General features: G+C 34.2%; 4 protein-coding genes, 1 non-coding gene and 1 pseudogene across 7 annotated transcripts; 4 read left to right on the top strand and 2 right to left on the bottom strand.

Moving 5' to 3' along the window:
* The first annotated feature begins 3,754 nt into the window (after window positions 1-3,754).
* On the top strand, window positions 3,755-12,974 carry LOC147405845 (plant/protein). Of its 2 annotated transcripts, XM_086433704.1 has the most exons (5): window positions 3,762-4,284; window positions 10,310-10,409; window positions 10,493-10,628; window positions 12,203-12,298; window positions 12,657-12,974. In XM_086433704.1, exons 1-5 carry the CDS (start codon window positions 3,879-3,881, stop codon window positions 12,792-12,794), a joined length of 876 nt encoding a protein of 291 aa, XP_086289830.1. In that variant the 5' UTR covers window positions 3,762-3,878; the 3' UTR covers window positions 12,795-12,974. The 2 variants fall into 2 exon arrangements, with proteins under 2 accessions (XP_086289831.1, XP_086289830.1); XM_086433705.1 differs by lacking the exon at window positions 12,203-12,298 and having other exon boundaries at window positions 3,755-4,284.
* A 1,584-nt stretch (window positions 12,975-14,558) lies between these two features.
* Window positions 14,559-14,631, top strand: TRNAA-UGC (transfer RNA alanine (anticodon UGC)). The gene has a single exon. It is a non-coding gene; the product is annotated as a tRNA-Ala (tRNA).
* A 7,362-nt stretch (window positions 14,632-21,993) lies between these two features.
* LOC147405843 (uncharacterized protein At5g39570-like) lies at window positions 21,994-26,107 on the top strand. Its single transcript, XM_086433703.1, has 2 exons — window positions 21,994-22,673; window positions 25,778-26,107. The coding sequence occupies exons 1-2, from the start codon at window positions 22,026-22,028 to the stop codon at window positions 25,889-25,891; spliced, it is 762 nt and encodes a 253-aa protein (XP_086289829.1). The 5' UTR covers window positions 21,994-22,025; the 3' UTR covers window positions 25,892-26,107.
* A 1,641-nt stretch (window positions 26,108-27,748) lies between these two features.
* On the bottom strand, window positions 27,749-31,516 carry LOC147405842 (pentatricopeptide repeat-containing protein At5g66520 pseudogene; annotated as a pseudogene). Its single transcript, XR_015176115.1, has 2 exons — window positions 29,660-31,516; window positions 27,749-28,367 (listed from the first exon to the last, which is right to left on the bottom strand). The product of XR_015176115.1 is annotated as a pentatricopeptide repeat-containing protein At5g66520 pseudogene (transcript).
* A 6,017-nt stretch (window positions 31,517-37,533) lies between these two features.
* On the top strand, window positions 37,534-46,031 carry LOC147405841 (phosphate transporter PHO1 homolog 3-like). The gene is made up of 13 exons (XM_086433700.1): window positions 37,534-38,231; window positions 38,917-39,259; window positions 39,365-39,413; window positions 40,282-40,353; window positions 40,727-40,856; window positions 40,939-41,059; window positions 41,594-41,852; window positions 42,030-42,134; window positions 42,401-42,445; window positions 44,399-44,548; window positions 44,629-44,907; window positions 44,991-45,130; window positions 45,580-46,031. Exons 1-13 carry the CDS (start codon window positions 37,649-37,651, stop codon window positions 45,677-45,679), a joined length of 2,376 nt encoding a protein of 791 aa, XP_086289826.1. The 5' UTR covers window positions 37,534-37,648; the 3' UTR covers window positions 45,680-46,031.
* Window positions 46,032-46,891: 860 nt separating this feature from the next.
* Window positions 46,892-47,681, bottom strand: LOC147405840 (uncharacterized). Its single transcript, XM_086433701.1, has one exon. It carries the CDS (start codon window positions 47,564-47,566, stop codon window positions 47,075-47,077), a length of 492 nt encoding a protein of 163 aa, XP_086289827.1. The 5' UTR covers window positions 47,567-47,681; the 3' UTR covers window positions 46,892-47,074.
* Window positions 47,682-72,089: the final 24,408 nt, after the last annotated feature.

Genomic DNA, 72,089 nt, shown 5'->3' with positions numbered 1-72,089 from the left:
ATACAAAATTAAATTCCGCTCAGATGGCACAGTCGAACGCTATAAAGCCAGATTGGTCGCAAAAGGATATAACCAAGTCGAAGGTCTAGACTACCAAGAAACCTTTGCTCCCGTGGCAAAGCTTGTGACGGTTCGCATTCTCCTTACTGTGGCTTCAACTAAACAATGGCATCTCCATCAACTCGATGTCGACAATGCCTTTTTGCATGGAGATCTTGACGAAGACGTTTACATGTCTTTACCTCCTGGTTTGGGACGAAAGGGGGAGACATGAGTTTGCAAGCTTCACAAATCATTGTACGGGCTCAAACAAGCTTCGCGTCAATGGTTTATTAAACTTTCCACTGCCCTCAAACAAGCCAACTTCAAGCAATCAAAGGCTGATTATTCCTTATTCGTCCGATCCCAAAATGGTAAATTTACTGCTCTCCTCATTTATGTAGATGATGTCATCATAGCAGGAAACAATTTGCAAGATATTGAAGATACCAAATTATTCATGAAGAATCAATTTAAATTGAAGGATCTTGGACAATTAAAATATTTTCTTGGTATAAAGGTTGCACGGTCTAAGAAAGGCATTACTCTCTCATAACGAAAATATGCTCTCGAGATCCTTGAAGATGTTGGATATCTTGGTGCAAAACCAGCTTTGTTCCCCATGGAACAAAATTTATCTCTCAGTAAGTTTGAAGGAGACTATGTCAGTGATCCATCCTCATACCGAAGACTTGTTGGGCGGTTAATTTATTTGACTGTCACACGACCCGATTTGGCATATGCAGTACATGTTTTAAGCCAATTTATGGACAAGCCACGAGTACCACACTTAGAAGTAGCTCATCGTGTCTTGCGATATGTGAAACAAACACCAGGTCAAGGAATATTTCTTTCTACAGAAAGTTCAATCCAACTGAATGCTTTCTGTGATGCAGATTGGGCTAGGTGTCGTGACACTCGATGATCAGTTACTGGGTATTGCATTCTTCTTGGACGTTCATTAATTTCCTAGAAAACCAAGAAGCAAACGACAGTATCACGGTCAAGCGCAGAAGCCGAATACCGATCTATGGCGACCACTTGTTGTGAAATTATCTGGTTAAGAACAATTTTACAAGATTTGGGCATTGAACATTCACATCCTGTCAATTTATATTGTGACAACCAGGCAGCACTCCATATTGCTTCAAATCCAGTATACCATGAATGAACAAAGCATATAGAAATTGATTGTCACCTTATACGAGAGAAGGTTCAAGAAGGAATGATCAAATTGACTCATGTACCCACATCAAACCAGCCAGCAGACATTTTTACAAAGCCATTGAGTTCTTCACAATTCTCGACTCTACTCAGCAAGTTAGGAATTATCAATATACATTCCAAACTTGAGAAGGAGTGTTAAGGAATGATACTCTGAGCTGCACCGAATCAATTATGAGATAAGCATCCCATTCACTTATGGAAAATCCTCTCCACCAAATCTGCTATAATATAAAATCCTCTCCACCAAATCTGCTGTAGTATGAAACTTTCTCTAATTGTTTTTGTACAGAATATATTATTGAGGATACCACAATTGTAAAGATTTTATTAATACCTTATATAAACTCAATCCCAGCCTCACAATGTGATAACGGGATATCCTTCCATAGCTCTAATTCTCTGAGATTACCTATCTCTTTCAGTGAGGATGCCAGTGAGTGCAAATGGACTACTCCTCCAGAAGACTTTCATGTGCTTAGTACTGATGGATCTTTTAGAGGAAATGTGGGGGAATAAGGAGCTATAATCAGAGACAATAGAGGAAGAACCATTGGAGCAATAGCTGAAAACACATAAGTAAAGTCTGTTCTCTTCCACTAGTTGCAAACAATTCTTAAAGGCATGATCATGGTTGCCTCCTTAAACATAAGAGCCTTGAAGGTTATAGCTGACTCTAATATGGTCATCGACTGTATTAATGAGGCTAACAAAGTACCTTGGAGAGAAGAAAGACTAGTTAAAGCCATCGAGACTAGAGCGACCAATTTTTAGAGTATTGAATTCTCTTTCTGCTATAGGGAATGTAACCATTTCTAAGCTTCTTACCTCACCTCACTAGCTAGTGTAACTATTCTTTTTATTTATTGGGGTCGCCCCCCCCCCCCCCCCCCCGAAATCCTTAATAAATAAATAATAAAAAATAATAAATGGAGACAAGATAACATGAATATTTTGATCATTTGTGAAAAAAGAAGTTAAGGATTTTCAATGGAATTTTTTTTTATCGATAAGCAGGAGGGGGGCTATGATGGCCCCATTCTCAGGGAATTTCACAAGGGTCTAAAGTTTTTTTTTTTTCCCCTAAATTTCTTGGATGTAAAAATGATCTTTAGAACCCTAAAATAGATCCATAACAACAATAATGTTGTTAGGAGATTACCAATTACTTGGGATTCCACTATAACAGAGTGACAAATTGATAAATTAAGAGAGTTCAACAATGGGGGGTCTTCAGGGGTATTTCATATGCATGTCACTAGAAGAAGTACTTAGGGTCGTTTTCATAATTTTCATAATTTCTTTTATGAAGGGTATTTTGTAATTTTGATTAGCATGTTACCAAATTTTATGACGTTCTTTTCGTAAATTCAAATGTCAACTTAATATTGTAGGTCTTTTATAATTTGAATAATTTATTTGATGAAGAGCATTCCTATATGGATTATTATATTTTGATAGTTATTTTTTGTAAATTCATATGCATGTCCAAAATTTTGATTTAAAAATTAATAATGTTGAAGTGACCTTAAGATTGTATGTACCTCATATCACACATCTTAACGTGAAATTGTATGGAACCAGAGATCCTAACGAGTCAAAAACATCTATGGTTCCTACACACTTACACGTTCAGATATGCGATATGAGGTACAATCTTGAGGTCAATCCAGCACGATTCTTAAAAAAATAAAAAAATTAATGATGGAGTGACCTCAGTGGGGTACATCTTGATGTAGTGGCGCACGCATGTCCATAGATACATTTCTCCAAGATACTAGTAAAACGCATATATGGATATGTGCATACCACCACGTGAAGGTGTCCCCCGTTGAGGTTACTCTAGCATGACTCAAATAAAAAATGAGTCATGCTAGAGTGACCTCAAGCTGGAATCTCATATCACACTTCTTGACGTGAAAGTGAATAAGAATCATAGATACTTTTTCGCTTGTATCTTGATAAAAAATATCTATAGTTCCCATACACTTTCACATTAAGAAGTATGATGATATGAGATTTCAGCCTGAAGTCACTTCAGCATTATTTATAAAAAATTGTAAGAAATTTTTTAGAGGTATGTTTGATTGCATGAAAAGTGATTTTTCATGAAATTTGAAATTTATAAAAAAATAATGATAAAAAATAGGTATGATTGAAAAATCAAATTTCATTATTTGATTTTAAATGTCATTTTTTATGAAAATTAATTTTTCATTTCCAATCAAACATACCTGTAGTGTAAATGGCTTACCTTGTTTGTCAGCATGAGCGTGAATCCTGCACTCCTGGGTGTGGAATTGTAAGCTCATCCTTATCTCTTTCTGTTGACACGCCGATAAGGATTGCTCACCAAAATGCTAGCTTCCCCCAACTCCTGGAAGCACAGAATCGAAGCCCTACCAACCGGGCCCACAAGAGAGAAAAAAATCAACTCGCAAGAGGACACGTGTACAAGCCAAACTTCCTACCCCCTTGGACTCACTTACACGAAGAAAACTCTGAATCGTCTTCCTTACAACTGTACAACCTCACCTTCTTCATTACTTGAAGAAATCTCTCTCTCTCTCTATTAGTATCGGGTGCATCACGTTGTAACGTAGAAGAAACCGTAGATGGAATCCATACCGTCCGTTTCTCCATCAATCGTTCTCCCACCAAACAATCCTCTTCGTCCTCATCAAAGGCGAAAACGGATCGTAGTCTCCTCTTCCACCAGAAACAACCTTATAACCACTCTTTGTTCTTTCTCCACTCTTCCATTCTCTCCAGAACCTTCTAGAAGATTCAAAACCAGAGATATGTCTTGCAGATTTTATGGTAATTTGGGAAGTGGAGGTGGTGGTGGAGGAGGATCTGTGGGAGGAGAGAAAGATGGAGATGAAGAAGATATGGAGAGGGCACTTCACATGGATGGAAGAATTCCAGGGACTTCTGATGAGTTTGTGAAGCAAGTTTCGTCTCGAGCGTACGATATGCGTCGAAATCTTCAACAAACTTTCGATAGCAGTAGCTATGATGGTAATTTGATTGTTAATGATCTCTTTTTGATAATTTATGGTTTGGGTTTTTTCTATGATTAATAGGGTTTTGTTTTGTCCTAAAATTAGGTTAGATTGGATTGATAATTAGTAGTTGTGAATTGAAAGAGAGAAACAAACTATCTTAAAATTTATGTTAAAGTTGAAAATTGTGCCTTTTTGTGAAAGCATACAAGTACTAATGTGCCGGATCCCATAAGAACTCTGTAGTTAAGCATGCAACACTGGATCCCATAAGAACTCTCTAGTTAAGCATGCAAGAGTGGTTATATTAGGATGGGTGTACCTGTAGGTTAGTTAATTGACATGGTATAATGCAACTTTGAGGTTGTGGGTGTTGTTGAACTATTGAAATATGAAAAGAAGTAAATCTAGTAACTATGTAAATTACCTGGTTCATTGCTTTAGAAATCGCAATATTATCAAACCTTGGTCTGACTTACAAGAAGCAAATAGTTGAATCAAATTGAGGCACAAACTGAGTCGTTTTCTTTAAGGCGTTTCACGCATTTGCAAAAATCCTAGAAGTGTAGGCAAAATGTTGGCACAATGCTCCCAGGATACAACAACTCGATACTAACTAGAAATCTTCTGTCTACTGCATCTTAGACAAGTATTGAGCAACCCACTCCAAAAATTCTTTGCCTAGAAAAATAAATTATTACAATTAAATATGAAAATAGAAAGTCAGAAGCAGAGACTGGATTCCAACAATAGATAATGTAGAGAGAGAATGAGACTATTCGTTAAAGATACTTTCCTCAATGGTTTGAGATCATATGTATAGAAATTAGAGGTAACCCAAACAGTCTATAGATTTTAATACCACAAGGTTGTAATGTGTTGACTGGTGAAATTTAAACTTAACAGTATTGTGTGTAATTTGTGTTTATTGTATTACTAAGAATTTGAGTTCAAGACATAATCACTCTAATTTTTATACTTTGAATACCTTATTACTATGTGAAGGTTCAAGTCGTAAGACACTTTCATTCAAGCATGATATTGTTTTCTTTGCTTGTAGTTTTATTTACTCTTATAAAAAAAAAAAAAAAAAAAGGAGATTGTTGGATATTTTAATAAAATAAAATGTTATTTCTTTTATATATATATTTTGATAAGTATAAATTTTATTCAAAGAGAGAAGAAAGAGAATATATAAAGTCGGTCGAGATGACCAACCAAAGAAAACCACAAACCTACAAGCATAAAACTACCATTCACACATAGTATCCCATCTAAAATCAAAGTCCTTGAAGAAAACGCCCTAAAACTCAGGACAAAGCTTACACCAAAAGAAAATCAACCCCAAAACATCCAACAAAATATCCTACCTTGAAGCCTCCTTATCCTTGAATACTTTTTTATACCTTTCCAACCGCAATCCCCAACAAATAGCAAAAGGGAGGAACCTCCATAAAATCTTCTTTCTGCCAGAGAATAGAGAATAGTCCCAACTTTGGAAAAGAACGAATATTAGAAATGAGATATCCAAGAGACATTAAAGAGAGATAGGAAATAAGACCAGCGAATAGTTAAGAACTCACATTGAATTAAAATGTGATCCACTGATTCCGCATTTGCATTACAAAGGAAATAACAATTGGGAGTCACAAAACCTCTAATGATTAGGAAATCCAGAGTAGGAAGTCTACCAAGAAGGGTTAGCCAAATGAAAAAACTAACTTTCGAAGGAACCGTCGAACCCTAGACGAAAAATAAGACCAGCGAATAGTAAAGAACTCACACTGAATTAAAATGTGATCCACTGAGGCTTGGAGAGACCGCCAAAGTTGAGGCAAAAGAGCTAACAGAGAAAGAATTACTTTTTGAGCACGTCCACTCCCTCACATCATCTTCTGAGGCATTCTCGTGCACCCGATCTAGCTGACTAGTTAGATCAACAAGTTTTCGAACCTCCCCATTATTGAAATTCCTTCTGAATCCCAAATCCCAATTCGATGTATCTCCCTCAAGTTTTGAAAGAGCAGCACGAGACTCGCCTTTTCTAAATTTCTTTTATATTTTATTGGAGTTATCTTTCTCTTTCTACTTTTTATTTGTTAGAAAATACAAAGAGTACTTATAGAGAAAGAGTGTGATATTGATATCTCATTTGATGTATCAACTTCCTCAATCTTTTCTATTGTATATTTTAGTCTTATATCGATTGGAGAAGAAAATTTTATTCTTCTTTTAAAAGCTAATATTGAGCTATTGAGTTGGGTCTCAAGGGACACCCAAGTTTTTCCCCCAAGCTGGGAAAACTCTGCTCCATCGAGTCAACTTAATAACACACATGCGCACGCTGAGCCGAGTCGAGCAGTGTTGTGTCTTTCATAGAGATCCTATCTTTTTATTTTTCATGGTTTTCTTGTTCGGTTTTAGATAATCCTTTGACTTAACTTCTTTCTCAGACACTTGATTAATCTTGACGGAAGATCCATGTCCTTCCTTCTGATCTTGACGACGGGCCTCTTCTTCAATTCGGAGTCGAACAATGAGACTCTCCACGAGTATGTTGAAGCGTATTCCTGAAACCTTTCCGAGAATGTGGTAACTTATCGATAAGAACAACTACTTGAAATTGTTCATCGATTACACATGAGATCTCGTGTGTAATCTTTTGCAGATCATGAGGTTGGGACACTACAAGTTTTTCATCCACCATTTGAAATTTCAGATCGCGACTTATTGCATACTTTTTTGATCCAGCTTCCTCAATGTCATATTTCTTTTGTATGACATCCCAAATCTCCCTATCTGTCCCATATGAAGCATAATAATCATAAAGATCATTTACTAACCCGTTTATGATAGAATTCTTACACTAGAAATCAATCTATTTCCATCGTCGAGAGATTGATGTCCTAGCTGGTGCATTTTACCCTCCTTAACAGGTTCATTCTCCAGAAGATAAGCAACTCTCATTGTAGTTAGATAATAATATATATATATATTACTTCCACCTTTTATAGTGTACCCCTTCAAAGCAAAATGGATTGTTGTTATCAGAGGAGGCAGAATTGTCTTGTCCGTTTGAGTCCATATTTGTAGTATAAATCGAAAACACCATAAAATTGTTGTTGAACTATTGACATATCAACAAAAGTAAATCTAAAAACTTTGTAAATTACTTGGTTCGCTGCTTTAGAATTCAGAATATTATCAAATTGTGGTTTGACTTGCAATAAGCAAGTAGTTGAATCAAATCGGGGCATGGACTCAGTCGTTTTCTTTAAGATGTTTGGTGCCTCTGCAAAAATCGAAGAAGTGCAGACAGAGTATTGGCACAACGTTCCCAAGATACAACAACCCAATTTCAATTAGAATTCATATGTCTACTCTACTTTAAACAGGTATCGATCAACCTACGCCAAACATTCTTTGCCCAGAAAAATAAATTATTGCAATCAAATATGAAAACAGAAAGTTAGGAGAGACCAAGTTACAACAACAAAGAATGTAGAGGGAGAAAGAGACTATTCGTTAAAGATACTTTTCTCAATTTGAGTTGACTTATTTTATTAGTGTTGATAACGTAAACCCCACTCACACGTGGCACCATGGTTCAAGATTTGCCATCATCCTGACTAAGTGGTGAGTCCTGGTAGGAAGGAGCTAATCAAAGAGGAGGCGTTGAAGCAAATCAATGATGGTCACGTGGTGAGGGTCGCCCGAAAATTCCCTGACAAGGGACAAGGTCTAGAATTTGTATGATGGGCATAACAGAAAAGGACTATCCCAGGACATGGTCATGCGCAGTCATATGGGAAACAAAAGAGCCACCTAGCGCCTGATCATCGGGAAAAGGGGAGATTCTAGAGACAAGATATCATTTGCAGGGACCGCACTGCAATGTAGGAAAATAGAGTGCAAACAACCTGAGGGGCCATCTGGCCATTAGGGCTTCGTGGGGACGGCTATAAAGGAGAAGAGAAATCAAGGAGGGAGGACACGTTATCCACCACCCAATACAATTAGTATTCTCCTTTATTTTAACTGTAAGTTTTCGTTTATAAGGTTTGTAAATTGCAATAGGAGTTTTAATATTGCTTTGGTTAGAACTAGTTGTTGGTAGGAGGAATTATGAACAATTACAACAAATAGAATGAAAATGTAGAAAAGGTAATGAACGTGAATTATCGAAACATTGCAGCCCGAATCTACAAAATTTGCAAAATAGTAATCTGAATTTCAGAGTAAAGACTAGCTGCAGTTATAGATGGTTGAACACATATGCGAGATCTGCAAAAATGACTATCATGGACTCCCAATATGTCATGTTGGCGATATGTGGCAGAAAACGTCACAGCTAGTGGAATGTGCGCAACAAATTCACGGTTTCTTTTGCAACAGACGCATTCCACTTGACCGTGTTTACCATGAAACCCAAAAAATGCAGATTTGATCATTAAAGCTCAGAGCCCCATGGTCGAGAATTGGCTCGATGAGGCATGCACGATCTCTCATACTCATCTCTCTAGCACATGTCTACCAAGAGCAAGAGATAAAATACTATATAAATCACTAATCTTTCATCGTTTTCTCATTCACTGAAATGTTTTAATGGGCAACCAAGGTTACAGATCTTATATCCCCACTTCAAAGACGTGGAACTTACAGAGAGATGTCACTTGTGAAACCTACGACCTACCCAAAAATGTGTCCTAATAGGTCTTACTCTCTACAGAAAAACCCAAAAAACACATACTAAAGTCATTAAATTTATGATGTCTAGGACCATCGAAGTTTATTAATACACAGTGTTAGTTATTTTCACAGTTGAATGAGAGTTTTATTATAATGTTTGAACTTTGAAACCTTTTCTGGGTAAATTGCCTTCGATGGAAGAGTGTTGATCTGCACCAGTTTGAGAGCGATGTGGAGATTATGTGACTCTTAGCAATTATTTAGGTGAAACCCTTATTTTAATGGGCTTCCGTCAATTTGGGATTGTTTATCTCATTGAAGAATTGAAAGAAACAGACAAAATCAACTAGATGTTTTGTTTAGGTATTGGCATTGAGAAGTCAAATGAAGCTAACGACTATCTGATCAGGAAAAAAAAGGGGGTTGGTAGGGAAAATGCATATGCAAATCAGGAATCTTTATGTTATATATGTGCCACTGGGTCTTGAGAGTCTTAACTACTGCTTTAGCTCCTATATTGCTTTCAAATTCAAGAAATATCCTATATATTGTTTAAATATCTCCCATTCCACCTTCCATCGCATGTACTGCAACCATGCTGGTTGTTAAAATTGATCTTTTTTCTGCTTAGTTGGTAGACTAAATTGAGTCATATGCTCAGCTGTCGATCTCTCTAATTTTTATGGTTAAGATTTTCTGGATATTAGTTCATATGGAGTCCAATTCACCTTCTTCTCTTTGACATACCTTCGTACTGGGATTGGATTGGAGATACTTTAACCAAACCAAACCACTAGTAACTAAACACTCTCTTCGACACATTTTAGTTGCATCAAATGTAAAATTAACTTAATTCTTTAACATGTTTTGGACAATATGTTATCATCCATTACCACCTGAGTTGTGGAGCAGTGGTTCAGTGAAACAGGTTATGCTCCTCAGCGTCATGAGATAGTCTCCCAACCCACGATGTTACCTGATTCGCCTGTTTGTGGTGGTAGGGCGTATCTGAAGGGATCAGTCCCACTTTTGAAGGGGGTGGGGACGCCCTGTTGCATAAAAAAAAAATGTCATCTTCTCATGTAGCACTTTATAACTTTCTCTCTACTTGGTTGAGGGAAGTGTATAATTGCTTGTTTTTCCTATAAAAAGTGTAATTGTTTGTTTACCTTATCGCTATGCTTGGAAGTTTTCTTTATCTTATTTGTTGGAACCCAAGTTTCTGAAATTAATTTTGTACTTGCATATGTCATGTTTATAGGAGAAAAGTGCCCTTCGTCATTCATCAGTTTACGTCATATATTTGCCTAGACTTCTATAATCTCTCTCATTTTTTTCCTTCTATTCTTTAGTATTGGAGGCCAACCCATGGAGGGAAGATACAAAACCTGTTTATGTGCTGACTCAAAGGGAAAACCAGTTATGTACTATGAAAACAAGGAGAAATCGCAGGTTTGATATTCTTTTGTGGGTCATCTTTATCTGAGAAAGTCTTACCATAGACATGGCTAAGGCTAATATTTTCATCTGCACAGTGAAGTTGAAAGGGAGCTTGGGATATTATTTTCCAAAGGTGGAAACCGGAGATCTGAGGTTGGAAATAAGACTAAGAAGCCGAGAAGTGGTACAAAGTTCCACATGTTAGTTGAGGATGTCAGGGAGGGAGTGCTTGTAAGTGTTTATGACATTTAAGCCGCTTTACGTTAAATTTAGAGAGATTCTATTGCCAAACCAACTTTTGTTAACACCACCCCAATGCATATGTAAATCACCATAGAATTAGCACACATCTTGGGCTGGCATTAGCTAAAGTTGGCGTGGCAATAGAAGCTCTCTATGTTTACTGTGTTACTTTTTTAGCTTGAACTCACCACATATGCATCGACTGTCATGTGGTAAATTGCGTGGTTTTGTTCTTCCAATTTGATAAAATTTGGTTTTAAAATATCTCCTACATTGGGGCCATCAAGTGGTGGGCCCTTCAGCTTGACATTGTGCCACTTGTATGGTTATCCTCTTTATTGATCATATTTCCAGTGATCTGGGATGTTCGTTATCCTCACGAAACCAGATATTTTGTGGAATCCTTTTATGGCATCGTATTCTGGATACAATTGTGCCTTACAATTTTTTCAGCTTTTCACCCAAATGCCTTCTCTCGAAGATGTTGCTTTGCTTCCGTATTCCACTTCAGTTACTAGTTCCCCTTATAACCACCAACTATGTTGCCCTCAATGAATCACGACTACCTTTAAGCTTTAATCACATTTCAGCTATTTTTAATTTGTTCTATGCTTTTTCCCCTAAATATCTATATATTTCATGTTTCAACTAGTACACTTCTCTATGTTAGTTAGTTTGTGTGTATTTAGCACATGTTTTATATCCTACAAAGATGGCCAAGTACTGGTATGTCCTCAAGTTTGTGGCAATACATGCCAATTTACAACACATCTGTTCCATAAATTTCTGAACACCCTAACTATAATATGATCCCAAGTTTTTTTATTATTTAAAATAGCTCGGAATTTGAATTGGTTAGGGTTGGGATGTTTATGTTTTGGCCAACAATGGAAAAGATCCTGCTTATCCAAATTCTAGGACCATGTTGGAGTGGTTTCCGCTACATCATTTTTTAAGTAAATAATTTATTAAAAGGAGGTGGACAAGAAAACCGTCCACGAGTGCAAAAGATATACAAATCAGGAGGCGAACAAACACAGACTCACCACATTAGTCTATAGATACGCGTCAAACCCAAATCTCGTCCACCCAAGACATCTCAAAAAGTAATGTGAATGGACACTTCGATTGCTTCATTTACTATGCACTTTTCACTGTTTCCAACTTCATTTTCCCTTTTAACATCCAATGGCTAGTTAATGGTTTTAAATCTTGTCCGATACGTCTTGGTATTGTCCACCAACGAGACAGATAGACAAGTCCAATGTATCGGATGAGATTTAAAACCATGGGTCATTTGTCTCATTGTTGAACAAGACGAGAAGTCAAAATGAGTTTTAAAACCATGGGTTAGTTCTAGTTTGGACAGTTAGATATTCTTTTGGGACTATAACCCATTTTGAGGTGGCCTATTAATCAAATGGTCCGAATATACGGGACATAAGCCCACGTGTAGTATAAGATGCCGCCACTTAATGTACCTTGAACGTGCCTCTTATGCCATATAATGGAAAGATCACTCGAATTGGAAAGAAAAATTCTAACTATGGCTTCCATGTTAGGTATTTGAAGATGTTAATGATGCAGCAAAGTACTGCGACTTGCTACAGGGAGGAGGTCAAGGTTGTGAAGGTGTTGCCGAGATCGAGGCATCATCAGTAAGAAATATTGTGGCTTTTTTTTTTTTTTTTTTGATAAATATAAATTTTATTAATGAAAGAAAAAGGATAAGAGGAGGCTGAGATAGCCCCCAAAAAACAAAACCATAAAAACAAGAAAGAGAAAATACAAAAAATAAAACACGCCCGACGGGAGGCTATGGTTCACAAACCATATCCCAATTAAAAATAAAGTCTTGGAAGCTCAATCCCTCAAAATCTTTACTCATCTTTGACCAGAAGAAAAGAAATCCCAGAGTCTCTAAAATCTTTACTAAGTTTTTTCATATTGTGGCTTTTTTATTCTTCCACAATTATCGATACTTGATGATTGATCCGTGATTTACTTTGGTTTCAGGTCTTTGATATTTGCCAAAAGATGAGAGGTCTAGCTGTACTATTCCGTCGAGGAAGGACACCTCCTTTACCTGAAAGCTTGGAGCTTAACTTGAAGGCCAAGAAGCGATCCCTTGAAGACCAAGAGGACTTGATATGAACTACTCCGGTTTAGGGGTATAGAAAGAAAGATGTATAATAACCACCATTGGATGCAAAAATTGTCGAAGTGGATGGAAATCTTGGAAATCTTAGTAACCACTTTAATGGAAATTCATTTACTTGTAAAAGTTGTCCATTTGATTATTATGTATAGAAGTCACTGTTCTGCATTGCATGATATATGTCAACTACGGCTCATGGTTTAATAATCTGTTTTGGGTCATAAAATCTGGGTGTGCTTTGATGTGGGGTGTGTCATTTTATTTTAAATCGTAACTTTACGCCGTTCAGCTTGCTCGAGCAAAGAAGACCAGATCTGTGAACTACTGTCATATTTGATATATTTACAGGTTAAACAGATAATTTAAGATGGAATATCACTATTTTAGGCTAAATCTAGTGTATTCTTTTGAGAATTTCTATTGGCACCCCAACTTTTCTTATTACCTCCCTACTAAATTTAATTAAAAAAAAAAAAAAAAAAGGATGTGAGTACCATTCTCTTACTTTGAGAAAGAAGGTTAGGTCTGGATATTTTCTTCTCCTTGATGGAGAGATATTGAAGAGTGAAGAGCACAAGATCAACATCAAGAGGTTGGAGTAGATGAACTTCGTTGATGTCAACTTGTTCTCTTTGATGGTTTTTGAAAGTGGTAATTTGTGTTATTTTTTTATTATTTATAGAATAATTATTTTCAAGGAGATGTGCACTTGTGTATCCCGAGGAAAAGATCTAAGGTTCTAACCCATGCCATGTTAGGGGTGTAAGAAAATCACGACTCGTTTTTATATTCTTCAAGTAACATGAAGAAACTTTTGATATTGAAAAGTTAATTACTATTCTAAATGGTGTTTGTTAATTGGGACAATGACCACAAACAGGGGCAGAGCCAGGATTTTCTTGTAGTTGGTTGGTTGTATGGTTGAAGAACTTGAATGGTGGGAAAATTATTTGTGCTGGAAAATAAGATTGTAGGTTGGTAAGGGTGTGGGGGCAAATGGGGAGAGACATAAGGGAGTGGAGACAAATGGGGCATATAATTAGTTAAAAATATAGGGGTGTTTCAAAGTTCTAGGGGACAACTGCCCCCACCAGCTCCTTACTACATCCGTCCCTACCACAAAGATCTATATTTAAAATTATGTACCAAAAAGCCCTTTATAAAAAAAAATATGGATTCTATAGTACACATTTTATTAAATATTAGTTTAAAAAAGATTTTTAAACAAAAATATTGTAATTACCCTTTCAACGATTTTTGACGTTTAAAGAAATGTATTTATTTGAAAATATTTGAGGTACTCCAATGTGTTAAAATTAATTAATACCCCATTGATTATGATCATATCTTATAAATTTAACTCACATAGATGATGATAATGACAACGGAAATGATGCGGTCATCATCGCCATCAAATTTATTTGGTCTATATACTTCAGATTTATTAAAATAGATAAATAATTTTAAATAGTTAAAACATAATTTTAAAACTGACTTGAATTTTCATCTAATTGATTGAACTAAAAAACTAGCAAGTTGATTCAAATAAAATTATATTGAATGTATAAATAACTTTTAATAAATAGGAAAATTTTATTTATTATTTTTTACTAAAATATTAATAATCAAATAAGTTGGTCAAGTTTTTAATTTGACTCTGTATATTTTTAGATCATACCACTTTGTAAAGTTGTCATAAAGATTTTTTAGGTATTTTTCTTAAACAAATCTTAAATAAATTTGTACACGTATTTTAAATTGGGGATGTAGCTCACATGGTAGAGCGCTCGCTTTGCATGCGAGAGGTACGGGGTTCGATACCCTGCATCTCCATTCTTTTATTTATTTCTCAAGAGAAACAGCCCTATAAATAAAACTCTTAGTTGTTGCCTTGTCTTGCAGGCAGGATCACAGGGACAAGGATTAGGATCACACCACCCAATCCATGTGATTGGTAGAATTCCCTCTTTTTATTTTATTTCTTATTAAAGTCTCGGGAGTACTATATTATTATAGTACTAAAGTCTTTATTGTTACTTTTTTAGGAGTAGTATATTAATGTAGTACTAAAGCACGTGATCCCTACCTCAACTAATCACGGCGAAAAGGTCTTTATTGTTGGAAGTTATTGCATTCTCATTCAACGTTTACAACTACCTTGATTTTATTCTTGTCAATATTTGTAACCACTGTTCTATATATATATAAATAATTCTGATAACTTCTACTATTGAAGAAGATCACTCAAATTCTCTTGAGTTAAATTTATCATTCATCGTGTTTGCTACAAAATATTTGTTATTTTCATAACATATACGATTACTTTTGGGTGAAATAGGACTCCTATTTTGTTACTATAATAGGTTTTGTTTGAATGTTAACTTATTAGGATTATTATTAAGCTTTATCATGGTTGGAATACCATTTAGATTTGAGAGTTGCCATTGGCACCTCAATTAAAAATAAAGAAAATAAGTGAATAATGAAGAATAAGTAAAAGTTGGGGTGTCCATAAATTTTGTGTGTGCTAGATTTCTATTTTTTGGGGTTTAGGGTTTTATAGGAGCCTAATCATAATTGTATGCAACTACTGAAATTGTTTCAACCAGTGTTATAATGTTTTGTCATGTTGAGATTATTATTTGAGTCAAATCTTTGTAATGTTTGAAGAGTGTTTTAATTTTTAAATAGTGTGATAAATAATTTACGAAATTGGAGTATGATAAGGAAAAGTTGGGATGCCAATAGCTCCTCTCTTTATATTTTACTTGGAAAATTCTATGGACCTTGGAAAAAAGAAGTTATTTTTCAGTATTGAATTTCAATTTTAAGTTTGGGAGTGGTGTGGAAGTTCAATAACCGTCCATTTTCAAAACCTTGCATAAGCTCAAAAGAAATTATTCTGTGCAATATTTTCCTTTTTTGGATATAATTTTTTTTTTTTTTTTTTTTGAAGAAATGTAAAGGGCTGTTGTGTTGGATTATTTATGTGGCAAGCCATTTGAGCAAAACAACCCTTAGTAAGGCTTAAAATCTTACTAAGTTAGTAGAGAAAATATTCATTGCGTTCAAACCGTGTTGACGTTGAGGTGCACACAGAATCATAGATGCTTTTCGTTGAGAAATAAATGAAAAAACATAAATTGATGATAAATTCACGCGTTTAAACGAAGGTGGTGATGATGTGGTTAATGTGGCAAGAGCACAGAACTGTAGATCTTTTTTTCTTGTGTCTCTCAAAGAAAAAGATCTATGATTCTGTGCACTTGCCATGTCAACCACGTATGTTTTAGAGCATCAGTTAATCATGACTAAAAAAATGAGTTGTGATAATTTGACTCATAAAAACATACTCAATTTATACGCGATTGACATGACAAGTGCACAAAACCATAAATCTTTTTCTTTTTTTGGGACACAATAGGAAAAAGATCTATTGTCATGTGCAGACCGTGTATGTTTTAGTTAATCATGTTATATTTAGTCAAAATATAAGATTCTACATACACCTCCACATCGGCACAACATGTAATGCAGTGTCGTGTGCGATCATTGCAGCACGACTCATGCTTTATCTCTCTCTTGTTTTTTTCTTAAGGTAAATGTGGAAGTAACATTGAAATTGACAACGTTTCATGGTTGTTGTGTCTATAGAATCATAGATACTTTTCATCAAGATACAAGTGAGAAGCATTTATGTTCTGTGCACACCAACGTTCCAAACGATGTCAATTTGAATGCTACTCCAGCACGATTCCTCTATTTAATGAGAAAATATGTTGTAACAAGTAACATAACAACAATAAATAGGTTGCCGCCCACATGGGCCATGGTGCCGCCAAGCCTGTTTTCCCAACTATCTTTGGTTTTATTTATTTATTTATGGGTTTCTTGTCATTTGAATTGTTTCTCACTTATTTTATAATATACATGTTTAAAAAACCATCTAAACCTTGGTGGTGGTGGTAATGCCTAATTTCAGTACCCTTACCTAGAATTCAGAATCAAAATCGATTCCTAATTTATACAACTAAGTGGCAACTCCAATCAAGTCCATTAAACCCAAAAAAATCTAATTAGACCTCAGCCCCCCCCCCCCCCCCCCCCCCCAAAAAAAAAAAAAAGACCAAAACTCAGACCCGGGTGAATGTAGGTATGGCGAATTTGAATATGGATCGAGACTCCCATAGATATCGTTACTGACACATTCACATCTCCTTGATTTCAAGCCATCGTGGTCGTTGATCTTTTTAAATCTCATCATCAATTACATGTTAACATGAAATCCACAATCCCAAAGTACATTCTTTTATGGTAGGGATCATCTAGGGTGTCAAATACCATCCAATTTTCAAGCATTTTAGAAACAAGGTTTTTTTTATTTATTATCTTGGGGAGGTTATGAGACCAAGACCTAACTTGAAATTAAAAACCTACGAGATTGGAATCTATGTTAATCAACAAAAGGAGGAGTGTGAAACCAAAGGCCCCTGGCCAAGATTTGAAAACTTACAACATTGAAAACAAGATTTACCCAAAGGATTGGTGAGATGGCCAAAGACTACGCCTCAAGAAGTAGAGGTTTTGAGTTTGAATCATCCCTTAAGGGCCACCCTCGGGTATTTATCTCAGAAATTACACGGTGTGTTTGGGGGGAGGAGACTGCACGTGCTTCAAAGATTAATCGGGTCCTCTTAAGAGGCCCGGACAGCTTCCCAAGGGAATGCCCCTAGACGTGCATCCATTATCACTTGATTAAGGCTTAAAAGCTTGTTGTGCACAGCGTTAACGCTCAAGTTATCAGATAGTATGCTCTTTAATTACGTCATATAGATCGACTTTCTTGATTCATAACCCTCAATTATCTCATTCAGGATCACGAAGCAATCAGTCAAGCGATATGGATGCATTTCCATTTTCTAACCACAATTTTTGGTGGTAATTTAGATTTGTAAAAAAAAAAAAATTTTGAAAATAATTACTACAGTTTATCGATTTGGTAAATAATCGATATTTCATGCATGTTTTGGTAAAGTTGCCATTTAGATAATACCCCTCCTCATATTTGAGATATCATTTTCTATTTTGAAATTTGATGACATGCCTCCTTTACCTAAGGTCTACTCTAATAGACTAATGAAAATGACTTAAATGTCATTCTCTTCTTTTAATTTTTTGGGTAAATTTTTTTTAGCTTCATCTTCCACCCTGAGGTTATATCTACTTCAACTTTCAAATATTGGGATGAAATTTTGCGAGGTTGAAAATGAGTCTGAATAGATTAAAAGTGAAATTCATTATAGAAGTTTAAGATCTTGAAATTTTCAGTTGTTTTTTTACTAGATATTGAAGATGAGGGTATTTAGGATATTTTTCATTAATCTATAAGAAAAGATTAAGGTCAAGGGACATGTCAGAAGTTTCAAAATATAGTGGTATCTCAAATATTCACCATAACTTAAGGGTATGTCAAAATCACTCATTTTATGTAAATGGAAAAAAAAATTAGTATTGCGTAAGGTAGAATTTTTTTTAAAACTATTTTATTAAAATTTAAGTGAAAAACTATTTACTATTTTATTAAACAGTAAAATTTTCCCCACTTAAAATGTTTTTAAGAGTAGTTCTTATTACACCCACCAGTTGACATAACTGCACCGTTGTTATCGGTACATCTTAATAAGTTACAACACTTTAATATATACACCTCTTCTATTAAGTGCACCTATCCATTCCATGTACTTTTTGGAATACTCGACTTCATCTTTTTTCGATCATTTTCATCTCCCCTATTGGCAAACCAACAACCACAACCTTCTATTATGTTTTAAGGTTTTTTTTTTTCTTTGTTTTCTACTATTTTCTATTGTCTTTTATGGAAATTAAACTCAGAAAAATAGTGACCTATGCCGGAAGTAGTGCCTAAAATAATGGTCTATGTTGATAGGTGGCATTCAACATGCCTTAAGCCATCTCGATAGGGTTCTATCAAAATGGACTAAGCCATGTCAGATGTCAAAATATCGACACAAAGAACTATTTCCAAGCAATTGCCTGTCCATAGATGAGATTTGACATGGCTTAAGTCATGTTGATAGGTATCTATCGAGATGGCCTATTACATGTCGACACTGGCCTGTTGCCATAGACACAATCCAAAATAAAAGTTTGCATGTCTCTATTTCAACATTTTCTTGAATTGTTCATTTAACTTATTAGTTCACTGAGTTTGTTTTGAGTTCACCATTTCATTTCTATTGAAATCATGATTCGATGGTGTATTCATTAAAAAAAAATGAAGTTTTAGGTAGAAACTTACTTCCATTATTGTAATTTGTTGAAATTTTGGTCTTAGAAGTTTCAGAACGATGAAATTGATTGACAATGTAAGAATGTGAAATGTTCACTTCATCTTCTTACCATGAAGCAGGGGTGCACATGATTTGGTTTGGGTTGGGGGCAAAATTAGAATCGAACCAAACTTGATTGGTTCTACAAATTCAAAAGCGGAATTGAATCTATTACCCTCTAAAATCGAATCAAGTCAAACCATCCTTAATTCAGTTTGGTTTAGTTTTCAAGACTCTTAAACATATATATCAAAACACCAATTATCAAATTTTACAACTAAAAAATCCAGAACCATCAATGATTTCAGTCAAAAGATGCAACTAAGATAATGACATTGACAATATAATATTAACACCTCTATAATCTCAATTATCTTCTTAATAACATGAGTGATTTTTCCAAAATTGAAACTCATTAGATGGTTAGGGCCATGTCATTTAGATCACTTAGATTGGTGACTAAATTTGTTAGAATATGATAAAATGACGTTAGATTTAAGAGAAATACTAAAAAATTGAGAACATATTTTCTTGTTTACATTGAGAGTCAATGAAGTACATATATACAAGTTTTGGGAGCTGAGATCCCATTATTTTAGGCAAGGTAAAACTAATTTACAGCTAAAAGAAATATCTAGATCTTTATCTAAAATCCTGTGTAATAGGAATACTTATCTACAATCTTCTTTTAGATCAAGAAAGTTAATGAATGTACTGGATATGACCCAATAATCTTATGGTTTTCCAACACCCCCCTCCCCCCATGAGAGAAATAAGGCAATGAGTGTCTGATGTGGGACTAATGATCAGGGCCTAGAAAGTCGTTTCTAAGGCCTGATTTACAGAGACTTTGAAGATAAATATATGTTAAAATCCCCTAATCATACATAATGCATTCATTAGTCTATGCTTATCATTATTTTTGAATTATTTGTGATTTTTGGCTATTTATTATGGTAGGTTTAAAGCATGACAAATAAAAGAACAAAACTGGAATAAAGAGAAAGCTCATCACAAAGACCTAGCCCAAAACTCATAACCATAGGTCCAGTATAGATGCAACACGATGAATGGTTATGGCGATGCGACTATGACAGTGATTACTTGGAGATTTTGCGTTGGTGTGTTGGCTACTAAAGGAGCATGCAAACAATTAGGATTTGGATTTATGGATATTATGGACATTTTAGATTCATGACAAACGTAAATTTAACTTTATAAATAGAGACCAAACCAAGCAAGAAAGATTCATCTCTCTTTCCATCTCTCCATTCTCAGTTTAGTTTTAATTTCTGTCTTTAGTTTCTTTTCAAACTTTGTAATCGGAGGAACAACAACTACATTCAATTCAAGATCAATAAAAGAAGATTATTTCTTACATTTTCTATTTTATTTCTTTATTTGTTTTTGTTGTTCTTGTGATGATTTATGGCTAGACCCTCCATTAAAGAGGTCGAGGAAGCTGGAGCAAGATGACTATGAATAGATGATCTATGTTTTATTTGTCCATATTTTAATTGTTATGAAGCATAAAATACTTATTTTTAGTGAGAATTTTGATATATACATGGAAGATTTCGATTTCTTCAAAATGATACTATAGTAAACATTGCTCACAAGGCACCCTCGCTAGGGCCAGAATCGGAGGAACTAGCATCTCTAGCGAATCCACAAACGTTATATGACTTACTTTTAATTGATAGTTAGTAAAAACTATTTTGGATTACCATAAATTTCGATGATTTAAACTTAGATTAGGTCAAGTTAAATCATGTTTAGTTTTTGATAGTTTAAGTTAGTTATTTATGATCTATCGGTTTAAAAGTAATCATAACTTTCAAGTGAATATTTGTGCTTCTATTAAATTAATCTTCCAACCTACAATATTAGATTGTTGATTTTATCAAGATAAAAAAGGATCAAACACAGCCAATATTGTCTATGATTATCGTTTCTGGTGGATTTGATTGATCTAAGCCTTTTTTACATTGTGATCTCATCTCTGGCTATTTTTACTATATTTCAAATAGTTTAATCTTCAACAAATATATTTTTATTGGTTACGTTAAATCTTAATCGTTCTAAGTTAAAGTTTTGAATCAATATTGTTTCTATGGATCGACCCTTACTTTCTAAGATTTTTATTATTTTGTTCTCTGTTATCTCATGTAACCATCTGTGATGAACAACTAAATTCAACACGGTCCTACAAGTGTGGGTCGAACTAAGTTAAAACACATGGAGATATGAACTGAATGACATAGACGAGAGAAAGACCCGTTCTGATAACATGATAAAATGATGTCAGATTTGAGAGAAACACTAAAAAATAGAGAGCAGATTTTCTTATTTCATTGAGAGTCAAGGAAGTACATATATATACAAGTTTTGAGAGTTGAGATCCTATGATTTTAGGAAAGGAAAAAAAAAATTATTTACAACAAAAAGAATTATTTAGATTCTTATATAAAATCTTGTGCAACCAGAACCAAATCGATGAACTAAAAAATGAATCAAATCAATCCAAAATACTTTGATTCGGCTCAGTTCTCGATTTGGCCCTATCCAATGAGCACCCCTTTTGTACTTACATCAAATGGTAGGTGCAAATACAACAATCTATGTTTTAATCTCTAAATATAATAATTTATTATTTTTAGAATTAAAATGAATAATCTAATATTTTTCACAAGTGGGTCGAGAACTCGGTCAAAGAAATGGTTCATAGTCAAATGAATCTATTGGGGGCAGTTTCGATATTCATGACAAATTCAATGGCTTTTAACAAAGCCCTCCTATAAATATTTCTCCATCTCAGCCATCTCCCATTCTCTCTTCACTGGTCAACACCAAACCAGACCTCCAAAATCCAAAGCTATGGAAATGGCGTACCCACCAAGAGACCACAACCCAGTTGACTCTGGCGAGTGCGAGTACGATTACAGAGGCGGATACGATATCGCTCTCACCTTCGGCCGCCCTCTTCGACCTTCACGTGAGATCTGCTATCCTAACTCTTCATCCTCACCGTCCAACATTAACGTTGATAGACCCCACTACAAATCCCACTGCGAACCCTGTGCTTACAAAGCCGAAGCCATCCGGACAGAATATAATAGCTATACCCGACCCAAACCCAGACCCAGACCCGTTCCCTTTCCCGCTCCCGGTCCCGCTCCCAGTTACGACTTACAACAGGGAAGACCCAATCCGCAGCCCGATTACGGGTTTCGAACAGGTACTGGTCATGGTCCGGATGTGCCCATTTCGGGTTATGGGCGGCCGGATGAGGAGTATGGGTTGGGTGGGAGGAGGACGGAAATAGAGAGTTACGGTAGACCCGGTTATAAGGAGCTAGAGGAGGTTGAGGAGATGAGGAGGGCGGCGTATGGTACGCCGAATTATGGGAGGACGGAAGTAGAGGAGCATCGAAGGGACAACTATGGAAGGCCCATTCGTGAAGAAGAACATAAGAGGTATCAAGAGAGGAGTTATGAAGGAGAAAGCTATGGTCGCCACAAACATGTGAGTGATTTGTTTTTTTTTTCCTTTTTTATTTTTATTTTTAAATTCTATTTTTTGAGTTGATTATAATTATATTTGTTGGTTTGTTTTGATCGATACTGCATTTTTTATCTATTTATTTATTTTTTTATTTTTTAAATTAGGCGAAACATTCAATCAATTAGGACATTTTTAAACCTTGGTTTCTTCTTCTACATGAATCATTATTTTATTTCTTTTTGGGGTGGTAGATTTTAGGGTAAATTACACTTTGACACCCTGTAGTTTGGTGTAATTTCATTTTGACCCCCTTAATGTTTTGATAATTGCACCTAACTCCGTTAGAGTTAATTGCCGTCAACCTAACTGTTAAGTTCTTTTTATAAAAAACCATTTGTCCTTTTTAAAATGTTATTCCATTTTATAAATAAAAATATGCTTGTGAAAAAAATGGGTTCAATGAATGCTTAGAGGGGGGTATTTTAATTTTTTGTTTTAAAATTTATTTTTTTAATAAAAAAATAAGTGGGTAAAATAATAAAATAACATCTGAATTTTAACCCCTTAATGATAAGGGAGGTAAGTGCAATTGTCAAAACATTAAGGGGTCAAAATGGAATTATTCCAAACTACAGGGGTTCAAAGTGTAATTTACACTAGATTTTATTCAAGGGGAATTCCCAGAAAAAAAAAAAAAAGGAGAGAAAAATTGAAAATTTCCGAAATAGTAGACTATTCATTTTAATTCTGAAATGGTAAATTACTATTTTTGGAATTAAAACATATTGGTTAAATTTGGTAAAAGATTTCTATTTATAAGACAATAATTATTTTCCTCCACTTCAATTTTAGTAAACCATTAAAATTAAAAAAATTGTTTTATGAAACATTTAAAATTTTTTTCCCCACTTTAAACTAAAATGTTTAAATTCTGAAAACAGTAATTTATTGTTTTCGAATTAAAATGAATACTCTACTCTATTTTTGGAAAATTGAAAATTTTTAAGGCATGTTTTGGTAAAGAGTCGTGATGAATGAATGCACGCGGTTTTGGATACGTTGTTGGTAAGCGGCTAATGTGGAAGGGGCACAGAACCATAGATTTTTTCTTCGGGATACACAAGAAAAAGATGGTTTGTGCCTGTATCACATAAGCCGCGCACCCAAAACCGCATGCATTCATCATTATTCTTTGGTAAAGAGTCCATACTCAAAATACTCTCCTTATGTGGCATGTGCTAGAACCATAGATTCTATGCCTCAGGATACACATATGCACATCCCCATAAATATGTGTAGTTATGTATCCCGAGGAAAAAAATCTATGGTTCTAGCACATGCCATATCAGGAGAGTATTTTGAGTATGCCATGTAGGGGAGTCAAAAAATCATTACTCTTTTGTAAAACACCCTTTATTCCAGAGTCGTGATAATTTGACTACCCCACGTGGCAAACTCAATCGACTATCCTGACGTGACAAAACCATAGATCTGCACTCCTTGGGATACACGGCTGCACTTCCCTAATATTTTTTTTTGAAGTATATCTCGAGGGAACCGCATATCCCGAGGAGCACATATCTACAGTTCCTAAACTTGTCAAGTACTGATCTATAATTTCATGATTTTTGGAGTTTGTGATTCGAATGCTCGTTGGGGTCATCTAATATGATCATGTTAGTTTCTTTTACATGAAGGTTTTTGTTTTTGTTAATTTTTAAAGTAAATCCATATACCTATATATAGTTGGGATTGGGGGACAACCAAAATTTGACAACCTTTATTCCATATGGTTTAGTAGTTTCGAAATGGGCTGATTTTTGGTGAGGATTATCTTTATGGTGACGAGACCACTCTCACAAAAAACTGAGCGAATTTTGAAACTTCTTACCCCATCAAAAGCGGTTTACAATTTAACGATAAAAATTGACTTTCTGTGATTCTTCAATTTGTAAACCACTTTTGATGGGATTAGAAGTTTTAGAATGGGATGAATTCTCACAAAAAATCAACCCAGTCAAGAAACTTCTAATGCATATGGGACGAAGGTTGTCAAATTTTGGTTGTTCAAAAACACGCCTTCAACCTAGGTTTTATTTATTTATTTATTTTTATTTTTATTTTTTAAAAATCATTCCATTTCAATTGGTGAATAATGGTCCACTTCATGAGGCAGACAAGATTAGTGGTTGGATCCTCTTATACTATTTTATCGAGTTGGTTACTTAAAACAGTAGTTTAATAATGTCCATTTAAACCAAAAAGAAGAAAACAAAAATTGTTTTATATGCAGATTATATATAAAATATGAGAGCTATTATTGCCACACCAATTATGTTCAATTCTTTGGTGATTTACATAGGAATTGGTGTGGCAATAGCAACTCTCTAAAATATACAATAAATAAAATAAAAATTAGATATCATGTATGTTTGTACATTGTCATATTGAGATTAATCATATTTTTTCTGGTGTTTCAGTCCATATTGGTTTACGATGTTTCTTGTTCTAAACCTTCATTCTTGATTCATCTCATTTCATTTTCCTTCACTTATTTGTTGGGAATGTTCAATCTCATTGATGGGGTGATAATATGATATATTTTGTGGATGTGGAATAGTTATTGCTTTGGTCAACTAAGTTGTGGTGAATTTTAGCTGCCTATGATAAGAAAATAGAACTGCTTTTGGCACCCCAATTTTTTAAATTTATTTATCACACTCCAATTAAAGATTAAAACATACTCATCAAACTTTACAAAGGTTTGGCTCAAATTATAATCTCAACATTACAAAATATTATAACACTTGTAGTTGCTTACAATTATGATTAGGTTCATATAAAATCTTAAACCCCAAAAATTAGAAATCTAGAAAAGAAGAAAAAGAAAGAAAGAGATCTTCTATTGGCACCCCAACCTTTACTTATCCTTGACCATTTGTTTTCTTTATTGTTAATTGGAGGTGTAATAAGTAAAAGTTGGGGTGTCAATAGCAGCTCTCTAAGAAAAGGTCACAACTCATATGCGACGATGCTTATTATAATCAATATGACAACCGAGAATGGGTTGCCTATTGAATTAATTAAAAAATAAAAATTTCACGTATTGCAAATGAAATTGGCAGGGAGATGACTTTGACGACGACGACGACGAGGAAAAGCAGCGTCACCGCCACCAACATCATCACCAGCCCCAACCCCAACACCATCACCAACATCATCACCATCGCAAGCACTAGCAAAGAACGACATCCACCCTATAAATGGGATTGATACCCATTTCATGAGTTGCTAGTAAATAAATGGAAACATGGGTTCCTTGTTTGTTACTACAATTAAGCATTTTCAAGACATTTTGGGAGGATTTGTTTGAACTACTTGAATGTGTGTATAATGTTTGTGTGCTTTCCCCACTTTATTGGGTTTTGCTGCTTAAAAGAGTTCCTCCGACCGAATTTACCTCTTTGTATATATGCATGCTTGCATGTGTGTATGTGAGCTAAAGGTGTACTAAATTCTAGGGCTGTCAACAGATAGATATCCAATCGGATAGTGCTATATCCAAATTTGAATTCGAATCCGATCAGATATCACTAACTAATATTCGAATTCGTATCCGAATAAATTATCGGATATCCGATTCGATTCTGATTGCAAATCGAATTCGAAAATCATCCAAAATTTATCCAAAATTTATTTACTATTCGAAAATTATCTTAAACTTATTTACTATTCGAAAATTATCCGAATTTTATTTTAAAAAATTCTATTGTCACACCAACTTTTTCGAACACCACCCCAGTCCCATTCTGTATATCAAGTTTTCACAGATCTCAACTTTTAGCAATTTTCAACTAGAAATTAAGAAAAATTACTCTAGAATCGCAAAAAGTTATAAATTTTCAACTAAAAAAGAATAAAAAATCGCTTAAAATCTGTAATTCCCACTAGTCGAGATGGAAAATAAATGAAAAATCGTAAAACAGATTCGAAAATCAAACATATAAAAAAAATGTTCAAAAAGGCAAAAAAAATTACCTTCTTTTTGACGATTTTTATTTTAGAGGGTTTGGACCCATAATCTGAATCACTGGGAGAGAACGAAATAGGGGTTACGTGACTTGGACTCTTAACCTTTACAACGATGGGCCTCTCGACATTAGAAGGGTTTGAGAGCTTGGATTCTGCTTCATTGGGAGAGAACGAAAGAAAGGTTACAGAACTTGGCTTCTTAACCTTTTCAATGATCGGTCTCTCTCCATTAGAAGGGTTTGTCGGGCTAAGGTCTGTAATCGGTTCGACTTCGATAGAACTTCTAAGTTCTAACCCTAAAAACAGATTCATTTATTTTAAAATTAAAATAAAATAATATTTATTTATTATCATTTTCGGATTGGATATTATCGAATCGAATTCATCAATAACCAAATTCGTATCTGAAATGCTATCGGATATTCAAAACTATCCAAATTCAATATTCGAAAATTTTGGATAATATCGGATTTTTCGAATTCGGATTTCAGCTATCCATTGACAGGCCTACTAAATTCATCATTGCATGCCTAGTTTATAGGACATGACGAACTTGATGGTTTCGGTAAAATATGGGTTTTAAGAATGATTCTCTAGGTATTAGATTCTATTATCCTCTCTGAATGAGGGTCAAGATTCGTAAGGCCCTGTGTTTGAAGACGAAGTAGAAAGTAACTATGAAAAAAGGTAGTTTTGAGAGAGAGTAACTTTTAGAAAATACAAACTAGATGCCTTTAATTTTTTTTTTTTTTAACTTTCTAAAGTAATTTTTTAAAATTAATCTAAACGAACTGTTTAACTATTCAACTTTCAAGCAAAAAAAAAAAAAATTCTGTGATTTTGGGCCTGATTGGACCAAGACAGCTATTTGGGCGTTAATCGGCATTGAGGCTGTCTTACTTGTTGCCTGTGTGGATGCCGAGCAAAATCTTCTCCAAAAATAAATGGATTCTCTTAATCGACATACCCATTTTGCTTCCTGGGATGCCACCTTCAACTCATACCAACACGAATAATTCTCTGGAGTGATGGGTTTTCTTTGAATGTGGTGGCACGGTTTTGCCACCTCAGCCATCTTGACAAGTGCCAAGTTTCAACTTTATTAAGTCTCTTTTGGCTTAAATAAACATGTTTGTTTCATGTACTCACATAAAATTCAATAATTTGAACAATGTGTCATCTATAATTTTTCAGAAAGAGATGAATGAGATGCAACTGTAACTTAAATGAAGCATTAGTAATACATGAACCATAACTAAAATATGCACTCTTTCTGTCTCTTAACCATGATCTGTCCTAGCTGCCCAAGTTTTAGCTCCAGATCAGAAAGTTAAGATTCTTCATTCGAGGTGATATGTGACTCGACAAGAGAATTCTACAGTAGATGAATTTGCAAGAAAATGGAGTGTTGAATCAAGTGACAATGCAGACTGATCAGACCTCGCTTTCTGCACTTACAGAGATGGTTAAGTACTGCATGCATGTTGCTGTCTCGACAAAGAAGAATGGTTGTCCATGCAGGATGATGGCACATTGAACAGCATCATCTGTAGGCATCGTGGGACTAAAGATGGCTCCTTGGCATAGTCCTCCAAACCAAGGTTGTAAGTTGTTATAGCTTGGATCCATGGACGGAGGAGGTTCAAAACCAGCAATGCTCTTCAGGTCCTCAGCTACATAATCCTGCACCGTACATAAGTCAATCGTTTTTTTCTAACTCGGCAGATGCTTGGATCCCATGTCTAAAATTTGCTACTCTCTATTGTGCATGATTGAGTTAGTAGTAGAACAGATGAATGGAGAGTGCAAGATGATAGAGGAACATCTTTTTCTCCATACAGGGATAAGGCTTTAAAGATTATGAAGCTTTTCGAATCAGTATTCTTGACTCGTGAGGCCGGGTCAGGAAACCAACATGAACCACTCTCACCAGGGATTGTTTGGAGCATGAAACCGAAAAAAAAACGTTCATTGGAAGTAGGAGTGACGTTTGCTTATAATCTGTTTCCCACGAAAAATATGAATGTGGTCCTCTCTTGCAATTAAGGTAAGTCCTAATAATGATCATGGAAAGCACCATAAAGTGAAACATAGCTTGAGCAAATTTCAATCTTACCCATTCTAGATAGTTATATTTGATGTTTTGGGTTTGGGAAAGGCTTCATATATGTGAAACATACAACACGCTCTGCAAAAATGGAAAAGTTGGAAAATAACATACATGGAAACCTTAATAGGATGCTCTTGTGTCAAGAGTTTGATCATTAAATGGTGTGACTAAAGTAAAAGTTGTGATGAATGGAACTTGATTCATCCTATTTCCCATAAGAAGGTTCAGAAAGATGAACAAAGCAAATGCTTCCAAAAACATGTAGTAGCAATCCTTAATACTAAACTTTTGACAATAAATAAAGCTATGTGACAAGAACACCCCATTTCATAAGAAATTTACACGTCAGATAATATTCACACGTTGGAGAAGACCATGAACGAAGGACATGGTTTGAGGTAGTGAGAGTTGATGTAAAAACACTTGAATTACCAAAAGATTGGCTTTAGATAGAATTGAATGAAGGAACATAACTTGTTCAACCAACCAAAAAAATTCGGGATAAGGTTTTGATGATGATGAGAAAGAGGAGGATGTATAGTGACTTCGGATACTAATAGATAAAGAGAAAATGACTATTTCCAAAGCAAGAACCTGATATTTCGACAATGGCATTTGTTCGCTAGCAGCCTTTACATTACTAGATGAGTCCAAGAACATCACATCACCCTTGTCACATTCATCTTGTGTAACTGTTTGTGACACGTATAAACAGGAAAAGAGAACCCGTGAAGAAAAAAACACTCGAGGGAGATTCATCTTCTACACACCACTTCTATGAATATTGAACAATGAAGGATAAGAGACAGAGAGACATATTTGTGGAGTTGTAAAATACTTGAAACGGATAGTGGACAATTTTTACCTGCAAGTCCAAAATCTTGTAAAGATTCCCCATATCATTGTGGGCCCAAGGCAATTCAGTGGAGCACCTCTATAACTCCAATGGTAGGTCTTATGCGCCAACCCAACTGCACCCCGGTGTCTTCTTTGCTCCCATGGCTTTCATGGTTCGTCTCATTTCGATGGCTTCAACTCGCCGACCCGCAGCAACGTATATATCACAGAGAAGAATGTAGTATCCTCCTTCATCTGGCTTTAGTTCTAATAGCTTCTTCACTACCCGTTCTCCCATACCTACATCACCGTAAATCCTACAAGCACCAAGTAATGCTCCCCATACCACATCGTTGCATGGAATTGGCATTTCTATGATCAATTTATACGCCTCCTCCAACTGCCCCGCCCGACCTAACATGTCCACCATGCAACCATAATGTTCAATACCCGCCTCAATTCCATAGTTGTTCCTCATACTCTCAAACAACCGGTACCCTTCTTCGACCCATCCCTTGTGTGTGTAGGCAATCAATAAGGCCAGAAATGTCACACCATCGGGTCTCACTCTCGATTTGGCCATTTCATGGAACAAACCTACCGCATCTTCTACGTTCCCATGATTTGCAAAGGCAGAGATCATTGAATTCCAAGTGATCAAGCTCTTCCTTCCCATCTTCTGAAAAACACGTTTTGCCCCGTCAACACAACCACACTTGGCATACATGTCAATCAGAGCATTGCAGAGTGAGATCATCCAACCAAACCCATTCTCATCGATGTAACGGTGGACATTCAATCCCGCTTCCAAGTCTCCTAGATTCGTGCAAGCCAAGATTACACTAACCATCGTGACTTCATCCGGTCTAACACCCTCTTTCCGCATTTCCCCAAACAACCCCAATGCCTCCATCGAACGCCTTGCTTGAGAATACCCTGAAATCATCGAAGTCCACGAAACCACATCCCTCTCCGGCATCCTATCAAAGATATGCCGCGCTTCATCCAATTCATGGGCTTTCACATGTGCAACCACCAACCCTGACCACGACACAACATCAGGATCCAATGTCTCATCGAACACCCGATGAGCCACACCTGGAACTCCTCTTGTAGCGTAGAGATGAATTAATGCATTTTGAACAAACAAATGCGAACTAAACCCGAACTTTACGACCTGCCCATGGATCTCATCTGCCTCCATAATCAATGAAAAACTCAATTTCATCCTCGAACGCGCTTTGAGAAGGAATGTGAAGGTGAACCCATCAGGGTCCACCGAATTATATCTCATTTGATTGAATAAGGAAATTGAATTTGAAGGGATATGACTCTTTGAATAACCTCTAATAAGAGTATTGTAAAAGAAAGTATTTGGTTGAGGCATTTGATTGAAAAGGTGGTGGGCAAATTGCAAGTCACCCAAGGGGAGACAGCAGCGAACCTCAGCATTTTCGCGAGGACAAGAGTGTGAAAATGGAGGCCTGTGCGGATGGCCCGAGCGTAAATTCGCTTGAGGTCTCTCATGGTGGTGCAATTCTCTGCTAAGGAGACTAGAGTGGCAGCAATGCTGAGACTTACTTCCCATTTTTGGGTTGATGTCTGCATTGCCTTGCTTTGCCTACTCTTTAACTGTTTTTTGGTGGTTGGTGTTTATACAGTTTACTGTTAGTTTTTCTAGCTGTTTTATTAGTCAGATTTCTTGGGAAAAATCAAATTTTAGGTTTGTTTATACAATTGCCTTGCTTTGTTATTTATTTATTTTTTTCTCACAGCCCAACAGCCGTTTGACATATGGCGCAAATGACATAAGCAATAAGAGAGAATTTCTCAGTCATGCACAAAGTAGAAAAATGAAATTTCCTCATCACATCATCTTGTGGTATTAAAAAAATAAAAAACGATCCGTTGCAACGGCGTGTTATAGAGGATGAAATTTTATGAACTTAAAAAAATAATATTTAATTTTAATTTTTAATAATCATCTATTTTCAACACCTTGAATCGAGTTCCAAAATTTTTATTTATTTTAATATGAGTTTTTTCATGAAATCTAGAAGATTGTCCTATTGTCAATGTGATAATTCATGTGTGTCTAATGACTTTTTTTAAGATTTAAAATCTTAAAATTAAAATATATGGTAAAATACATGTAAGTAGGAAAGAGAAATTTTCTCTCTATTATTTATGTCATTTATACAATATGTCGAATGATTAGACAGTTAGCAAAAATCATTCAAATAAAATGCAAGCACTACCCAACTCACATAAATCACTAGTATTCATGTTTCAAAACTCGGCTTGACATCGCGTCTCCTTTGTGAATAAGACCGAGTTGGCAACTTGTCTATGGACAACATAAAGCATTTAACTCGATTTTCAAATATTTATTCGTGTATATTATATAAAAATGATTATAAATAATTTTATGAAACAAGTTAGATTAGAAAATGTTTAATCATGAATTCATATTTTATTTAGATAATAAATATTAATATTCTAAAAATAATAATTATTTTAATTAAAATATACACAATCCTAATTGATTCGGATGAATTTTACTTACTTGATTGAGATTTTCAAAATATCGTCCAAGTTGCATCGCTCATCTCGTGAGATATGGGAATCCTAAGATGCTGTGATATCAAGATGACTCGAGTAAGTCATCTCAGTATCGAAGATTTAAAAGCATGCTAGTAGTAGGTGACATGCAAAAACCCACATGTGTATTATCAAATTAGGGTTTATGTAAGTTTAAGATTTATTTAAATAATTATTTAGAATTTTAAATAGATAATACAATTTTATATTATAGTTAATAGTTAAATATATTGTGAGGGTATTTTAATAATTTAAAATATTAATTAGGGAATTTTTCTTTATATTGGCATTATCTCATTATAAGATTAAAGATTAAAAAACTATTTTGTAATTTTGATAAATTACCTAAGACGCAAATAATTGATAGGTTTAAATGTATTTTGAGGGCATTTTGAAGAAAATTTTGGTGTCAACAATCCTCTACTCCGATGATGGAACTAGGATTTTGTAAAATGAGGTAAGCCATAAGAGAGAAAATTTCTATCTCCTACTCACACATCGTCTCTCACAAATCTTAATTTTAGATTTTCAAATCTTATAAAGATTATGGGGCATTATTATCTGTCGTAGTTAGGGGTGTCAATGGGTCGATTCCAGTTCGGTTCTTTAGGAACTTAGAACCATAATCATAATATTTAGTTCAGTTGCGATTCTTATAGGTTTCAAGTCTGATTCCAAAATAAATGGAATCGGAACCGAAACTGTCAAAAATCATAAGTACACATCGGTTTCGGTTCTCAAGAATTAAATGAGAAAAAAAAAATCACATCATTATAGAAACAAAATTCCTTTAAAAAAAATTAACATATTATCAATAAAATTATTAACTTAGTTATAATTTGTTATACTAAAGATAAAAATTAATGTTTTTTTCAAAAACAAAAATTTATCTTTATTAAAAATAATAAATTTTTAGAAGAATAGCTCATTTTAAGATCCAATCAATAATTTATATGAAAAATTGAAGAATTTTATATAAGATGCATTTATTTTGTAATATAAAAAAATACCTTAAATCATCTATAGTATGGAAAGTAATGACAAAATAAATCTATTATGGGTACCCGTGAGTACTCATTGGATAGAGCCCAACTGTTCTGGTTCCGATTGGTTCTTTCCATTTTAGACCCGGCTTTAACCGATTCTAATAAAAAGGAATCTAGAATTAGGGTTTTCGATTTCGATTAAATGGGTACCCATTTACGCCCCTAGTCATAGCAGCATATAAATCCTTATTGTTTAAAAAAAATTATTTTGGGGTTAAGGATATCCTTTCCTGAAAGTCTAAAAACTCATTTTTCTCTTGGTCCTTCCATAAAGCCCACTCAAAAGGCCCTATTTTTAAGCTCAACTATTTTAGCCCATGTCCATCGAGCCCAACATGTTTATTATTGGGATCATATCCCTTTCATCCCAATGGAATCTCTTCTGAACGACGTGCAGTTGCAATCACCCGTCATACCAACTGCCAACTACCTTCAATCCTTGATATTAAATGGGATTTATGATGCCAAACCAACATTTTCTATAAGATTCGTGCTCGGGTGACACAAAGGAGACACATGGGTGACATAATGACACAGTGGTGCGCACATAACTGTAGATGCTTTTCTGTGAGATACAAGTAAAAGGCATCTATGATTATGTGTGCGCCACCACGTCATTTGTGTCACCCATGTGTCCCTGTTTGTGTCACTCCAACATTAGTGTTTTTATAACGCACCAAACAATAAAATGTGCGTTGTTGACTATGTTATATTTTAAGGGTGACTCCTACGGTTGTCAATGGCTCAGGTTCGGATTGGTATCAATCCGATAAGAATCGATACCAATCTGACTAGATTTTATTAATTTCAAATGAAAATTTCAAAATATTGAGTTTGACTTGTTCATGGATAATATCAGGATGAGTTAGACTTACAATTTTAATGGTGTCCATGCAGTCAATCTAGCATGGAAAGAGATACGTGCTCTATTATCCAATTGAACTGGAACCTCATATCGCACTTCATGAAGTGAAAGTGGATAAGAACCATAGATGCTTTTTCACTCGTATCAGTTATGACCATTCAAGACACACCTAATGCAATACCTAATTTAATTTAATTTTAACAGCAACAACTATTGTTACACTATTCCAACTTTGAATTGACTTGCTAGCTCCAAAATTTAGGAGAATTATGATGAAATGATCCATCCCATCATTATCATTATCCTTAACGAAATTTGAAATTGAATCGATTCTCTTGATTGATTATAATGAACCCTGATATGATTTATATAAATTAAGAATAGAAGAATCATATTTATATTGAATCAGAGATCTAATAAGATCTTATCCTGATCAAATCCTAATTCTAATCTAATTTTTTATTATGATCTAATCAGATCTAATTAGATCTTATCCTAATCTAATCTTTATCATCGTCTATAGATGATCTGGTGTATCAAGATACACCTTATTACAATACATCGTGAAATAATATTCTAACAATTCTTATTGTTGAATTATTATCATCATCATCTTTGTTATCGGCAAAATCATTATCAACTTATCCAAGAGGTCGAAGATGGCAAATATTGGGAGGAAAAATCAAGGATTTTTAGATATTCTTTTATTAGTCTAAAAGAGAAGACCAAGATCAAGAAGCACGACAAGATATAAAAACATAACAGGATATCTCAAACATTCACGAAGTCGTAGAGGTACCACGTAAGGCTGCAACCTGGTCGGGTTTGAGGGCAAACCCAGGCTCAACCCATGTAGCAGAACCCTCAACCCGAACTCAATTCATTACATGAAAATTGGAAAATTCGACAGGCCAAAGCCCTTGAATTTTAGAAACCGCATGTTGACAGCCTAGGGCCTTTGAATTTTTTATGTTCTCCAGATTTAACAGATTAGAGCCGTCAAATTTCTCACATCATCCATTAATTTGATAGTTTCAACCCATCGAAAAAAATAATTCTATAATGAAATTTTTGATGCCTTGATTCATCGAATTTTATGGAATTCAACAGCCTTGGGCCATCGAATATGGACTTTTTTCATATTGTGACTTTCACTAACCTAAGCTCAACCCGAGCGTGATCTTCTAAAATCGGGTTGAGCTCGGGTTAGGTAATTTTGGGCGATTTGATCGGATTGGGTTCAGGAATAGCCTTAATTTCATTTGATTAGCAAATAAATTTTATACTTTAAAATAAAGATATACAACATTACAAACAATCTTCAAATCAATAAGGGAGAGATTATTTAGACAAACATTCACATTAATAGTAACTAATTGTCCACAAATCATTGTAATAAGATGGGATAAAAAAGTTAAATAAAAAATCCATAATTAATATAAAAATATTTATATAAACTAACATAACATTGGGTTCGGGTTGCTCATACCCTCAACCCGAATAGAAATTGGGTTGAGATTTTCTAACCCAGACTCAACTCATCTACGACATAACTCGGCCTAGGCTCGCCCATCAATAAGGTTGAACCCAGGTTGAGTTCGGACCAGCCCGTTCAGATTGCAACTTAGTGCCACGTGTTCTGCATACGAGATGGTTTCTTCAATTCTTTGAAGTAGACTGCCCACTTCAAAGTGTTCTCTCTCTCTTGACGTGTAGCAAGGTAGTCCAAAAGATCCATGCCAAACTCCTTTAATGCCTTGCACAGGTGTGGTGCAACCAAGGACTACTAAATGACCCATAGTTTAAATTAAACTCGACCGAGTCAATTCGATTGAATTTTGAGGTGACTTGGTCCCCAAAGTTGATGGAATCAACGATCAAGTTAATTCGTTAACTGGGCCAAGTCAGCTTAAAAATGCATCGAGTCAGGTCAAAAGCTTGACCAAGTTATTTGTTTATATATATAAAAACAATTTAGGGAAAAAAATAATTTATTTTAAGATGATATATTTTTATTTGATTCATCTGAGTTAACTCATGAGATTTTGAATTGACTCAACTCGATAGGCATAGGAGTCGAGTTTTCAAATTTTAAAGCTTTTAAAAAAGAGTCGTGTTGGAGTGACTTCAATGGGGGACACACGAGGGGGACATCTTGATGTGGCGTGTGCATGCCCATAGATACGTTTTCTTTGAGATACAAAGAAAACACATCTACGGGTATGCATGAGCCACCTCGTCAAGATGTCCCCATGTGTCCTCCACTGAAGTCACTCCAACATTAATCATTAAATAAACCACACCTACAATTTGTACCTATCCTTCTATGGCGTTGTAATAGTATATTCTTTGTTGAAATTGATGCAAAGAATATTGAAAATGGACCCTTAGGGTCTGTTTGATTTCCTTGAACTCTACACATAAGAGTAGACCTTCTGAAATTCAACTTCTGAAAATTGACAGTGAGTTAATTACAATTTTAGTATTAGTTGCTTGTGAGAAACATAGTCACAAATTTCTACAAATTTTTTTTTTTAAATACATAAAATTCTCCGAATAAGATGAATTGATACATTAATCAGATTTTTTTTAATTAATCACAAAAAATGTAACAATTTTATCCTTCACCCTCAAAATTTTATTTTTTTTTCATCATTAAAATCTCGAGAAAAAGAGTGAATTTTTATGGAGGTTGAAGATGATGGATTTTGGCGAGAAACCCAAAAACATCATTTTTATATCCCCAATTTTTTTTTATGAAACTTTCCCATAATCATCCAAATTATCCATATTGAACCCCCATTGAATAATTACAAAATCCGAACTTTGTTACTTTGAACTCGGACTCCAATACTTTGTCAATTTAGATTGTGCTTACACTTCGATAATGTAGATCTTTCAATAGCTTGGTGGCCCACCAAGATCAGGATGTCAATCCATGATCATGATCATGATCATGATCATGATAATTTATTTTCTTATATCGGACTCTGAAATTGTAACTCTTATAACTTCTTAAAAAACTAGAGTTACTAAGAGCTCGAAAGTAACAACTTTCTAAAGTCCCATTCCAAACACGCATGAATATAATAACAACTTTTGTGAGTTGCCAACTTTCACCTCCCGAACTCTCTCCTACCAAACAGACCCTAAGCGAATCCACCCTTTGATCCGAGCTGACTTAATTAATATTTTTAATGACTCATTGGGTTTTTAATATTATGTTGTCTTGTAAAATGATTCACAGGTTGAAATACAAATAATTAGATAAATAAATCAAGAACTTTCATTTAATTTAATAGTGTTTTAATGGATAATCAAATATTTGTTTAAAAGTTGAAACAAAGGTGACTTTGAGAAGTTATCATTTGTTTAGTTAATCCTAATAATTAGATAAACAAAATGATGACTTTTCTTTACTCAATATCGAAAACTGCCCAAGCTTATAAGATAATCTATCTGATTCTCTCTTACAAGTGTACCAAAAGATCTCAAAACATTCACAATGAAGTTTGGGAAGGAATTTGTGTCACAAATGGTGCCAGAATGGCAAGAAGCCTACATGAATTACACTTATCTCAAGTCATTACTTAAAGATATCTTGAGATTTAAGCAAAGGAATGAGACTGTTACGTCGAATTCAGCTGTGCTGAAGAGGAAGGGTTCATTGTATAGGGCTTTCAGCGGGCTAACACATCGATGCACTAATCTTAAGATCTCTCCAAAGAAGGAAGATGAAGACCAAGTGATACTAGTGAATGCAGTTCAAGAACAAGAGGGATCGGAAGGGCGTTATCAGACTATGTTCCTTATGTCGAACGATGAAGGAGGGGAGTACGAGCTCATGTTCTTTAGAAGGCTCGACGATGAGTTTAACAAAGTAATTAAGTTTTACAAGGATAAGGTGGAAGAGATGTTAATGGAAGCTGGGGAGATTAATAAACAAATGGATGCTTTGATTGCATTAAGAATTAAGGTGGATAAACCCATTGTAGGATTCGAAGAAGCTTCTCTGATTAATCTTTCACCCGCTATTGTATCGTCTCCAGCTTCGGTTTCTAGTTCTTCAACCAAGAGCAAATCACCAGGTAAGCGTGCACACAAGCATTAAAAGTTTTTTTTTTTTTTTTAAATTAGAGGTTTACGTAGTTCACTCGAAAACAAGGAAGAAAAAACTTGAAAGAGCGAAAGGAACTAGACCTCTCGTCGCTTTTACAAGAAAAATCTCCATTCCTAAACCCATTGTGGGGCTGTTGGAGGTCGAGAGTTTCTCTGATTCTCGACCCATTGTTGGTCAACTCTCAAAAAGAATTCCTCTGTCACCGATACTAAAAGGCTCTTAGTATCGGTGATTTGGCTATTAAGGAAAGGTGACTCGGTTGTTTGGACTTTGGCAAACCCACTGAGGGACTCTGAAAACTCCTAAAATTCGGGTTGTTAATTCAATGGTAGAGTACTCGGTTTTTATGTTTGTCTAGAATATTTTACACAAATGGATGAAGGAACGGATTTGTCCATACCGATGATAGAATTTGCAAGACCTTCGAAAGATTCTGAAAGACAATAAATGAATGAAAACGAACAACCATTTCGTATCAATGGAGATCACGACTGATCTTGACTATAATTTCTTTCTCAGAGTCTAGTGAATCGCTCTTATCTCATCCGTGGACATAGGCACTAGCACATAAATCTTGCTATGTTTTTGAATTATTATTATTGCCTTTGTGGTTTTATTCGGGGTTTCACGTTCACGTTATTGTTGAATTGAAGGAAAGACACAGATGGATGTAATTCAAGAAGTGGAGATGAGCAGCGAAGGAATTGTTGAAGATGAAGAAACAGATGTCAACAAGGGTGAAGCTAGTAGCAATCAAAGGAATGTTGGAGGAAAAATGAACATCAATGGTTCTAGACCATATCCATTAGAAGTCTTGAAGTATGTGAAGATCAATATCAAACATGAAACTCCATGGTCAACTTTAAAAGGCATCCTCATGGATTCAAATTTGAAGAACTTGACTTTTACCAAAGAAGAACTGAGGGAAGTAGAGGAACAACTGAAAATTGTGATTATCGAATTTTATCAGAAGCTTCGACTTCTAAAAAGTTATAGGTAAACAACAGAGTTTTTCCTATATTGAAAAAGAGTGATCGGTCTTTGGGTTTATATTTTGTGGTGTTGTTGGTAATGTGTTCTTGTTGCTAATGTATGTGCCAGCTTCTTGAATCTCTTGGCATTCTCCAAAATCATGAAGAAGTATGATAAGGTCAGATATTTATTGTAACCCAACATTTTATTGAGCTTGAAAGAGACTAAATATACAAATCAAATGTAATTGAATTATGCTTTTATGACATTCTTGGTCTGAAGGGAAAATCATGAGAAGTCATGGAAATGGAGGAAGAACATGTTTGTTTAGCTGACCACAAATTTTTGGGATAAGACTTTGCAGGAAAATATAATTTTATAAGAAGTTTTTTTCCACTTTTGTTAATTTTTTTTTCCCTCAAGAAACCCGTTTCTTCAAATGAAAGTGGGAACATTTTCCCACCCTGTATGAACATTTTCTCTTTCAGGAATATGAGCAAACTCCTTTTTCAGAGATAATTGGACTCATGGTTTTTAAACTCAGTATTTCGTCTTGTCACATTCAGCTCCGATACCGAGTCGTCTCGGACAAGTTTTCCGATATGTTTGAGATGTCTCGTGAGACAAATCGATAAATTGAACTGTGACTCGTAAATCTCGGTCAAAAAATGACTTTGTGAGTTGGTCTCGTTCAACTCTGATACTGAGTTAACTCGGGCAATACGTCTTGGTCTCGGACGAGTTTAAAAACCATTTTGGACCTGCAATCAAACATCAGTATTGTGTTGTTCCAACAATTTCGTTCTTCTCTAAATATTTTTTGAGAAAACGAATTCACAAAGAAAATGTTTTCTTGCGCTCAAACACGTATCTTGACACAATAAGTTATAAGGTTTGACTTTCAAGACAATTTTCGATGGATTGGGTTACTTAATTTGATTCTGCATGTGTAGATTAGATAAGAAAAACCCATGTTTGAGTTTCCTATTTGTTTGCAATAGTGTTTTAAAGCTAGAGATTTTATGGTTTGATTCCTTTTTCTGCAGATCACGTCGAGGAGTGCATCTAAGGCATACTTAAAGATGGTCGACAGCTCTTATATTGGCAACTCCGAAGAAGTAAGATTTACATATCAATCAACCATTCGAAGAACCATAAATAGCAGAAACAGTCTCAATTTTGTAAAATCTTCATTTTCTTTCACACAAATTATGATTCCACAACCATAACTACAGCTATTTTGTAAAAGAGAGATTCTATTGGCATGCCAACTTTTACTTACAACACACCAATCATTTTGAAATTTAAATGATTATTTACATATAGCTTGGTGTGTTACGAGAAGCTCTCTTTGAAAAATCTTCAATTACTAAGTACCTGTTTGGTTCAGCACCCACAGGAATCTGGAAGCGCTTCCAAGCATAAATTGACTTCTGCATTGTTTATCTGTATTTTTGTATTAGCTTTCTGGTTCACCTTGTGACTTCACAGCTCAATAGGCTCATGGAGAGGGTGGAGGCCACCTTTATTAAGCACTTTTCAAACGCAAATCGCAGAAAAGGCATAAACGCTTTGAGGCCAATAGCGAGAAGAGAAAAACATGGAATTACATTTTTATTGGGTAAGACTTGTACCAAGTAGACTATAAGATGCTGAACAAACTACATATATAAATCCTTCAATCAGTTTATTGTTTTATGCAGGTTTGTTATCTGGTTGTTCAATAGCTCTTGTAGTGGCTATTGGTGTGCTTATACAAGCGAAAAACATATTTAAGAGCGAGGGACGTGGTCGATACATGGAAAATATATTTCCACTTTACAGGTAAATCCAATGAGTTTATATGAATTTCTATGTTTCAATTTCTAGAAAATTGGGCATAACAACCAACAATAGCAACTGCAAAACACAAACCCCACCTAAAAAAAAAAGAGAGCACCCTTGCCAATAATGAGCCCCTTTCACTACCTTGAAAAATTGGGTTACAATCACTCAATCTCACTTCATATCATTAAAACTGAAATTTGTCCTCATGGAAACCCTAAAACGAGTTTGCTATAATTTTATAGCGTAAAATCACTTGTAGAATCAATCCCGGTGTACAGTCCATTATGCCCATATGATACCACCAACAGAATACAAAGCGCAAACATAACAGTCCACTCAACTAAATTGATCTACATAACATTTTATTTACAAAAGTTAACAAAATTCGAGTTCAAAATTTTCAGAATGATGTCGCTTTCGCTGATTCTCTTTAGAAATTCATAATAATCTTAACACTTACACTTTTTTTTAAAAATAATTTTATTTTGTTTCTATTTGGTTCTTAGCTTAATTAGTCCATCTTACTTGCAGCTTGTTTGGATTCATTGTCCTGCATATGCTCATGTACTCTGCAAATATATACTTCTGGAGGCGATACCGCGTGAATTATGCATTTATATTTGGCTTTAAACAAGGGAGTGAGTTAGGCTATAGAGAGGTTTTTCTACTAAGTGCAGGACTTGCTGTAGCAACATTGGCTGGGGTTCTTTCAAACTTGGACATGGACATGGATCCTCACACAAAGAGCTTTCAGGCATTAACTGAATTGGTCCCTTTAGGTCTACTCACTGTAAGATATTTTTTTTGATCGGTTCACTGTAAGATATTCCAAAATAGAAAAACTTGTTCTTTCTCTTCTAAGATACAATTCACATAGTTTTATTTAGTGTCAATGCTTCTGTGTATGATGATGATGTGGAGTGATATTTTTTCTCTATAATCATTAACAAGAAATCTTTTATTGCAGGTTGTACTTATTATATTGTTGTGCCCTTTCAACATCATATATCGCTCAAGTCGTTTCTTCTTTATACAGTGTGTATTTCATTGTATTTGTGCTCCTCTATACAAGGTAATGTGCTAAAACAAATTCAACACTTACAAGATTTATTATGTAAACAAACATTTATTGTGTAAAAGACTAATAAACCCTTATCTTTTTCACCAAAAGACAAAATGAGGAGGGGTGTTATTGAAAAAAAAAGTGTTGGATAATGCTAACATCCCTATGAAGTATAGGAAGTTAGCATTCCCCATATATATACATCTATATAGAAATCAACAAAGCATGTTCTTATATTGTTGTTTCATATTATTTTTTATGCTTTCCTTTTGCAGGATACCCTCCCAGATTTCTTCTTGGCAGATCAGCTAACTAGCCAGGTGTGACATCATTTTGTTGATAGAAATAAAAAATTCTATTAAGAGAGGAAAAGAGGTCCAAAAGACATACCAAGAAACAACAATGAAGAAAGAAAATAGGAAAAACTAGATCACATAAGAACACAAACCAACCCTACTCGCCCTCTTTACACAAATCCCAGCCATAGAGTTCTTGAAAGAAGACGCCCTTAAATTCTTTAAAAGATAAGCACACAACACAACAATGACCAAAAAATAAATAAAAAAATGCACCAATGATAACGTTAGAAAAGAGATTGTTCATCTCCTTTGAATGTCTACCCATTCCTCTCATTCCAAATGTCCCAACAAAAGGTAAAACGAGTCAAGCACCACCAAATCTTTTCTCTATGCCTAAAGGCCTACCAACTAGAGAAAAACAAAATCACTGAGGTAGGAAAGCACCACCACGCTTTAAACAGAGAAGAAAAATGAGACCAGACCTCCTACAAAAACTTACAATGGTGCACATTTGTTTTGCCTATCGTCGGTACCAGGTGAGACTAATCCCACAGACACACACACTGCCCCCCTTAGAAAGTCCTATGTGCAACTGGTTGAGTCGAGGGTCAACCGGACCTTGGATGGTGGCCCCAAGGTATTCATTGCTTCTTGGGGTTTCGAACACTTGACCTACCTTACTGAGGAGTTTATCAAGGCTCGGCTTGCCATTAGGTCAATCCCTTGGGGTTACAATGGTGCGCATGTGACTAACTGGTTCGCCAACAACTTTACAAAGACCACAAAAATCGACAGAGAATGATGATTGTCAATGGTTAGGCTTTTGCTCAAGGCAAAAGACAAGAACCCTATCCAACAAAGAGACACGAGCAAGGGACTTGTAGAAGGATTTACCCAAGAACACTCTAACTCGATTGCCTAACCAACCATACCTAACAATTATTTTCCATGGAGTTAATGGCAAATGACTTGCTATTAACTTAACCTCCCAATCATTATGTCTTCTCTTGAATAAAAAAAATTCCTAAGAGGGACTTCCCAATCTGAAGCATGAAACAATCGATTGGGAATCTTTTATTTTAAGGAAATGTGATAAACATCTGAAAAACAAACTCAATTCCTTTTCCCTACCCTGAAGGCAATCCTATTACAAAACTCCAGAAGCGTTTTGAGGAAACCTATCCATATATTGCATATATAAGAGATACTCTCTTACCCAATTTCCTATTAGTAATCATTTTGACCAAATTTAGCCACAATAACCCTCCTCCGTAACGACTCAGATTCAACTCCAAACCTCTGCCTTGAATCATGCTCCTAAAGTTGATCCAGAAGTGAAAGGGTAGCCCAAAGTTGATCCAACTTGTGCCATGAAAACATTCAATAAGTAAGAAATTGGACAATTCACAGCATGGCCTGAGGGAAATTGCTTACTCGTGAACTTGAAGAATTTCAAAGCACAAAAGTAACTTAAGTCCTCCCGAGATTTTGTGATTAAAAACCTTCTCCATTCATCCATGGGCATGAGGACACATTGATGACCTTTGCTTCTTGCACATCTTCCCATTCCACAACATCTTGTCCTTCACAGACAATGGCCAACCACCATTCCCAAATTTCCTCTGTGGAATCAAGGGTTTGCAGCATTTTCATAGTGCGTGACTCCACTGGTGAAAATGAAATGTGTATTTTTTTTAATAGGTGAAATGAAAATGAACTGTGTATTAGGAAAGTAATTTACCTATTTCACTATTTTCTGTAATATTTATTTTGTTTTAATGTGGTTCATTTGACCTGTTTTACAATTTTGTACTTGTACTAATAAGTTATATAAAGTAGGACACATTTTAATATACTTATCATGAAAAAGAACATATGGATATATGGGCAAATTGGGATTTCTATAATGTCCATCAACATACTTTGTTTTGTTTATAATAAATAACAAGTATCCATTATTGTTTTATATCACAGGTTCAGGCCTTTCGAAGTCTTGAATTCTACATTTGCTACTATGGTTGGGGAGACTTTAAAAAGAGAACGAACAACTGCCACAAAAGTGACATTTTTAACACCTTTTATTTCATTGTAGCAGTGATTCCATATTGGTTTCGGTTCCTACAGGTAACTTCCATCGCAACTCCCTTCCATAGTTATAAATACATCATAGTGGTGCCACTTTTAACTGAGTAGCGGTGTTGCAGTGCCTCCGACGTTTGTTTGAAGAGAAAGATATAGCCCACGGAATTAACGGACTGAGATACTTTTCGACAATTGCCGCAGTTGTAATGAGAACAGGATATGAACTTAAAAGAGTAAAGACATGGAAGTTCATGGCAATAATAAGTTCAATCATAGCTGCCCTTGCAAGTACATATTGGGACATTGTGATAGACTGGGGCCTTCTACAAAGGCATTCTAAAAACCAATGGCTGAGAGATAAGCTCCTTGTTCCACATAAAAGTATCTACTTTGCAGCCATGGTAAGAACACAATAGAATTGATCAAGAAAAGTAGTGTTTCAATTTCAAGGTGAAAGAGTGTTTATGATTATTTTCAAATGCAGGTTTTGAATGTTCTACTAAGATTTGCTTGGCTGCAGACAGTGTTAGGACTCCGTGAATTGTTTTTCTTTCACAGAACGGCTTTAACGGCACTAGTTGCTTGCCTGGAGATCCTACGTCGCGGAATATGGAACTTCTTCAGGTAGATTATATTTCTTCTTCTTTTCTTTTATAAGTATACCTTTATTTCAAGAAAGAGAAGAATGTACAACAGGCCATCAAGGTCACTAATCTAAAAACAAGGAACAAAAAGCAAAAACAGAACAAACTACCTCAAGCATAATGACCCCCACCTAAAGACAAACTCCTCAAAGAGAACCCCCTTGAACTCAGCAAAGAGTTTGCACCAAAAAAAATAACCATCCGATAATATTTATACTAAGCTCTTGAAAATGAACTCAGGTAAGTTATATTTCTTAATCTACGACTTGCCTCCATTACTAATTGGAGGGCAGAGAAGATGAAGCTTGATTGAAATTTGTTTCCCAGTATGATATATGAGTATTATAATATCAATTGACTAGTGCAAAATAAAACACATGCCTAATGCTGAGAGTTTTCACTGATGAGAGTTGAATGTTAACTGATCAGGTTGGAGAACGAGCACTTGAACAATGTCGGCAAGTATCGTGCATTCAAATCGGTGCCACTCCCTTTCAACTACAACGAGAATGACGACAAGGATGAATAGAGTCAAAGGACATCTACAACGTGCATGAGAGATGGGGTACAAAAATGTTGTCCATTACACTATACATTGGGATATCCAGTTGGAGAAGGAAGTTGCATGAAGTAGGGAAAGAATTTAACTAGGCACCAAAGCAAAATTTAAGGCTTTTCCACATTGGTTTTTTTTTTTCAGAAATGAATAGAGGGAATTTTGGAAGAAAACAAATGAACCCTTCTTTGAGTTCAAAATCACAAAACCAATGGAAAGTATTGTAGATAAAAATTAAAATTTCTTGTAAGCAAGCATCCACCACTGATAGAGTACAACATTAAGAGACGAAATATTATAAGAAATGGGAAAGGGTATGATCATTGTGAGTTGTGTAAGTAATTTTTTTATAGAATTTGATTGAACAAAAAATGTTCCTATTTAAGTTCATCTTTCATTAGAATTTGGGTTCAACGTTCAAATAGGTATTAACATCTTCTCCATCTATTTATTTCTTTAGTCTTTTTTACAAGTATAAATTTATTAAATGAAAAAGGAGCTCGAGGAGACCTGTCTAATTACAAAGGAAACAGTATGTAGCCTGCAATTAAGTATACAAAATCCTTGAAAAATACTCCTTTGAACTCAAATAACTTTCAATTTTTATTTTTGATAGGTAAATGCAACTTATATTAAATGTGGTCAAGAAGACCAGCGAAAAGAGTACAAAAATGAAAAAGCGGATCAACCCAACAACTAGGACAATCTACATACCCAATCCCATCTCCCCATGAAATCTTCAAAGAAGACTCCGTTAAACTCCGCAAAAATTTAACCATAATATGCTAATAATCGTCTCAATCCATCAACAAGCCACAAAATTTGTTAAGTTCTAAAGGATTCTTTCCCTATGCGAAAAGGTTCTTCTATTTATTAAACCTAATCTTATTGAGCCAAGATTTCTTGATGGTCTCTTACAACCTAATAATTAATTTACCATAAATAAATTAGCAAGATTGAAACCAAAACATATTCCAATAGTGGGAACATACTCCAATTTGTGCTCTTTTGAGGTTATTTATTGTCTTCCCCATTTTATTTTTTTTTCTCTTCTTCATATCTTTCCAATTCATGATTATGGATTTATAAGTGATTCTTATAATAAAAATCAGGAAACAACCAACAAACAAGTCCCAATTCCCAATCTCATACTGTTAGGAAAAACTCACATTTGCAAGTCTAATGTAAGAGAAGAAGGAAAAAACTTCCATTTATTCCCAAATAGAATTAAAAAAAAAAAGGGGGAATTATTCAGAAACAAAAATCTCCAAAATTGTCTTCCTTCTTGGAAGTTAAATACCCCAATTGATTGTAACCAACAATTGATTTTAAATATAAAATTCAACTAAAAAAATAAAAACAAAACCTCTAATTCTCTTGTTTCTCCTTCAACAAAGCCGCGGCTTCGGCTTCTATCTCCAATTCCTTCTTCACTTCTTCTTCCGCTACTTTCTCTGCCCTAAGTATCGGTTCATAGTAATCTGCATGAGCATCCATACACTTCTTTAGATTTGCAGTAATCTCGAAACATTTCTCGACGATATCTTCTTTGTTCTTCTCTCCTTCTTCAACACATTTCTCCCAATCTATGAAGGCTTCTTTGCATCCACCTCCCTTCATGAAAAGGCAGAATCCACACTCACCTTCTTCGTCTTCTCCTTCTTCTTCTTGTTCTTCAGATCTTTCGACCAGTTCTTCATCATTGGAGACATTCGAATTCGATTGATCAGAAATTTCTGGGTTTTGATCTGCTAGGGTTTTGGTTTCGGAGGGAAGTTGAGGGTTTGAGGTTGTTGGGGTTTGGGTTTCTAGGGTTTTAGAGGTGTCTGGGGTTTGAGATTGTGAAGGAGATGAGGACATATTGGTAATTGGTGATGTTGGTTTGCTTGTTGGGAGTTGTTAGTTGTGGGAGACGAAGCTCTCTCTCCCTTAAACCCTAAACCATCTGAAACAATTGGTCAAAGGTCAAAGTAGCTAAGTTGAAAATTTGAAATATAAATTACGAATTTTTCTACCGTTCACATGGACGAGATAGACTTATTTCGGACAAGTCATCTCGTCTCGTACGATACAAACCAAGCCAACTTATAATTTTTTATTAAAATATATTTATGTATATATAAATAATTATAATTTTTTATTATAAAATGAAGTAGATTATAAATTATAAGATCATTTTTTTATTTAAATAATAAATTGTTCATGAACAACCCCTACCGTGTAAATACTAATCCAATCGTCAAGATTTATCTTCGAGATTTGTGCTATATTCTTGGATTTTTTTTCATTTTTCTTTTATTCTGATCTTTAGATTTCGCATGTACACTGTCAGAATTTTGAGTGAACATATGCATTCTCTTTCCATGCCTCTGTACCTTATTTAAGTTATAAAAATATAGTTATTTTAACAAATAAAAAATACAAAATCTCGATTGACTAGGTTGAGTTTTACTGAATTGTATGAGATTTTCAAAGGCGTTTTTAGTGATTCAGGCTCCTAACTTGTGAGTTCAGGTCTCGTCTCTTCTAAATTAGGAGTTTACCCTAAAAAATTACCACAGCTGAAAAAAAAAAAAAAAATCATGTCCAAAATACCTTTTACCTTGATCTGACACTGAATTTGTTATTGTCGTCCTTTGCATGTGTAATTATTACATTTTTTTCATAATATAATATATTTATCTCACATTTCCGTCATTTTCACTTAATATTTCATCAGATAGTTGAAGAAGAGGTTTTACAAGAAAATTGAATATATATATCCGAAAAAGAAGAGGATTTCAAACGAGAAAGAAGATGTAATTGAAGAATGGAAAAACGCAATTGTAACGAAGTGTATTACCTTTGTACTGTATCGTAATTTATTTGTAACGTAACACATTATCTAATGATATCAGATTTTATAAAATCATCATGTGTATATTGTTGTGCCATGCTAAGTCATCACATATCTTTTCAGATAAGAAATAATTTCCTTTGTAAGTTTAGGTGCTGATTGATTCAGCTTCTTAAATCTACTGTCAGAAGCTGAAACATTGAAAAGTCTGTGATAGAGCTTTGTAAAAGTGCTGTGCTGTTAACCAGAATATGGTAATTACTGTTTGATACAGCTTCAAGAATTTGTTGTATTAGGGTAAAATGACCAGAATACCCTTAAGGTTGCTAGTACACCCAGAATGCATTAAAAATTATCATAATACCCCTATAAATATATAATTATAATAAATATAATAAAATTATATAAAAAATTAAAAAAATAATTATATTAATTTTAAAATATTTATAATTATAAAAAACTATAGAAAAATTTATAATTCTATAGAAATTTCGGCAGCATCTCCTCTTAAAAATAGACATATAAAATTTTTTTGATAAACAAAATACTTGCATAATACACAATCCAATATAATGTATGTAGAATGCATCAAAAATTACTAAAATATCCCTATAAATATATAATTACACTAAATATAGATAAATATAATAAAATTCTATAAAAATTTCGACAGCATCTCCTCTTACAATTGAACATATAAAATTTTCCCAATAAACAAAATACCTGCATAATAAGCAATCCAAATTTTACATTTTACATAACACATCCACATTACATTGTATATACATAACATATCCACAACCACCACATTTAGATTTTGACATCATTTAAACATAATGAACGTTGTTCCGCGTCAAGCTTAGTTTTGAAACACTAAACAAGGATGAAGCTGTTGGAATTAATCGTATAAAAATTCCAGGAAGTTCAACGAGCTCTTGTATTACTATCCCAAAATAGATTTTGTCAGTTTTTGTAAGTCCAAATCTAGGATTGGAGATGGGTAAATTAGAAATACTGTAAATCAAGATTGACTATATACGTTTAAAATAACATACCAGGATGGACAATCAAAACAGGTTTTCGAGCCTCGTTTTGGAAGGTCGACCATTCGATCTTTTTAATTAGGGAAGAGGAGCCCAAATGTTTCTTGATTCCACATAAGTAAAGACATCTCTTTGCATGGTATCGATGATTCAAGTAGTCTTTCTCATGGAAACACTCCTATCGTCATGGAGGAGGGGAAATTTGTTAAGAGTTGTGCTCATAAATAAATCAATTAAAGTAAAGTAAAGTCAGTAGAGACATTAGAAACTGGGTCTCTAATGTTCTCATCTGTTGAAGAAAATAGGGACATGAGGTATTCCATTGTGCCCACATGTCTCTATTCCAAACGTATCTAAAGAAAAACTATGTTATTGTCATATTTCTCATCTCTGGTCTTCTTTAGTGATTTACTCCCTTCCTTTATATGGTTTCATTTTTAATTTGGAGTACAAATTTATAGGTTTATTGAGGCTTCTTGATACCATGTTGATATAGAAGGTGATCGTTGACTCTTGATACATATGATCCTTCGGGAAATTAACAAGATATGATAAGAGATCAAAACCTCGCATAATTATGAAATGGGTGTCTGCCCCAAACCTGGTTACAACAAATCTGATCCTTATCTTGAAATCGCACACAAGCACACATACCCACCTCCTTTAGGACATATTGGAAAGCATACTCATCGATCATCAAAAACCAATGAGTTTATTTGATCTTTTATTTCCTTTAATTGGTCTCCTTACATCTTAAATGCTAGAAGCTATGCATCCTCTTGAATCCGATTTGCACTACACTTACTAGTTGATTGTTAATGTCAACATAGTGAAAAAATTCTTCAATTTTTTAAAAAAGTCGCGAATTAACAATTTGTGACTTAATGGCAATTCGCAGCTTATTCGCAAAGCTTTAAAAAAAAAAAGTTTATATTATATTTAACATGAAATTTTGTAATTTTGTCTAATATATGTCCTATACATTTTTTATATTATCCATAAGTAATAGTATATATTTTCCAATTTTTTTCCCCACTTTGTCGGCTTTCTCCGAATATTTCCCTTGCTAAATTATTTCAGAATCCCTTCTTAGTATCTATGATTGTCAGAACCTTATACATAATTATTACTACACCTTTTTTTCTTTTTTTGATAAGTAACTTTTTTCTAAGAAAGAAAACTTATAATAAAACAAAAAATAAATCTCAAATACTGAAATATAATTCTACAAAAAGCATTATAGATTCAAAATTGGTTCCAAAATCTTTAATTTTGTTACCTTGGGCATGCGAAGAATAACATCAACCCCAATGCAGGGTTTAGCAACAGCCATTAACGAATAACTACCACCAATTCCAACAAATTTGGGCTTCTTGAACACCAAAAATTCGATTTTATTCGAATTAACATCTCTGATGAAACCCGGAGCTAAATCTGCACCAACCTGATAGTTTTTTTTTTTTCTTTCTTTTTAGCCACAGAAACAAAATAGTTTTCAAGTAAAGTAGTAGGGTTTGGGTACCTTAAAAGTCTTGAGGGATTTTCTCGATAGTTTCTTTAATGGCGGAAACGATGTTGTCGATGAAATCAGTTATGGTGGTGGAGTTGTAATCGATTTGAACCTCATTCCATAGCTTTCTCACCTTCAAATCTTCCATTGTTTCCACACCAAGATCAAAACTAGCCATCGATCTTCGTTTTTCTCTTCAACCTTGGTAGTAAAAACTCAAGTGGAGATGAGAGAGAGATAATGAGATATGGTGCAGAACAGAGAAAGATGGAGAGAAGAAGATAGGGAGACGAGACATGAATTTTCAAGCACGATAGAGACGAACAGCTATGCGCAACTGTATGCGATTTGTGTCAACAGAGAAGAGAAGAAGAGAAGCAGAGAGAAAAAGAGAGAGAGAGAGAGAGAGAGAGAGAGGGAGATCTGTGAAGGAGAGAGAGGTGTGCGAGAGAGTTCGGTCGATGGAGAGAATAGAGACGAAGAGACAGGGGCAAAATAGACATTTCAATCGAACCGTTTTTCGATGTTTAGCTCCACCCGCAAATGCCAAAAAAAAAAAAGCTCCATCATATATCCGCTTCACTCATTTGCATTTCAAAATGCAAAATTTTAACGCAAATTCAAAACGCAGCGGCTGGATGCGTTTGATTCAGCTTCAAAACGCGACTTTTCAACGCAAACACAGTAAAATTTGCATTTTGAAGCTGTATTAAACAGCACCTTAACTATTACACTTTTGTTGAGCCGGTCAAACTATTAATAAATACGTCAGTCTCTTAACAAAGATGGTAAAATATCCAAAATATCCTCATGTGTTGAAATTATGAAAGTGTCCTTTTATTTAAATAACCTAAACGTGTTTGATCTAATCACTCTAAACACGATTGTCATGAGAACCCTAATCACTCTCAATCTTATTTCTCATTGATTCAAGCGTAAATATTGTTGTTTTGAAGCAAAATCTCATCATTTTCAACCCATTTTTATCATTATCAACCAAATTTCATACTTTTCAACTTAATTTCATCGTTTTCATCCTAACCTAAAGGCATTCTTTGACCCCCAATGCTCATAATCTTCACATGGAAAATACTGACCAAAAAAAAAAAAAAAAAATCGAAAGAAAATATGAAGCAATGAAGAAAATGACTTTAGTAATGTCTCCTCCTTTTAATATGAATATTAGTCCCCCCCCCCCTCTCCCGTGCAGTAAAGAACAAAAAATAGTTTATTGGCCTCTTCTTTTTTGTTGCAAAAACTTGAGTCTTGCCGTCAAAATTTTCAGAAAAAACTCACTAAAGAGTCCAAACTTCCACTCATTGCACAAAGTATGGAATCTTTAACTCAATTTAACCCCAAAATCAAAATCAAAACTTTAATGGTAAGTTTTTGAAGCAATGGCTTTAGGGAATAGAATCATAACAATCACGACAATAATCCAACGATAACCTTAGCTTCAGTATGTGCGACAACGGAAAAAACCCAAACTTCTTCTTCTTAAAGAAGATGAAGTTGGGGTTTTACTTTCAATCAAACAGTTTAAATGCATTCAATCTAATGGTGTAGATCATATTAGAATATAAAGATGTGTTAACTAAGTGAAAGGCATTTTGGTAATTTAAACACATATGGATAATTTTGGTATTCAGACTTTAGATCTTCAATTAAACTAATGTCGGTAACAATTTGACCAATTCAACGAAAGTCAAGGGGGACCGACCTCATCTTGCATTTCGCAAGAGATATCATTAATTTCACCAATTTTATAGTGGGGTAAGACTACATTTCCCATTTATTTTTTAATAATGATTTTCTAACTATAAAGTCTTCACTCAGTCAATACTCGGCTGACGTGTTACAGACACAAAATCATAGATATGTTTCCTCGAGATACACAAATGCAAATCCCCATAAAATATATTTGTGTATCTCGAGGAAACATATCTATGGTTTCATGTCCGTAACACGTCAATCGAGTATTGATCGAGTAAAGACTTTCTAGTTAGAATATCATCACTTTTTATTTTTTTGACTAATGTTAATCTCACTCCAAAATTTTCACTCGGTCTATACTTCGTCGATGTGCAAGTACACAAAATCGTAGATCTTGTTCCTTGTGTATCTCAAAGAAAAAGGTCTATGGTTCTGTGCATGTGCTACTTCAACTGAGTGCAAACCATGTGAAAATTTTTGAGTCAAAATATCGTGAGTTCTTTTTAAGATTTCAAATCTTGGGCCCATTCGGATTATGACATTGGCAATCTAACAACACGACCTTCTAGAATTCATGAAAAAACTCAAAAAAAAAATGTTTTTTGAGCTTGAAAATGGACGATTGCTGAGCACCCAAATTTAAAATTAAAATTCAATGATAAAAAATAACTATTTTTTCTTAAATTCATAGAATTTTGTCCTCTGCAACCTCGTGGAATCTAATCATGTTTTTGAATGGCACAAGGTGATCCAATTAGGAAATTTCCAATTTTCTCTCTTATTGCTTATGCCATTTACACCCAAAAATATTGGGTGTTATACCAACTACAATAAGTCGAGTCAATCAATCGATGGTTCATCATATCTATTGAAGATCCTGGAGAGTCAAGTGAATCAAATATGATTCAGGGTTGACAAAGAGCCACTTCAATGATTCAATTGGAAAAAACTTTGAAGCAGCCATCCCGCTTCAAAATTTCTCTAGTACCTTCTCCTTTGAATTACACATGGCATTTCTAACAAGATATCTCAAATATCAATGAAATTGTAGGAGGCATGAAATAAATTAAGAAAGGCACATGTTTTGTAAAGAGGAAGATTTCTCCAAAATTTTGACGTGGATTCAATTCAATACATAAGATATCTAAATTTTAAGAAAGAACAATGCTAGAGTAGTCCAGAAGACACTATGTTCCACATTGAGTAGACATGCATGAAGGTGTGCTTAGAAGTTAGAACCAAAGATGTTTCACTTGTATCTCGAGGAAACATCTATGATTCTGAGCTCACTTCCACATCAACCAATGTTGAACGCAATGTCGTAAGAAGTCACTTATATTATTGTCTGATCGGTGTCGAGGCTTTTTTGCCTTTATTCAACATATAATGATTGAATATAATTTTGTGTGGTTAATCCAATATGTTCATGTTGAATTTTAAGCATAACGAATTTTCAATATAACTATTAATCTATTATTCCCAATAGGATTTAGAATCATACACATGTCTCAAGAATACTATTCATATTGCTAAGAATCAAAGTTAGGATACTTACCTTATGCCATAACCAAATTCTTGATTCAATAATTCGTTAGAGGTGTCTTTCGCAATCCACATGTTTGATGAAGTCCACAAACCCCAAATCATAAGTTCCTTTGGTTCTAGACTCACCTTCTCTCTCCTCTGTATTTGGATCGACTAGTTTTCTAGTGATTGATGGAGATCACTATTACAGAACTCTATGTCTTATGTGTGTCTCTCACACATTATTACTATGAGGTTGTCGATCTTCTTTTATAGATGGAGATAGAGGGCCTAAAGTTTCTCTTTTAATAAGATTTCTATCTATCAAGGTTTCCTACTAAACTTAAAAGAGTAGTTTCTAATTTCAACGATATTGAGAATCTCTTTCAATACTGACATCTTTTATTATAGAAACATGGTGCAATTAAACCACTAAAATCATGAAGTCAATAGGCCACACGTTATTGAGTTTTAACATTTTTCAACTTGACACAATAGACCGATTGTGTTAAAGTGAATTTTTTTTTACAAAATATTTTGAAAAATACTCAATTTAGGATTCTATAAACAAAACATTTTACACGTGATCGCGAATTTTAAAAATTTGTCAATATTTCCAATATTCAATTATATCTTATAATGCCATATTTCGATTAAATACTAATATGAATTATGGCAGTTGTATGTCATCTATGTCTTATTTCCTTCCATATACCACACCATCAATACCTTTTCTAATATAATATTTAATTGTGCCCCTATCATTTGTCTTGTCAAGACATTTTTTGTTTTACTTAAATTCAAATAAAATATGCATAATATAAATGAAAATAAAAAATAACCAAAAACAAACTTTATTTAGTATTAATGTTAATGTCAATTACATAACCACTTTCATTTCAAATATATAAAAGATTTCTTCAAAAAAGTCATCCTGATAACATATTCTTTGTAAACCTTTGGTGATAATCCCTTTGTCAATGGATCAACTATCATTTAAGTGATACTAATATTCTCTACTAATACTAAATGTTTATGGATTCTTTCTTTAACCACCAAGTACTTGACTTTTATGTCTTTCGCACCATTTGAGTATTTTTCATTCTTAGAGAAGAATACAATTGCGATATTATAACAACATATGTTCAGCGGTCTGGTTATAGAGTCGACTAGGGGTGTCAATGGATAGCCGAAATCCGAATTCGAATTCGAATTCGAATTCGAAAAATCGGATATTATCCGAAATTTTCGGATATCGGATTCGGATTCGGATATCATTTTAAAATTCGAATGAGTTTCGGATACGAATTCGGATATCGCGATATCCGATTCGATAATATCCGCTCCGATATAGTATATGTATTATGTATTTATGTTTTATAACAAAACTTTTATTTATGTTATATATGTTATTGTGTATTCGTGTTATATAACAAAACTTTATTTTTTAAACTTATCTTCTGTCTCTCAAACCATTTTAATGGCTAAAACGAAGAACCAGTCGTCATCGTCGTCTTCAATCATCCGTCGTCGTCTTCAACCATCTCAGGCAGCGGCTGAACTCTTCCTCTTCATCGCGGCGTCGCCTCACGACCTCAACCCTCGCAGTCACGAACTCAGGCAGCGGCGAAGCTCAGATCTACAGATCCGTCGTCGTCTTCAACGAACTGTCGTCGTCTTCAACGATTCAGGCAGCGACTCATCTTCCTCTTCATCGCGGCATGGCCTCAAGACCTCAAACCCTCGCCTTCACGATCTCAGGCAGCGGCAAAGCACAGATCTACAGATCTGTCGTCGTTTTCAACGATCTCAGGCAACGGCTCATCTTCCTCTTCATCGCGGCAACGGCGAAGTCACAACCTCAACCCTCGCAATCACGATCTCAGGCAGCGGCGAAGCCCCTCATCGCCTCACCTCTTCCTTACGACCTCAACCATCGGGATATTTTTCGAATGGTAAAAAAAGTTTCGGATAGTTTTCGAATCGGATAATATCGGATATCCGATAATTTATTCGGATACGAATTCGGATATTAGTTAGTGATATCCGATCGGATTCGGATTCGAATTCGGATATCACTAAAAAATTTCGGATTCGGATTCGGATACACCACTATCCGATCGGATACCTATCCGTTGACACCCCTAGAGTCGACAACCCCAAGTCTTAAGATAAAATTCCGTAATTATAGAGTATAACTCGTGACTTCAAAACATGCTACAAATTCAGTCACTATAGTAGATGAAGCAGTGAGGTTCTGTTTCACGTTCCTCCACGAGATAACTTCTCCTACTAGTAGAAATACAAAATCCGATGTAGACTTTCTACTATTAGAGCATCCGATAAAATTTGAATTCAAGTACCTGATCACCTCTAGATCATCTAATCTCCTATAAGTGAGTATATAGTCATTCATCCCTTTTAGATATCTCATAACCTTCTTTGCAGCTTTTCAATTATCTATTATTGGATTATTTTGATATTTGTCAAACATTTCAACTACAAAAATGATATCCGGTCTGGTACATATTTGAACGTATATCAAACTCTTAATAACTGAAGCATATGGAATATCATTCATTTGTTCTCTTTTTAAATCATTATGCAGACATTGCATTAAGTTGAACTTACTTCCTTTTCCGATAGGTACGTCACCAATGGAACAAGATTACATATTATCTCTTTAAAACTTGATTGATATAACCTTTCTAAGATAACCCTAATAATCTTTGAGATTGATTTATAAGGATTTCTATGTCAATGACATATGTTGCCTCACCCACATCAACCATCTTAAAGTTCTTAATGAGATAATTATTGGTTTCATGTAACAAATCAAGATCACTACTAGCTAATTGAATATTATCCACATATAAGACCAACATAATAAACTTGTTCCTACTGATCTTTAAATATATACATTGGTCAATGGTATTTTTCTTAAATCCAAAAGAGGTAATGGTATCATTGAACTTTTATATATCATTGCCTTGAAGCTTGATTAAGTTCATAAATCAATTTCTTAAGTCTTCAGGTTAACTTTTACTTTCCATTTTCTATGAATCCCTAAGGTTGCTCCATGTAGATTTCTTCATCTAAACTCCCATTTAAGAAAATCGTTTTCACATCCATCTGATGTAACTTCAAATCATAATGAGCCATCAATGTCATAATGTTTCTTAGTGAGTTTTTCTTTGAAATTGGAGATAAAGTCTCGATATAAACGATACCTTCCTTTTAAGTAAAACATTTGGGCACAAATCTGATTTTAAATCGTTCGACATTGTCTTTTGCGTCGTATTTGATCATGAAAACCCATTTACAATTGACTTTCTTACTTTTAGGAGGCAATTCAATGAGATTCCTAATACAGTTCCGGTCCATAAATTTTAACTCTTATTTCATGATGTCTATTCACTTAGTAGAATCATTACTTTTCATTGATTGTGAAAATGTAACCGGATTTTTATTTATCCCAATATCAAAATCAAATTCCTGTAAATACACCACGTAATCATCTAAAATGGCAAGTATCCTTTCTCTGAGAGATTTTCTCAGAACTACTTATTATAAATCTTCAATTATAATGGTTGAGTTTTGATGGAGAGGTAAACCAATTTTCTTTAACTGTTGTCAATTCTCTTTAAGTTGTTGAACATCTTGAGAATCAACAGTTTCTTGAAGATTAAGAGATGATAGAATATCTACTATTAATTTTTCAAGAGTTATTTTATGTAGTTTTACACTCCTACTAATCTCACTATTTTTTAAGAATTTGACATTTTCGATTTCAACTATTCTCTTACTATTGTTAGGGTAATATAATTTGTATCATTTAGAATTTTCTAGATAGCTAATGAAATATCTAGAAATGATATTGGAATCCAATTTCCTTTCTTGTGAATTGTAAATCTTTGCTTCCGTTGGATAGCCTCAAACATATAATAGACTTAAACTAGATTTCCTATCAGCCAATTATTCGAAAGGAGTCTTATAAATTGTCTTACTAGGAATCTTGTTTAAGATATACACAAAATTCTAGAATTGTTGAGTGATACAATATATTCCTAATTATGTCCATAAATGTACGATTACACCTTTCAACTGAACCATTCTATTGAGATGTCCTAAGCATTATATACTGTGCACAGATACCTAACTTTTCTAAGAATTTAGTAAAAAGGCCAAGATTCTGACCTAATTCATTAAATTTATCATAGTATTCACTTCATTTATCTGACCTAACTGAAAGCACCCTCGATCCGCGAGGTGCGCGGATCCACTTTTAACCCTTGAGGTTTTGGAATCGCCACCTAGTTATTACGGTCTAGGAACCGAACATTGACTCTAAAATATAAAAGAAACTAATCTACGAAAAATAAGAAACTAAGTCCGGGGATCATGTTACGGAGTTGGAAGGTGTTAGGCACCAACCCCGCCCGACAAACACCGGTTTCTACTAATTCCCAAATAAAACTACATTGCTAAAAAGACCTAATCAATAAAAAAAAATAAAAAAATACTTACCTTTTCCGAACGCAATGGTTTTTTTTCCTCAGATCTGATAGAACAACTTCTTGTACAGTATTCCTCGCTTCGTTCTGTCACCAGATCTGATTTCTGATCTCCAAGTTGAGGTATCTCTTTCTTATATCTGAATTCTTTGGATTTGTTTTTGGATTTCTGGGTGTTTTTGAAGGACTTCTACGTATTTTTTGAACTAAAATCGAAGTATGGATGTTAGGTAAGGAGTTGGGACTTCAAAATTAGGGTTTATGAGAGGTTAGGGAGGCTTTTTGACCTACTTCTCTTAGGTTTATGATTTGATACGAAAATAGGGTGTGAGGACCTCTATTTATAGATTTTTTTAAGGGTTGATTTAGGTAGAATTAGTGTTTGATTATAATTCTTTTAGTTAGAGTTGTGTTTTAGTTAGAATTGTTATATGTAGAATTGTATTTTAATTAGAATTATTTTAGGTAGAGTTGTATTTTAGTTAGAATTCTTTTAGGTAGAATTATTATTTACTTAGAACTCTATTAAGGTTTTGACTTTTGGTCTTATTTGATTGACTTTAGGATTTTGACTTTAGTCTTAATTGATTGACTTTAAGATTTTGACTTTATTATTAATTGATTGACTTTAAGATTTTGACTTTAGTCTTGCTTAATTGACTTTAATTTTGACTTTAGTCTTACTTGATTGACTTTAATACCTTGAATTTAGTCTTGCTTGATTGACTTTAATTTTTTGGAGAACCCCCATCTATTATATTTTTAATTCTTTAGACCCCCAAATGGAGGGGTCCTTAAAGAAATATCTTGCGAACCCTCAATAATTTTGCTTGAGAGCCCGATTGATCGATTGTTTTAGTTTAAAATTTTAAATTAATTTCATTAATGTCTCACTTTAATTATTTAATATTTTATTTATTAATTTCAAAAATTTTAATTATGAAAATTGTGAAATTACCGTTTTACCCTCGAAAAGGACTTTTCGCGTTTTAAGTCGGTTTTTTATATTCTAGGATGTTTTAGAATCGATTTTTCGTAAGAAATTCAATGAAAATATTGGTTTGTGTCGTTTATAAAATTTTGTGTGAAATGGTCATGAACTTTATGAGGGGCATTTTCGTAATTTTATCAAATTCTGTGAGAATTGACGAAATGATTTATTTGGTTTCAATTTGTTATTTTATATGTTTGAATGAGTTTTCCTAATCGTAACGTAGGCTCTAGGGTTATTTTGATGTTAGGGGTATTTTGATAATTTGACAAATCTTTAGTGATTTTTATCGTAAAGCTTCTTTTTGTTCTGCAAGATGATGATTTCTATGTTTATGAGGTCGTATTTTCTAGCGTAGTGTAGTTTCTAAGCTTTTGTCAATTCGAGATACCTCATCCGGCTTTCTGAAACATATCTGGTAACAAAATAAAGCATTGGAATAAACATCCATCATTGGGAACCGTTGCGATCGGATTGACGAGTTGATTAATCAGGCGGATGCAAAAATGGGATGTCTATAGATGCCCCTCTTTGGCAGAGGGTTGAAGTAAACTAGATAGCAAATCTATTTTGGTAGATAGTGCGATATCCGAATGCCAAAGTTAGTGACAGTTCATTTTGCAACCTGATTTAGCAATTCGTCGAGGTGTTCGGATCCTTGAAGGTAAAACTCTCCCCGAACTAAAAGGTTGTCAGGTCCTTGAGCTCAAATTCTCACTGACGGTGTCAGATCCTTGAATTTTAAAAAATTCTCCTTGACTAATGTAACAACTGTGCAAGTGTGTGCAATGGTGTGATGCTTACTGAGTAAAAATGTGTCAAGTCCTAGAGTTCTTCTTTCGCTGACGATAATGATTCAAAATTGAGATGTGCTTATGCAATGAAAGCAATGAGGTAATTGGAGTCATAACAATGTAGGAACTTCGCTAAATCCTATTTGAAATTCTTTTTTAGAGTTCGAAAAAATTTGAGTCTCATTTATCCGACTCGAACCTATTGTAGCCACGCTTCTCAGGCTAAATAACTTAAACAATCCTGTTAATTCAATATGATTCAAGCAAAGCTGGAGTCTCGTTTCTCCGACTCTGACTAAGGTTTAGAGGAACTTAAACAATCCTATTAAAATTGAAGTCTCGTTTCTCGGACTCGAGCTAAGGTTTATAGGCACTTCAAAAAACCTACATTCTATGATTCAAAAAGTTGGAATATCGCATTTGTAGGCATTTCAAAAAACCTACTCATTCTATTATTCAAAAAGTTTGAGTCTCGCTTCTCGGACCCACACTTAAGTTTGTAGGCACTTCAAAAAACCTATTCATTCTATGATTCGAAAAGTTGGAGTCTCGTTTCTCGGACTCGAACTTAGGTTTATAGGCACTTCAAAAAGCCTATTCATTCTATGATTCAAAAAGTTGGAGTCTCGTTTCTCGGACTTGAACTTAGGTTTATAGGCACTTCAAAAAGCCCACTCATACTATGATTCAAAAAGTTGGAGTCTCGTTTCTCAAACTCGAACTTAGGTTTATAGGCGCTTCAAAAAGCCCACTCATTCTATGATTCAAAAAGTTGGAGTCTCGTTTCTCGGACTCGAACTTAGGTTCGTAGGCACTTCAAAAAGCCCACTCATTCTATGATTCAAAAAGTTGGAGTCTCGATTCTCGAACTCGAACTCATTATTAAGCCACGTTTCTCGGGCTTAGATTTATAGGAACTTCAACAATCCTAATTAATTTATTCTATGATTCAAAAAAAGTTGGAGCCTCGATTCTCGGACTCGAACTCACTAAGTCACGTTTCTCGAGCTTAGATTTATAGCAACTTCAACAATCCTATTAATTCATTCTATGATTCAAAAAAAGTTGGAGCCTCTATTCTCGGACTCGAACTCATTAAGCCACGTTTCTCGAGCTTAGATTTATAGGAACTTCAACAATCCTATTAATTCATTCAAAATCGAGTTCAAAGTATGAAAGATTGGGTCTTTATTGGCTTATCATGCATCTGGATTCATAATTATCATTTGACTTCATCGGACTTCTAAGTAAGATTTTTCTTTTTATCATGTGATTAAGAACAAAAACTTTGAAATTAAATGACCTTCAAAAATGCCCCTAGTTTCAAGGTTGGCTTTAACTGGGACTTGACTACGAGACTGATGAAATGGATTACGCTTGAAAAATATGGACTCTAATGTATGACAGATAGAAAAACTGACATTCTCTTAAATTTAAGACTCTTAAGATTATCATATGTGCAATAAAGAATCGATCATTATTTTTGAGAAATGCTTGAATTGGACTTAAAAAATCTTGATAAATATTAGAATAGAAGATCTTTCTCTTCAAAGTGGTTGATGATTATACATCTTCCATTAACGAACACTTGAACAAGTAAACATACTTTTGAAGATCTTACAATGTTCAAGATGACTTCTGATTTTTTCGACTTCAACATTGTCTTCATCGGATGTGAGCTCTTGACTGAAAAATGAATATTGTGGCTTGAATGGTTCTGCATTTTCTAGTTTCTGCACAAGCTTCCTTCTGAATTTTTTTCTTGATGGGACATTTCTTCCCATTTGATGATGCCCTAATTTTTGCCTAGATCGTCTCTTTAGGTTTTCAATCTAGCGGACTTTATTTTTCTTTTTCAGATGATGCCTTGATTTTTGCCTAGGTCGTCTTTTCAGGTTTTCAACTTAGCAGGCTTTCTTTTTTATGGTTCTGCCCTAAATTTTGCCTAAGTCGCCTTTTCGGATTTTTGACTTAGCGGGCTTTTTTTTATTTATGATCTTGAATAACCAACTCGACAACTTCTTGGTTCTCTGCATCTTAACCGAGTCAATTAGCATTCAGGAGGACTTAATAGGTGGGCTTAGGATATGGTTTGGAAAGAAAAGATATAAGGCTCAACTTCTCAAAATGTCTCTAGTTTGATATTCTTTCTTTTCTGTCAATTATTTTGATTTTTTCTAAATGCCTCTAGTTTGGCATTCTTTTCTTTTTATCAATTATTTTGATTCTTTTTTCTAATGCCCTTAGTTTGGCACTCTTTTCTTTTGATCCTTTCAATAGGTGATTTTCCTTTTAGATAACACTTTTTTTAAGAGAATAATTTTTTTATATGACCGGGCCTGAAGTAACTTCTCAGGTTGTCTACGTACCCCAAATATTTCTTTTTCTTTTGGGATTAGGTCAAAACGTAGTTCATACCAAGATTCCCTCCCAAGGTTGGTCGGTGTGATTTCGAAAGAAGAGTCTATTTATTTTTTTTTAAAAGGCTACGAGAGGCTAAAGAAAGTTTTTTTTTTTTTGGTAAGACAAAGAAATGGTTCGACCAAAGGAGGCCTCCTTTGGTGAATACTGCTTGACTTGGTCAAAGTTTCAGGAATTCGATATCTGGATTACTCTGTCAAGTAAGGTATTCTTTTGAGAATGAATATTCTTCAGTCTTCTTTTGTGAAATCGAGTATGATCGAGTTTTCTGACTATTCAATTTTTTTAAAACTTCGAGAAAATCTTTTATTTTCTTATGAATGAAAACTTTCCTCTTCTGAGTAAAAAATATGGTAGATCCACTTGTGAATCTTAGCGTCTTTGTCGATGCTTTTAACTATATCATTTTTTACCGATAATCTTTGACTTTGAAATCACTCTTGTTTTTATGTCTTGATCTATATTTTTATGCGATCCATCCATATATCCTTATGAGACCATGCAAGAAACATTGTTGAATTTCTCAAGTAAGTTTACTATTCTCTCATGTTCTCCTAAGGATAATGTATCACCAATTTACACTTCTTGAGTGTACTCTTTAATTCCAATATTTATCAAATTTGGTTAGGAGCTTTAAGTCATTTCTTATGTTAGATTTTATATTCACATCATTATTGCACACATGATAATCAAAAGCTTCTTTATTTTATTGGAATTGAAAAGAACATAGACTGACAAACCTTACTAAAACTCAAAAATAAAGATGACTAACTGAATTCAAAGACTGACGCAACTAAAGCTAAAAAAAATTAAGAAGACTTAAAAGACGACATCATTTTGAATGGAGAGACACAATTCTAGAGTCTATGCCACTTCAATTATCTTCGATGAATGACTTGAACTTGCCTGCTGTTACTATCTCTTCATATTCCGATTCAAACCTATCATATGCAGGACAACCCGTTGCTTCAATGATTTCTCTGTTCTTCAGTTCTGTCACTGCCTTAGGGTAGTTGAGCTCATTCTAGCATGGAGCGAATGCACTGTTAAGACTAATTATGTGAATGAAGGAAACTAGGTCAATTGATTCGGGTTTAGATATGGATATTAGGTTCAGAGTTGGAGGGGGTTGATTTTGAAAGGTAGGCAAAGGGTTAGTCTTCACATTGGGTGCAGTAGGAGTGGGTATGGTGACTTTTCCTTTCTCAATAAGATCTTGGATAGCATGTCGGAGAGTAATACACATGACTAGGCATTTGATGGAATTCGCATAATTGCCCTTTATCCATGTTTGGGGGAAGAGGATTAGGCAAAGGCTTAGGTTCTAAAGGTGTCAGCAATCCCCTTTTCATCAATTTTTGATAAGCAACACTAAGGGATATTCCAAGATTAGCAAACTGTCTCCTAGGCTTAGCTTGTGAAGGCTGAGTAGTTTGAGGAGATAGTGCAAAGGAGGTGTTGGCTACTTGTAAGGAATTGACATTAGGTTTGAAATGTTTGGATTTTGACTCAGACGAATTACCAAAAAGTCCCGAAGAGTAGGTATCCTCAACTTGATTTCCAGCCTCAAGAAGGGATTGAAAAGTGGGGAGGTACTGAGGCATCAAGTACTTGGCATAATTTGGAGTGAGATTCCTGAGGAAAATTTTGACTTGTTCCTTCTCTTGAGGTCGGTCCCATAATTGAGCAACTTTAGCTCTCCATCGAGCAATGAACTCAGTGAATGGTTCCCCGGGTTTCTGTTTAGTAGTTTCTAGATCTCTTCTTGTAAGTTCAATATCCGTATTGAATGAATATCGACCAATAAACTCTTTTATCAATTCATGCCATGTTCTTACCCGAGATGAGTCCAATGACATTAACCAGCGTAGGGCAGGACCTGTAAGGGTTCTTTGAAAAAGTTAAGCCGTCTATTCTTCACTCAGACCCTGAGATTGCATTATGCCGACATATACTTTTAAGTGAGTCCTAGGGCATCCAATACCGTCAAATTTCTCCATATCTGACATTGTGAACTTCTTTGGCAGATGGACCGTGGGAAATAAGGTCATTGCCCCTAATCCAAGAGTAAGATCATCGGGGTCTTTAATATTTTTCAAAGCAGTTTCAACCTGAGTTATTCGATGAGCTAGGACAGGGTCAACGTGTAACTGATCATCTTCTTGATTTTCAACGAGGTCAAACACATCTTGAGGTTCTATAGCTTTATCTTTTCCCTTTTCAATTTTCAAGGATTCGATTTGTGTCTGGACAGAAGCAATAATCTGTGCTTGAAAATATTCTAAAATCTGACGAAGCGCAGCTTCATCCATGGTATTCATTTCTTCTCGTGGCAAAGACTAACTACTTGGCAATGATACTCTAGAAAGACAACTTTTTTCACGGATCCAAAGTTGTACAGATGGAGGTTTAGAACGTTTAGGACCAATTATCACCTGATTGGAAGTAAACCAAGGTTAACCATTGAGTCTAAAGGTTTGACTCTTAACCACATGATTAAAGTTTTAATATAAAATAGCCCAAGTTCGGTGGAAAATATCGAATCCAAATGCACTATAAGTCTATGGTGACCAAGAAAGTGAAAAAGGTTAGACACGGGTCTACCTGATTGGGATTGAACCTTTGATCAGAAGAATTAATTTGATCTTAAGATCGAATCTTTCTATACAAAGTGGTCTGAATCTTTAAAGTGAAACCAATTAATCCAATGGTATTGATCAGTTTGATCCATTTGTCAATTGGGCCAACTGGTTTAAGTGATTCAAATTAATCGGTACATTTCACCGATTGGGTTAGACCGATATTGCGGGTTTTGATTAATTATTGTGGATCGATCCGCCCACTTACCTATTGGTTGGATTGAATAAAAGCAACCCGAGAACACCCATAGTCAGTTCGGGTCGTGACCTATAGGAAGGCTTTTAGATTCTAGGTTTACTACGTGCAATGCAATTTTATCTGGCCACTATTTTCTAAGCACACCTATATACCTCTCGATACGTGGTGACTTTGTTTGATATACCGTATAGGTGATAATCTAAAACTTCAACTCACTTCTCTGAAGCCAAAAACAACTAGTTTGATCTCCAGTTGAGAGGTGGCGCACGATGCTAAGCAAGGACCCATTTAAATACCTCTCGTCTAGAATAGACAGTCTATCCCCCTCGTACAGTAGGGTACAACGGGGCAAGATCTCGCTTAGGCACCGATTTTAACCAAGAAGTGCAATTGATATACTTAGATTATCTTTTACATACCTATGGGTACGGGTCAAGAGTTGTAGCTTTCATAAATGGTTTGGCATCCCAAGAGGGGACCAACCACGTACTAGTACTACGTTGGCAATCGGGACATGTGACTGTGTGTCTCACAATAGGTCAAAGGCTCAGGTCGTTCCAGCCTGGGTACATCAATATACCTCTCAGAATCACCTGATCAGACAGTATTGATACTCAATTTGATATACCCTAAGGTACGTGACTGGAGTTGTGGTTTTCATGAATGACGTTGCATCTCCAAAGAGACCGGGCCACGCACTAGTACCACGTTGGCTATATGGGACGTGTAAGTGGGAAAAACAGTAAACATGCATGTGGTGTGTGCAAAACAGGGTGGGGTGTGCTTGGGGCCTTTTCCAAACAAATGGGCCCATGGGCCTAATCAAACCATTACAACATGAATATCATATGAATATTACCCACATAATTCATCACATCAAGATTAAGATCAAAGCATGCACATCAAAATATATATATCAAGATCATGGCAAATCAATTAATGAGCATGGCATATAATAATTAATCAAACAAACATTGCAATAGGCATAATTTTTATAATGTTTAAGGTCCAATCAATGATCACTTTTGGGTGACTCAAAATAAAATAAGATTCTAATAGATGTTACATGGATGATATAATGACAATTGTTGAGATGAGCTCACTCTCAGGAACATTAATTGTGCTAATATTAGATAAATTCGGATTTTCTGTGAATTAGGAAAATAAAATCTGAACTTGCATTGATGATATCTAAGGCTCTCGATAACGAAATTGAGTGAATTCAAGTTCTAAATTAATCTACTCGATAAGATCTACATTTTATTAATAGGTTCTCAGACTTAATTCTAACTAGAATATTCTGTAAAATCGTTTTAACATTGCTATCCCAACCTTCATTCAGCAACAATTTCATATTTACAGATTGAACTTGCATCGATAATATCTAAGACTCCTGATAATGAAATTGAGTGAATTCAAGTTTTAAATTATTCTAATAGATGAGATCTACATTTTATTAATAGGTGCCCAGACCTAGTTCTGACTAGAATGTTCTGTAAAAACGTTTTAACATTGCTATCCCAACCTTCATTCAGCAACAATTCCAGATTTACAGATTGAACTTGCATCGATAATATCTAAGACTCCTGATAATGAAATTGAGTGAATTCAAGTTCTAAATTATTCTAATCGATGAGATCTACATTTTATTAATAGGTGCCCAGACCTAGTTCTGACTAGAATGTTCTGTAAAAACGTTTTAACATTACTATCCCAATCTTCATTCAGCAACAATTCCAGATTTACATATTGAACTTGCATCGATGATATCTAAGGCTCCCGATAACGAAATTGAGTGAATTCAGATTTTAAATTCATCTACTCTATGTGATCTATGTTTTATTAATAGGTGACGAGACTAGTTCTGACTAAAATGTTCTGTAAAAACGTTTTAACATTGCTGTCCCAACTTTCATTCAACAACAATTCCAGATTCACATATTGAACTTGCATTGATGATATCCAAGGCTCCCGATAATGAAATCGAGTGAATTCAGATTCTAAATTAATCTACTCGATGAGATCTATATTTTATTAAGAGGTTTTCAGACTTAATTCTTATTAGAATATTTTGTAAAAATATTTTAACATTGTTATCCCAACCTTCATCATTCCATCCTTTTCATATGTCAATTTGAATCTCTCATTATTTATGGGTCATCAAAAAGTGACCCTTAATTGGAAAAAAATGCAATACCCAAAATCATCCACAATCAAGCAATAAAAAAAAAAATAAATAAATAAAATAAATCGAACTAAATAATAAAAAAAACTTGGTCATCATGGCAATGCTCCCATACTTGGGGTTTTTCAAGTCTGATCCTCAATAGTCCCCAGTGGAGTCGCTATTGAAAGCGCCCTCGATCCGCAGGGTGTACGGATCCGCTTTTGACCCTTGAGGTTTGAGAGTCGCCACCTAGTTATTACGGTCTAGGAACTGAATATTGACTCTAAAAGGTAAAAGAAACTAATCTACGAAAAATAAGAAACTAAGTCTGGGGATCACGTTACGGAGTTAGAAGGTGTTAGGCACCAACCCCGCTCGACAAACACCGGTCTCTACTAATTCCCAAATAAAACTACATTGCTAAAAAGACCTAATCAATAAAAAAATAAAAAATACTTACATTTTTCGAACACAATGGTTTTTTTCCCTTAGATCTGATAGAATAACTTTTTGTACAGTATTCCTCGCTTCGTTCTGTCACTAGATCTGATTTCTGATCTCCAAGTTGAGGTATCTCTTTCTTAGATCTGAATTCTTCAGATTTGTTTATGGGTTTCTAGGTGTTTTTGAAGGACTTCTAGGTGTTTTTTGAACTAAAATCGAAGTATGGATGTTAGGTAAGGAGTTGGGACTTCAAAATTAGGGTTTATGGGAGGTTAGGGAGGCTTTTTGACCTACTTCTCTTAGGTTTATGATTTGATACGAAAATAGGACGTGAGGACCTCTATTTATAGATTTTTTAAAGGATTGATTTAGGTAGAATTAGTGTTTGATTGTAATTATTTTAGTTAGAGTTGTGTTTTAGTTAGAATTGTTATAAGTAGAATTGTATTTTAGTAAGAATTTTTTTAGGTAGAGTTGTATTTTAGTAAGAATTCTTTTAGGTAGAGTTATTATTTAATTAGAACTCTATTAAGGTTTTGACTTTTGGTCTTATTTGATTGATTTTAGGATTTTGACTTTAGTCTTAATTGATTGACTTTAAGATTTTGACTTTAGTCTTAATTGATTAACTTTAAGTTTTTGACTTTAGTCTTGCTTAATTGACTTTAATTTTGACTTTAGTCTTACTTGATTGACTTTAATACCTTGAATCTAGTCTTGCTTGATTGATTTTAATTTTTTGGAGAACCCCCCTCTATTATATCTTTAATTCTTTGGACCCCCAAATGGAGGGGTCCTTAAAGAAATATCTTGCGAACCCTCAATAATTTTGCTTGAGAGCCCGATTGATCGATTATTTTAGTTTAAAATTTTAAATTAATTTCATTAATGTCTAACTTTAATTATTTAATATTTTATTTATTAATTTTGAAATTTTAATTATGAAAATTTTGAAATTATCGTTTTACCCCCAGAGAGGACTTTTCGCGTTTTAAGTCGGTTTTTTATGTTTTAGGATGTTTTAGAATTGATTTTTCGTAAGAAATTCAATGAAAATATTGGTTTGTGTCGTTTATAAAATTTTTTGTGTGAAATGGTTATGAACTTTATGAGGGGCATTTTCGTAATTTTGTCAAATTCTGTGAGAATTGGCGAAATGATTTATTTGGTTTCAATTTGTTATTTTTTGTGTTTGAATAAGTTTTTCTAATCGTAATGTAGGCTCTAGGGTTGTTTTGATGTTAGGGGTATTTTGATAATTTGACAAATCTTTAGTGATTTTTATCGTGAAGCTTTTTTTTGTTCTGCAAGATGATGATTTCTATGTTTTTGAGGTCGTATTTTCTAGCGTAGTGTGATTTCTAAGGTTTTGTCAATTCGAGATACCTTATCTGACTTTCTGAAACATATCTGGTAACAAAATAAAGCATTGGAATAAACATCCATCATTGGGAACCGTTGCGATCAGGTTGACGAGTTGATTAATCAGGCGGATGCAAAAATGGGGTGTCTACACTAACTATCTTAACTTTCATATCTAACTGTCTTTCTATCTTAGTGATAAATATCTAGAGGATATCTACAGATTGAGATTTTTCATGAATCAGATAGATATAACCAAACCTAGAGATGTCATTTATAAAGGTGATGAAATATCTTTTTCCACTTAAATATGCAGTGGAAAAGCAACCACAAATGTCAGTGTGTATGATCTTAAGAAATTATTTACTTTTTGTGCCTCATTTCTTACTATGTTTGGTTTGTTTCCATTTAATACAATTCATGCATACCGAGAAATCCAAATTATCCAAAGCTTTGCCCTTCACTAATCTTTTTATCCAAACTCTAAAAATGTGCCCTAAACGTTTATGCCACAAAATGAAAAAAATTCTATTTACCAAACTACGTTTCAAACCATTATTTGAATATAAAGAAACTAAGCTTATTCGATCTTTCTCAAGTGAGAAGTAAATTATCTTGCTCTATTGTACTATTTTTCTCAAGTGAGAAGTAAATTATCTTACTCTATCTTACTATTCTTAGTGAGGTTCGCAAGTTTTGTAGAAATGAGTGTTAGGTCAAGATCTTGAATACCTATAGTGAATTTGGATGTGGTAATACCATTCCAAAAAATTTGATCTTATAAGGATTGGGACGGTGGATGCATGAAAGTGTAATAAACTGAGAACTAAAATAGAATAATGACAATACTCTAATAAGTGCCTTGAGTTTTATTTTAATAATGATGAACTCATTAATATCATCTTAATTTATCTTTTGGATTAAATTACGTATATTTATTATTTATTCATTTTAGGTAATAACTAATTAAGTTATCTTATAAGACTAGCACAATTTATATAATTTATTCAGTCAGTTTTGTTATCTTTGGGTATCCAATCTTAGTTCTGTTACATTCATGTAAATTATATAACCTTACTCATATTTTAATTAGTTAAATAAAATTCTCCTTTGGGCTAATTTCATTTATCTAATTGAGTCTACAATTGCAAATATTATTGTTCTATAATATTTCTTTGATGACCAAAATTTAATGCAAATTAGATATTTCTTAAGTTTCACTAGTTTAAGCCACTTTGACGGCTATAAAATTAATAGAATTTATTCATATCTAAATTGTCCAATCATATTTACTAGACCTCAAGGTTATACTAAAATTTCCATAATGATGATATTGCACACAAGAATATTTCTTATTTTCATATATTCATGATCAAAATCGAAATATGAGTTTCACATATTCAAGAAAAAAAATGAAATCTTAATTTCTAATATTCAATATCAAAACCGAAATTTGAATATCACATATTTATGATCAAAACCAAATCTGAATTTCATTTATTCAATATCAAAAATCAGAATATGAATTTCAAGATCAAAATCGAAATCTGAATTTCATATATTCAATTATCAGAATGGAAATATGAATTTAAAAAAAAAAAACTAAAATCTAAATTTCAATATCAAAATCAAAATCTGAATTTCATATATTCATGATCAAAATGAAATCTGAATTTTATATATTTATGATAAAAATCGAAATCTGAATTTCATGATCAAAATCGAAATCTAAATTTAATATTTTCAATGATCAAAACGAAAACTAAATTTCAAGATAAAAAATGAAATCTGAATTTCAGGATCAAAAATCGAAATCTGAATTTCAAATATTCAAAATTGAAATTTGAATTTTAGGATTAAAAACTGAATCTGAATTTCAAAATCAAAATTAAAATATGAATTTCAAGATCAAAACCAAAATTTGAACTTCATATTTTCAATGATCAAAATCGAAATCTGAATTTCATGATCAAAACCAAAATCTAAATTTAATATTTTCAATGATCAAAACAAAAACTAAATTTCAAGATAAAAAAAAAATTTGAATTTCAAGATCAAAAATCGAAATCTGAATTTCAAATATTCAAAATTGAAATTTGAATTTTAGGATTAAAAACTGAATCTGAATTTCAAAATCAAAATAAAAATATGAATTTCAAGATCAAAACCAAAATTTGAACTTCATAATTTTAATGATCAAAACGGAATATGAATTTCAAGATCAAA

Source organism: Akebia trifoliata, chromosome 3 (assembly GCF_017979445.1).
Source record: "Akebia trifoliata isolate Shusen 1 chromosome 3, ASM1797944v1, whole genome shotgun sequence".
Taxonomy (NCBI): domain Eukaryota; kingdom Viridiplantae; phylum Streptophyta; class Magnoliopsida; order Ranunculales; family Lardizabalaceae; genus Akebia; species Akebia trifoliata.
The sequence above is the reverse complement of the archived record's forward strand: the minus strand, read 5'-3'. Positions and strand labels throughout refer to the sequence as shown.

Coding starts and splice junctions, on each gene's coding strand:
- LOC147405841 (XM_086433700.1), top strand. CDS start 37,649: ATGAAGTTTGGGAAGGAATTTGTGTCACAAATGGTGCCAGAATGGCAA. Junction 39,414..40,281: donor TCATGAAGAAGTATGATAAG/GTCAGATATTTA, acceptor CTTTTTCTGCAG/ATCACGTCGAGGAGTGCATC. Junction 44,549..44,628: donor ATTGGTTTCGGTTCCTACAG/GTAACTTCCATC, acceptor GCGGTGTTGCAG/TGCCTCCGACGTTTGTTTGA.
- LOC147405843 (XM_086433703.1), top strand. CDS start 22,026: ATGGAAATGGCGTACCCACCAAGAGACCACAACCCAGTTGACTCTGGC. Junction 22,674..25,777: donor GCTATGGTCGCCACAAACAT/GTGAGTGATTTG, acceptor TGAAATTGGCAG/GGAGATGACTTTGACGACGA.
- LOC147405840 (XM_086433701.1), bottom strand. CDS start 47,566: ATGTCCTCATCTCCTTCACAATCTCAAACCCCAGACACCTCTAAAACC.
- LOC147405845 (XM_086433704.1), top strand. CDS start 3,879: ATGGAATCCATACCGTCCGTTTCTCCATCAATCGTTCTCCCACCAAAC. Junction 4,285..10,309: donor CGATAGCAGTAGCTATGATG/GTAATTTGATTG, acceptor TCTATTCTTTAG/TATTGGAGGCCAACCCATGG. Junction 12,299..12,656: donor CCGAGATCGAGGCATCATCA/GTAAGAAATATT, acceptor CTTTGGTTTCAG/GTCTTTGATATTTGCCAAAA.